This window comes from Artemia sp. Qi Xiang Cuo, chromosome 1 (genome assembly GCF_049724085.1).
Source record: "Artemia sp. Qi Xiang Cuo chromosome 1, ASM4972408v1, whole genome shotgun sequence".
In the NCBI taxonomy this organism is placed as follows: domain Eukaryota; kingdom Metazoa; phylum Arthropoda; class Branchiopoda; order Anostraca; family Artemiidae; genus Artemia; species Artemia sp. Qi Xiang Cuo.
The window spans coordinates 54,179,263-54,251,351 of NC_142794.1; the positions used below are offsets into that span (position 1 = coordinate 54,179,263).

At 36.3% G+C, this 72,089-nt stretch overlaps 1 protein-coding gene across 1 annotated transcript; it reads right to left on the reverse strand.

The window, feature by feature from the left end:
- Window positions 1–2,446: 2,446 nt before the first annotated feature.
- LOC148956484 (U3 small nucleolar RNA-associated protein 14 homolog A) lies at window positions 2,447–53,286 on the reverse strand. Its single transcript, XM_089108319.1, has 9 exons — window positions 53,085–53,286; window positions 38,392–38,584; window positions 31,157–31,387; window positions 26,625–26,770; window positions 15,486–15,687; window positions 13,956–14,505; window positions 5,570–5,741; window positions 3,068–3,284; window positions 2,447–2,685 (listed from the first exon to the last, which is right to left on the reverse strand). Exons 1-9 carry the CDS (start codon window positions 53,219–53,221, stop codon window positions 2,461–2,463), a joined length of 2,073 nt encoding a protein of 690 aa, XP_088964445.1. The 5' UTR covers window positions 53,222–53,286; the 3' UTR covers window positions 2,447–2,460.
- Window positions 53,287–72,089: the final 18,803 nt, after the last annotated feature.

Here is a 72,089-nt window from a genome sequence, read left to right on the forward strand (position 1 = left end):
TTATTAACAGGGGGACCTGCCTAGTATAACTACCTAGTTGGGCAACCGACACCCTTCGAAACCTTGCCCAAGCCCATTTCTACCATTTCAATGCATAAAAGAACCTCTGAAGTAAAACAAGAGGGAATTGCCAGGGGCTACTAGAAACACTTAATTATGCTTGACAAAACACCCGGGTATTGTAATTTAGATAATTTCAAATGTTGAATTAGTTCGGAAAGTTTGTCTTTTTAATTTGCTCTTTAGCTTGTTTTGCCGCCCACTGGGGCGCTTGCCCCCTCTTGATCCGACCCTACATGCATATGGTGTGTTTTGACCTAGTTTTACATCCCCATAAGCTTTCACAAACAGTTTCAACTTTACCCCCTATTCCAGTACTTAAAATCCCATCTATGCCGTTTCGACAACCTGGGTGCGCTTAAAACATCTTGATTTAGTTCAATAGTAGCAGTTGCAATAGCAGAACTAGTAGTAATAGTAATATTAGTAGCCCTAAAAGTTTTAGCTTATACCCTAATGCGTTGCTGCGATATTGCTGATACACCCTTTTGACAACCAGCATATACATAGCTTGTTTTGGTTCAACGTCGTCCTCGAAGTTCCCTGAAAGTTTTAACTTAATGCTCTAAGCCGCTCCTGAGGTAAAGCTGAGACACCATTTCTACAACCTGCATGCACATAGTATGTTTTGATTTAGCTTAACACCGCCCATACCATTCCCTGAAACTTTTAGCTTAATACCCATAGCCTTATCAATAATAGTAGTTATAGTAGCAGGAGCAGTGGGAGTAGTAATAGCGACAGTAGTAGTAGTAGCTGTATCTATTTTTACATTCCATTAGCTTGCCCTAACACTAATTTATGCCGTTTCGACAACCTATTTACCCTTAAACTATTTTGATTTAGTTCAATAGTAGCAGCACTAGTAGCAGTTGCAATAATAGAAATAGTAGTAGTAGGAGGCAGTGACAGCAGCAGCAGTATTATTCAAATAGTGACTTTTGGTTATTTCAACACCCCCTTAACATGCCCTGATAGTTCTAACTTCATGCTCTAAGCGTTCCTGAAAGATATCTGATGCGCTCTTTTGATAACCTGTCTAAATATAGTGCATTTTGATCTAGTCAACATCTCCCTGAGCAATCATTAATAGTTCCATCTTATACCCTTAACCTTCATGATCCTCCTCAATATTCCCTGAAAAGTAATAGTAGTAGTAGCAGTAGTAATAAGCACATAGTGCATTTTTATTAGTTTAACATTCCCTTCAACATGCTTTGAAAGTTTCAACTTAATACTCTAAGCTATTTCAACTTATAGCTCTAAGCTGTTATTGACGATACTACCTTTTGACAACCTGCACGGACATAATGTATTTTCATTCAGTTCAAGAACCCCCTCAACAATCCCTTTTCTGTTCCAAGTGAAAAGCGAGGGCAAGTTTCACTTCCCCTTAGCCTTATATTGTGGAATACCCTTAGCCTTAGCAATAGTACTATTAGTAGTAGTAGTCGTAGTATGCACAGTGACTTCTCATTAGTTCAAAATCCCCTCAGTGTTTTGGAACCTAAGGTTTAGCCGTAGCGTCTACATCTGTGATAAATAGTTATATAATAACCGACATAGCAGTAGAACACAAAAACCAACCTGTGTAAAAAATTACCCTGGGATTTTTAACAAAATATCGGTTTATACTCGCTTGCCACACTCGTAATAAAGGAGCCTTATGTCAAACTGCTCCTCCTCTTTCGGGTTTTAGTAAATACAGAGGCGAGGCAGAAAGTCAGTATGCAATTCTAGTGTGGCTTTGTTGGGAGTACGAACCAAGAATAGTCCGAGGCAAGGGATGTACGATCGCTGTAATATCTTATTTTAAGAAATTTGTCTCTTTTCAGCATCAATCCTTAGACTTTCTAGCCTTGACGAATACTAATTTAATAGCAATGCCTTCTAATGGCACTATAGCTGAGTCCTATCGCACCAAATGATGTTATTTCAAGTTTCAAAGTCATATGACTGTGGCCACCAAAGTATAATCACCTACGGAACAAGTACTGACAAAGTTCTCCAAAAGTAACCCCGCGCACTTCAGCGCCTCTAGACGCAAAATTTTGTACTACTTAATCACTCCGAGCCAAAGTACTGTGCTCCCAGCCAATAAACTATGCTAAAATGTGATTCAGGCAACGAGTGACCGGGAAAGCTGTATTGAATTGTGTAACTACGCTATTTAGTTGCCAGGTTCGCATATGTATACAAAGGGTCACTTTTTTTGTGTGGAGAGGATAGGTTTTTGTCAGTACTTGTTCCGTAGGTGATTATACTTTGGTGGCCACATAGTGAGCGTTAAAACAATAGGTTAAAACTATTTAACCACTGCGTCACAAATGATATTGCTGACTTCACTGTCAAGAAACTTTTGAAAAAGTAAATGTCTAAAGAGCAATTAACAATATAGCTTTATTCTAATTCATTACTAAAGTCAATACCCTTCTTTTTCACTTTTGTGTTCTTTGGTAAAGACCGTTCGTCCATTGGCTTGATGACACTTCCCAGTTTTGTTACAACCTTGGGCTCAATCAGTTTCTTATGAGCTGTCTCAGGAACAAAAGTTCTGGTGATCGGTGCTCGAATACTGGATTCAAAATCTTCAACGTTAGTATACGGGAAGGGTAGCTCGCTTACCTATAAAGCATACACATTTCCATAATTTCAAGTAATTCAAAGAGGATGGGAAGAAAAGAGGAAGCGATAGAGAAACAAAGAGATAACAAAATAAAGGGCGGAGAGAGAGAGAGAGAGAGAGAGAGAGAGAGAGAGAGAGAGAGAGAGAGAGAGAGAGAGAGAGAGAGAGAGAGAGAGAGAGAGAGAGAGAGAGAGAGAGAGAGATATTCTTAAAAATCCAAGATCCAATCTTGGCTCCTATTGAAGCTTATAAGGACTTTTCTCATGAGGTAAGCACGTATTTGGAATTGGAATGGATAAACATTAATTTGATATAGCTCGAAAGAGAGAGACGACACGTAAACAGATACAAGCACAAAAAAGAAGAAGAGAGCTTATTTACCTGGTGTGAACGAACACTATCATTCTTCTCTTCGTTAATTATTAGGTTTCCTGTATTGTGATCCTTCCTTGGAGGAGCAGGAGGGGCTTTGATCATGTAACGTTTCCGCTTCCGTTGGTTGATCTTTATACCCTTGCCTCCCCAATTCCCCCAGCCAGGAAGAAATAAATCAATATTCTTTGATTTTGAAGAGCTTAGAGCATCCTTTTTTTCCTCGCTAGAAACGAAAATATCTTAATTACTATCATATATGTAAACTTCAATCTATTAAAGCAGGAGGCTGATCATTTTTTCAAAAACCAATTTACTTTAGAAGGTAATAAATTAATCATCAGCTATCAAAAGCATCTTCGGAAAAAGTGAAAAAAATTGTCAAGGCCAGTGTCAATCCCAGCATTTCCCAATAAAAGAAATTTATTTACTTTATAAGTAAAACAAAAAGACAAAGCTTAAGGAGGAAGATACTTTTTCTGCACCTTGACCTCGAACAAAAATTAGAAAATGCCGGGTTCTCGCGCAATTAAATTATAACCAAGTCAACTTATTGCTATCGATCCACAACACTTAAATGCAGACGATTAGTTGAAGCTCTTTGAAATTGCTAAAAATTTGCACAACCAACTGTTACTAGATACAATGTAGAGTTCCAAATTTCAATGAAATTAAAGCATTCTTTCAACAAATAACTGATTCAAAAATAAATTAAAGAAAGTCCATTATTCTTTTAATTACCTAACCTTTTTGAGTTTTATTTGGATAGCAGGCAAGTTTAATACCTTTCGTAGGCAGCGGAACAGCTCTAGCCTATAGTACAACAGTGAAATCCAGGAAACAACGTATTATTAGTTTTTTTCCAAGGTACTTCGCATAAAAGGAGTTGTCATAGAAACTTTGAAAGTGATGCTCATTCGATTGGAAATTGAAAGTTTTAATGCCTTTTTCAAGAGTCAAAGGTGATTGAAGGGCAGCCAGTCCGCTTCCACGCTAACATCAATTCCTCGCACATCCATATCTAAAGTAAGTTTTTGATAGCCATTTTGTTCAGCATAGTAGAAAGCTCCGGTAACTAAGTTTTTTGGGATGTCAGCCCCCCCCCTCCCAGTATCCGTTGGGGCAAGGACTTAGGTTTTGCAATTCGCCTATTGTTTACATATAATATTTGTTATTGAGAAAGGTGGGCACGTTTGACCTTTAGTGTCCAAAAAACAATTGGCGTTCAGGTGAACCTAAAAGAGAATATTTAGAAGAGCGTTGAACTAAATCAAAACATGTATGTGCATACGGTTGTCAAAAAGGCGTAACTCAGGAATGACTGCGTGTATTAATTTGGAACTTAAAGAAATTGACAAGGAGGATAATCAACCATAGGCAGCGCCATCCCATTCGCTCTACAATGCCGATCAATTCCCCAAACATATCCAATCAAAATATACTTTTTAATTTGCTAACAGAAAATGAGCTTTGAAAATTGATTTTAGTAATGAAATAAGTGGACAGTTCAAATTTTTGCGGATAAAGATTCGGATTGTTCAAGTAGATAATTTACGGCTATCTGTGTCGACCTTGTAAAATCAGCAGAAGTGAACAAGCACACTTACTTATCATGTCCTAGACTTGTCTGTTTAAGAGGCCTCTACACTAGCCATAGTACTTGAAATGATACGGTCATCGATATGTCATGGCTCAAGCCATCCCTTATATATTGCCATTAAAAGAGAGGCTTTTACATTTAATACTTTTTCGTTTGACAATCTGGATTTCAGTTTAGATCGTCTGAATTTTTTAATGGACGAAAGTTGGAGCGACAAAACACGAGTATTTACACACATTTAAGTTATAATATGGATTAATTTAAGTATTTAAAAGCTAAAAAAAACTTTAAACTTAGTAGGGCTTTATTTATTTATTTTTTTTTATTCTGCAAAAGAAGAAAATCAGAGACGTACAAAATGGCATTACAAAATAAAGAGACAAGGGGCCACGGATTTTTGAAAATACAAACTGACAAAAAAACAAAACACACACACAAAATATCCCACAACAATAAAGCTAGGCTATATTTGGCAATCCCCAAAATCTGAGAAATTGACAGTTTGGCTCAGAAGAAGTACAGTCAGACCAGGAACCTCAACGTAGATCCACATCTCGGACAACCTGCCGAAAGAGAGGAAAAAGTGCACTTTAAAGCCAATGTTGTTTATATGTTATAAAGATACTCAGACGAATTTCAGTGAGGGGAGGGGTCTCCTCCCCCTTGAATGCAGGTGTGGATACGGACAGGAATTTCTTATATTATTTATCCTTTGTTGTGAGAAAAGTAATAGAAGTAATTACCTGCAGTATGGCGGGTGTTGTGTGTTTTATTTCTCAGAATCCGTCCACCCCTCCCCTCTAACTACGCCAATAGATAAAACTACAGGAATGTATATAACCTCAAAAGCGTATTATTTGACATGTGTTAATCCCAGGAAAAGTCAGTTTAGAAAAGATTATATACACTACCTAAACTCGGCAATGACATCATCGTCTGCAAATGCTTCAGCAATAGTCATTCGTTGATCACCCATATCAACTTCCTCCTCGTCTTCTCCATCTTCCAGACTTAAATTCACTGAGGATTTAATCTTTTTAGACTCAATGACTATGAACTTGCTTGGGTCTATTTCAACTGGTCCTAGAAAAAGAAAGAAAATAATTTTTCTAATATTATTAGAAAAATACTACATTCTTACTTATAGGGATTGAGAGGGTCAAAACCAGTACTCTTCCCATCTGCAGATCCAAGCATAAAGCAAATCAATTTAGGAAATTACTTCAATAGCAATAAAAACGTAAAAAGGCAATGCCACGTTGGTGAAATATAATTATATGAGGTATTTTACTATAGAGGTTACTATTTTTAATTTTTACGCAAGCCTCCGTTGTCCTCCTAAAGAGGCATTCGCCCCACCCCTAAAAAATCGATAGCTTCTGTCTGCTTGTAGTTTTATTGAGAAAAATTTTCGTTGTCGAGAAAGGTACTTCCAGTAGCTCTTAAAGAGGGGGATTTGAATTAGTTTTCAGACGCAGTTACACAGCACATTATCAGACTTATCAATCACCAAAGCAAATCTTCAAACCTTATTACAGACACACATTAACAAGAGACTTTTTTTCACCCAATACTTGGGCTATTAAATGTCAAATTGTTTTACTTTACAGAATACACCATACAATTCAGGTAGTAAAAATTTAATAATAAAAAAAACAAAGAAAAAACACCACAGTCCATACTATTCATTTAGGTTTAATACCCCGAAAATCACCTGTTCTCTATTCAGTCAGATTCCACCAGGTTTAATTAATGAATAATAAGGAAATAAAAAAAACAACATAAAATACACTGCCCTGGGACAAAACATAGGTAAGTGCATCCACAAGTTTCTTGATAACGCGAAAACCACAAGAGTTTCAGTTCCACAGCCTGGATGTGCTGTAAAAAGGAGAGATTTTGGTCCAGTAATTTACCCAGATGCCTCACAAAACCTATTCTGGCCGCCTGATATGGATGAAGAGCTCTAGCCGTTGAAAAGAATAGAAAACACGATTTGTCGATGTTTATAGCAAACAGATTTGTATCCATTCTATTCAACGTTGCCGCTGACCCATCGCCTATTCCGGATCTGATAAGAGCCGTGTCACCTGCACTTAAGATTCCATTTGTCAGTCATGACGAAGAGCCATATTTCCAAGACAAAATCAATAAATTCGTCCGAGACCTGGTTTCAGCAATATCACCACCAAGCCCTTTAAATGTGAGGGTCCTACCTTGCTGCTATGGCTCCAAATTCGGTTCTTCACTGAGACACGGAGATTATTGCACAGGATTGGGAGGGGGGTGGAATAATCCTGCCACAATAAAAATGAAAAGGTTTCAAGAGCCAATGCTCTACTACAGCGGCATAACGTTGCTCCCCTTGCCTATTAAACTGTTTGCCTTGACTCTCCTCAACAGGTGCTCCAACATGCTACGAGCAAAACCGAAGAAATAAAAAAGCGAGATTCATGCCCGGCCGTTCCACAAGCAAGTAGGTATTAACTCAGCGGCAAGTAATGGAACTTACGCGGGAGATTCGACAAAAGGCGTTCATAGCCTTGGTCAACTTCAAATCCGCTTTTGACTCTGTGGACAGGAAGTCACTGCGGTTCATACTCAGGACAACTGATCTGCCCCAGATGTACTGCTCTCTCTTCAGCAAACTATATGAACAAACGATAAGCTATGACAACGTCAACGGAAAGTCTAGCCACCTATTCGATGTTTGTGCAGGAGTTCGGTAATCATTTGCCGTTGCTCCCAAATTATTTAACATATATTTCTAGGCTCAGTCCTAGCAAATGCCTAAGAAACTAGGCCAACAGGACTTTAAAATGTAGAAGGACTCCACTGGCACGGCGGTATCAGCAACCCCAGTTTTTTAATCGTACGATGCACTTTCAATTTTCCTTGCAAGCAGAATAGCGTACGCTTATATGGTACGACCATCTCCACCGGAGAAACCCCTGTCGCATCGTTTAGGATTTAAAACCCGTGGCTAACGTGTGGAAACAACAGTATGGTTCGTCCAAGAATTAGATGGCCTGATAGCCTATATCAGTTCCTAAGCAAGGCAGAAATAAGTCCTGAAGATGTACCGGGGGCCGCCCAGGCCGGGTGTCCTGGAGGATGGTGTCTACTGTCTCGACGCTGGCACCAAAACGGTAGAGGAAAATAAACTCACAAACACTCAGACGTAAATTTCTTTAAAGACAATCCCAGTATTTTCTGGGTGTCGTCATGGCTGAGTTACAGGAAGCTATTGTAGTGTCATCTGTAAATACCAGCAGCTCACCAGGGTCGTTGTAATAATTTGAGTGCCTTCACCGCAGCAGCAGGCAGTACCGCGAAATCCTGAATTTGGATATAGAACACAACTTAGGGTCTCTCTAATGAACTAAAAATAACAGAGGACCTTGGATCAATCCCTGTGGCACACCAAAATTTACCACGACATCGTTAACAGATGTTCTCCCATGTATATGCATCAATTGCAAAAATAGGACCAGAACTATTTGAGTCCCTCTCCATTAACTCAAAGGTATCCAAATTTTACCTGGTAAAATTCCACAACATACACTGTCAATACTTTTTTAATATAAAGCAAAATAGCACCTGGCTTAAGTCACCGGTCAAGCGCTGTGTTGGTATATGAGCTATTTACCAACATAGTCATTCCGAACTGTCTCTGATGTCCGAACTGTCATTGGTTGAGCAATCCCTTCCCTTCAAGAAAAGAGTAAAATCGATTCTTCATAGAATATACCGGAAGAAATGAGATGGGTCATCTCAAAGACCTCCTTTATTGAGAGGTACTCTATTATATTTTCCTTTCTCAAAATCGATGTTTGTTTCCTTTTGTTCTTAAAGTGATTATCCTTCATTTGGCGATCGTTTTGTACATAGTATGGTTTACACTTTGATTCCCAAACCGTTCTCAGTTTCAGCTCAGATACCATTAATTCTTTAGTCTATTATGCCGAGAACCTCTCTGTCGCTAGTTTAGTTACATTACTCAATCTTCACAATTATTTATCTGGAAGGAGCAGGGATATTTGACCTTTAAATTTTCTTAGATTCTTTCGACTTTCTTATACTTTTTTTTTACATTTCTATCTTTTTTATCAGATCTGTTTTTTTTTTGTATATTTTCATACTGTTTACAGCTGTTTCGTTTTATTTTTGCCCCTCTCTGATTATGCTTCTAAGGCAGTGGAACTGTACAAATATACTGCAAATTGACAAAAAATACTATAGCGTAAATGGTGCTAGGCTTATTCCCGCAGCGAAAAATCTCCTTTGCACGTAAAATCGAGCAGCCATAGAAAGCATAACAAATAAAAATAATAGAAAAATTAGGAATTTCGGAATATTCTGCCTATATTCCCAAACTTAGGCATAATATGTGGTAAAGAACTGGCGTTGGCAACCTATAGCCTGCGGGTCACCGCGGGGTGACACGTAGAATATTCTATTTAGTTTTTATAATAACAACTAAAGTTTTATAACCTATGGTAATTATTTTCTTAAAACAATTTTTCTTTATCCACTAAAATACTGTTTTAAAATGAAAATGTCACTGTCTCTTTTTCATCCTTTTATACCCACACGTCCCTTTAATATTCACATTGTGGTTGATTTTGATCCAGAGACAAAAAATGCTGCTAACCCCGTGGTTAAATGTCTGTAGCCTATAAATATTATAACCGACACCAGTAGGTTATGGAATATATTTTCACGCCTTTCTTTTCTTTTAATTATTTTCTCCGTGTTTCTTGAGGTTCAGCAGGGTGAAATAAAAGTTAAAACTAGCACTGTAAGGGTGACATCAACCCCAAAGGCAAATTTATTAGACATTTCGGAGGTTTTTAACCACATAGATATCACGAAATTTTTATTCAATATCATAAGGGTTAGAGGAGAGCAGGATAGCAGAAAAGAAGCCGAGTGACGGCTAATGGCCCTCCAGTAGCTATCAGCCTTTAAAAAAGGCACTAGAACTTTCAGTTTCCAATGTAATTAGCCCCCTCCCAAGTTTTTATGATGGCCGCTTCTAGTTGAAGTGAGCAGAATTTTTTTTTGCACTTTTTTGCGCTGCCTTTTTGAGGGGAAGCAATGTTTTTGTTTATTTTCCTTCTGCATTGGGGTCCCCTCAGCCCAAGGTTTCATACAAGTTAAAGGTCAATCAGAAAAATTCGGCCCTCTGAGTCCCTTTTGTTCTCAAAGGGATCAATCCTTTGAATCATTTTTTGTACATTAGTCCCCTTGGCCCAGGGATTTAATGCTGTAAATTTTAAATTGATAGAAAAATTCTGCAGAAACAGGAAAAAATAAATAAAATAAAAATTTATAATTGAATACAATATGTATTCTACACCACATATGCTGCCTATATTTGGAATGGAAGTAGATTATTCCAAAATTACTTTTCTTTTCTTCATTATTTTTATTTGTCATACTTTCTCTGTCATATTTTCATGCGGAGGGGATTCTCCGGGGGAAATAACCAGGACCCCATCGTAAATTGAACTGAATTTATTTATCACCTGTTGCAAACACAATACCAAATGGAGTATAAGAAAAGAAAAAAAAACGAGAAAAGAGAAAGACGGAAATTATTAGGGCTGAAGCAAAAACAGACATTTAGCCCCAGGTTAGTCCTCGTTTCGAAAATTTTTTCCATAGGCAGCGCAATAGCGCTGCCTAAGTAAAGAACGATGTTGGCACAACGTATTATTTTTTTCTCCTTTAGACCAGGGCACTTCGTATCAAATGAGCTGTCGTAGAAACTTCGAAAAGGGCTCATTCGATTGGAAATTGGAGTGGCTAGTGCCCTTTTTAATAGCCGGAAGTGATTGGAAGGCAACTAACACCCCTTCCAAGCGCACCATTTCCCCTAACACATCCAGTCAAAAAAAATTTATATAGTAATTTTGTTCAACGTAGTTAAAAGATCTGAAAATTATGTTTTTGAGGAGGACACTCCCTCCAAAGCCCTCATGGCAAGGGTTGTAAGTTACACCTGGGGGGCATATAAGGTTTTCATAGAAAGCGTTGTCGTAGAAACTTCAAAAAGGGCTCATTTAATTGGAAATTCAAAGGGCTATTGGCCTTTTTAATAGTCGAAAGTGGTAAGAGGGCAACTAACCCCCCTCTCACGCCCACCTTTCCCCAAACATATCTAATCAAAATTTTGAGATAGACATTTTGTTCAACGTAGTTCCAAGGTCCGGAAATTATGTCTGAGGATGACATTTCCCCCATAGCCCTCAGGGCAAGGGTTGTAAGTTATGCCCTGGGAGCGTATAAGGTTTTTATAGAAAGATTTGTCGTAAAAACTTCGAAAAGGGCTCACTCGATTGGAAACTGAAAGGGCAAGCGCCCTCTTTAATAGTTGAAAGTAATTGGAGGGCAGCTAACCCCCTTCTCATGCCAACACTTCCCCCAAAAACATCCAATCAAAATTTTTAGATAGTAATTTTGTTTAACCTAGTTGAAGGTCCTGGCAATTAGGTCTTTGAAAAGGATAACCCCCTCAGAGCCCTCAGGGCAAGGGTTGTAAGTTATGCCCCGTGGGCACACAAGGGTTTCTATTGAAAACGTTGTCGTGGAAACTTCATAAAAAGCTCATTTGATAGGAAATTGGAAAAACTGGTGCCCTTTTTAATAGTTGAAAGTGATTGGAGAGCAACTAACACCCCTCTCACGGCCACCATTTCCCCAAACACATCGAATCAAAATTTTTAGATATGCATTTCGTTCAACGTAGTTGAAACTTTTGGAAATAATGTCTTTGAAGATGACAAATCCCCCAAACCCCCCTGGGCAAGGTTGTAAGTTATACCCTGGTGGCATATAAGGTTTTTATAGAAAGTGTTTTCGTAGAAACTTCAAAAAGGGCTCATTCGATTGGAAATTCAAAGGCCTAGTGACCCTTTTAATAATCGAAAGTGATTGGAGAGCAACTAAACTCCCTCTCACACCCATCATTTCCACAAGCACATCCAATCAAAATTTTGACACAGAAATTTTGTTCAACGTAGTTGAAAGGTGTGGAAATTATGTCTTTGAGGATGACAATCCCCCTACAGCCCTCACGGCAAGGGTTGCGAGTTATGCCCTATGTATTTTGGGGGGTCACTTCCGTTTCAACCTTCAATTCCCCAACCTTGTACATAGTCTATAGCTAAATTTTGTCTCAATAGAAAATTAGGTCTTTACCTGCGTTGTCGTAGAAACTTCAAAAAGGACTCATTCAATTGGGAATTGAGAGGGCCAGTGCCCTTATTAATAGTCAAAAGCGATCGGAGGGCGAATGCCCCCCCCTCCTCCCGCCCATCATTTCTCCAAACACTTCCGATCAACATTTCAATATAGCAATTTTGTTGAACGTAGTTGAAGGGTCCCGAAATTTTTTTTTTAGTATGACAGCCCCCTCACAGCCCTCAGGGCTAATGTTGTAAGTTATGTCCTGGGGGCATTTTATATTTTTTTATAAAAAGTGTTGTCGTAAAAACTTCAAAAAGGGATCATTCCATTGGAAACTGAGAGGACTAGTTCCTTTTTTATTTGTCGAAAGTGATCAGAGGGCAACCCCCCCCCCCCACGCCTATCATTTACCCAAGCACTTCCAATCAAATTTTGATATTGCCATTTCGTTCAACCTTCCAGAAAGGTCTGGACATTATGTCTTTGAGGATAAAAAATCCCCCCAGCCCTCAGAGCAAGGGCTGTAAGTTATACCCTTGGGGATATAGGGTTTTGATAGAGTGTGGTCATATAAACTTTGGAGGGGCTCATTGGATAGGTAATCAGACGCTCTAGTGCTTTTTTTAAGAGTCAAAGTGATCGGAGGGCAGCAACCTCCTCCCCCCACACACGTCGTAATGTCCCGAAATGCGTCTAATAGAAATTTTGAGATAGCAATTTTGTTGAACGTTGTTGAAGGGTCCCGAATTTTTTTTTTAGTATGACAGCCCCCTGACAGCCCTCAGGGCTAATGTTTTAAGTTATGTCCTGGGGGCATTTTATATTTTTTATAAAAAGTGTTGTCGTAAAAACTTCAAAAAGGGATCATTCCATTGGAAACTGAGAGGACTAGTTCCTTTTTTATTTGTCGAAAGTGATCAGAGGGCACCCCCCCCCACGCCTATCATTTACCCAAGCACTTCCAATCAAATTTTGATATTGCCATTTCGTTCAGCCTTCCAGAAAGGTCTGGAAATTATGTCTTTGAGGATAAAAAAATCCCCCCAGCCCTCAGAGCAAGGGCTGTAAGTTATACCCTTGGGCATATAGGGTTTTGATAGAGTGTGGTCATATAAACTTTGGAGGTGGCTCATTGGATAGGTAATCAGACGCTCTAGTGCTCTTTTTAAGAGTCAAAGTGATCGGAGGGCAGCTACCTCCTCCCCCCACACACGTCGTATTGTCCCGAAATGCGTCTAATAGAAATTTTGAGATAGCCATTCTATTCAAAATAGTCTAAATATCATATAACAAGGTTTTGGGGGTTGAAACAAACCCCAGAGATTAGGGACAAGGGTTGTAAGTTATGCCCTGGGGGTATTAAAGGTTTCTATGAAAGGGATGGCTGTTAACTTCAGAAGAGGCTCAGTCTTTCTCGCTTAAAAAGAGCATGTCAACATAAAACGAACAAAAATTAATTAAATACAATTTTTGCATGGACTAAGTTTTTCAAAAAAAGTGAAAAACTACATTAAACAAGAAACGAAGACAGGAAAAATCGTTTAATTTATATAGCACACAACAGCAACAATATTAGTGTTAATAAATATATGAAACACATTACCAACATAAATTAAAATAAGTGAAACTCAACAGGAGCAGAAAATTATCCGAGTAGGGTTCTAAACCCTATGCTTTCTAAAAGCCAGAATATAATTTGTACTTTACAAAAAAATTCTTTCAAATGTTTTCACTTTTACAACTTTAAGAAATCAAAAATTAGTTCAGATTTTAAGGAATAAAAACCAGCTAATGTATATTAAACTAACAATGCACATTTTTTTTCAGTAAATTCATTCGAATTTTTTTCAGTAAAGCAGTGAAAAATTTCAGATTAATTTCTACTCGTTCTGAGTTTGACTTATTTTAATTTCTGATTGTTTTGGGTTTCGCTTATTTATTGATACTGATTTGTGGTAGTAGTATGCTTGGTAGATTATTTGATTCTATTTTTGTTCATTTTTGATTTAATGGAGTTCTTTGCTTTTCTTTTGAAAAACTTATTTTGTGCAAAAAGTTTTTTTGGATTAATCTACATTAAAAACAGCAAAAAGATGGGCTTACCAGATTTTTGGTCGGGTAGTTGTTCCAAACTCTTAGACAAGGTCTTCAGGTTTCTTGATTCTGTAACAGGACTTTCCTTTTGGCCAGCTTGTTCGTCAAGTTCTTCATTACTCCGTATCCTTACATATTTTCCATCACCACGAAGAGGTCGAATAACATCTGCATCTCCAAACTTAGGATCAGCTTGTGCCTCTTCTATTTCTTCTTCCTTTTCACTTGAGCTTTCTTCGTCTATTTCATCCTTAATTGAGGCCTCATCGTCACCTAGGCTTACTTTTTCAGTGTCTTCAGTTGCTTTAGCCTTTTCTCTTTCAGCATTGACATTAGCCCAAAACTTTCTATAATTCGGGGTGTCTTCTCCCTTTTCTTTTTCCGAAGCAACGGTGGGTTTTCCTTGAACTAGCCATGGATTCTTTGATTCTCTGAATTTACAATCGGCTGCAAATACAATTGGAGCTTCTTCTTCGTCCTCTGATGAAGAATCATTTTCTTTTACCTTTTCTTTCAATCGACGCCCAATTTCAAGCTGTTCAGACAGAGCCTGTTTTGCCTAAAAAAAGAAATACTCGTGCTTTCTAGATTTTACTGGAAACGCAAACAACTACTGACACCCATAAAATTATCCTAAGTTTGGAGGGGGGGGGAGAATGGGAACCTTTCATCTATCTCTAGAGCGGAAAATTTTTCTAAAAACATTTGCCGCCAAAAAAGAGCATCTTTTTCCAAGAGCTACAAGAAATTACAGTTTCCGTGAGTTTTAAATCCCCCAAGAAGGGAAAAGGGACACGTTTCAACTCTGCCGGCACCGTTGAAAATAGCTGACGATACAATAAAGAATATATATTATACTTCCTAACAAAATATTACCAAAAGAGTATAACGCATATTACAAAGTCTCGAAGGAAATAATATAAAGGTTTCTTATGTCCACCGATGAGTCGCTAACAAAAATTTAGCTTTAACGACTAGGATATATTTACTAATGGTATATTCAGAACCTTGCGGATTTTGTCTTTATGTATTAATTTAATTGAAAATTAAATTAAACATACTGTCACGCTGACAAGAAAAACAAAGACACCAACAGACACACACGTACACACATCAGTATTCAAGCGACCACCAAGATTACATACAAAGTCAAAAATAGGGTCCACAACAATATCTCCCAGTTTCTGCTTTCACTCCTTGCCTAACTGTAATTCTTAAGCGATTCATCGAAGATGAATCGACCTTATAAAAACTTCTAATTTCTAAGAGTCCAGCACAAGTTGTACAAGTCCGGATTATCAAAGCCTTTGGTCCTGAAAACTCGAGGATCTCAACAAAGCTCTATTTTTTTTTAGGCTAACAAGTAGGGAGGGGTTGTGTAGGAACTTAAAACCCCTTACCAGGAACTAGTTTGACTAGTACCTGCAGATATATTCCTGAGGTTTCACTGACCTGAAACAACTGGAACATGATGTCGATAGGCCCTATGCCTTCAATAACTGAGAAAGAGAAAGAAGAGAAAAAAGAAAAACGCCCTACCTCAGTATTATATTTTGAACGAATCGCCTGGGTTTTCGCCCATTTCCCGCTGTTTTTGTGCCGAAGATTAGCTCTTTCTTCGATTCTTTGAAGTTCCATTTCCTGTAATTTTTCCAGAGCAGCACCTGGGTTTGTTTTCTGGAGCTCTTCAAATTCCTTTAGCTGCTTTTTCAATTTCTCCCTTTTTAAGAGTCGATGATACCTTGGAAGAAACATTATTTACAGTCAAGTAAAGTAATCGGCTGGTTTGCATTTATTATTTTTTTACGAATATTATTACTAGAACCCTACCCTGCGCCGTGCCGATAAGGGAAGCCCGGATGCGGCGCGGACAATGTTAAAAACTTTGTAAGTCACTAGCTAATCGCTGGTTTTTTTCGTTATTAATCAAGAGAAGTAGAAATCTGGAAAAAATAAAGTGGCAATTACGATTCGGGCCCGCCGCATAATAATTGAAACGATAGATAATAGATTCGCCGTGATATTCACTAAGATCCAAGGAGTCAAATTAAAAGGGAGCACACACAAAAGCCAAATTAGGCCAGTAGTCTATGAGAAATCCAAAAATACCCAAGACAATGAAAAAGTCTTAATGGGGGCCCTGGGTCTATCAAAGTATTTCAATGGTTTCCCAGGGAATTTGATATCATTTTCTTCCATCTCCGCTTTAAATAAAAAGATAATTAGCTTTTTGGCATCCCTGCTTTCAATAAAAAATTGACATATTATCACTTAAAAATGATAGCCCGCTATCCCCCCACCCTATAGGCAATAACATACAATTTTTTTCATAGATCATATTTTTGGGGTCACTTCCGTTTCAACCTTCAATTCCCCAACCTTGTACATAGCTTAGTCTATAGCTAAATTTTGTCTCGATAGAATGTTTTTGTTGTTTTTTAAGGGGTGGGGGAAGTTTTCAGAAAGAATATTGTGTATCCTTTATTCTGTCAGGCTTTCAACAATTGTGTATGTAGCAAAAAAAAAAACAAACAAATCTGGGTTTTTATTATATTCATTTATGTAATCAAAGTTTATTTTTATTTTTTGATTTTATATTATTTGAATTTTTAAAAAGTTATGCAAAATACCCTTTATTTACTGTTTGCGTTACTGAACTTCGGCAAATCCATGAGATAGGAAAAAACTGATCCGAAATATCGATATCGATATATCGAATACAGAAGTAAAAATATCGATATATCGATTAATCAAAATATCGCCCAATACTAACACTAACGGTTACCAGTGATAGGCAGTGATATCAAACAGTTCGTGGGAACGAACTGTTCGTAAGGAGCGACTTGTGCTAATGGTACCCAAAAATCTAAGAAGAACAAAATTTGGTAACATTATAAACATAAAAAGAAATTTGCTTTTTATGGTGATTCTAAATACATAAGATTTATCAAATTTAAGGTTACCCACCAAAGTTACAAGCCCGATTTTTTTTCTGGTTTTGCAAAAAGGGGGAAAATATGCCAAAAAGCGCGAGTGATCTAGATAAGAGTTACACAATCAGATTCAGCATTAGAGACAATCTTTTTGAAGAGGTTTGAAGCCTCTATCTACAGATATGCGAAACTTTCCATTTTTTCCGGCAAGAATGATCAGAGAGCGGCGGATTGGTTTCCTGTCCCCCCCCCCCAACGGGTGATCGTATCGAACCAATGGTCCTAGAAAATTGGGAGAAAGCCATATACTAACAGAATAGAGGAACTAGCGGAACTTAAATTTCTAGCTCGCTTTTTAAGCAGCAAAAAAATTATTGAGCCATAGCAAAGTGAGATTCTGTGGCACAAAACAATGATTTTGCTTCAAAGACAGAGAAAAAGCCATCGAATGAAAACCCCTAGACAGTAAACCGATTCAAAATTATCAAATTAATATATGAAGCATCCCAGTTTCAGAAATAGTAATGGTTTGCGGTGGCGCAACTATTTAAGCTACTCTTTCATTATAAAGGTAAGTGTAAATAACGGGAGATTAGAGTGCTATTACATGATTTATGTGAGGTTTTACACATGTGAGAGTTTTAACATTTTCTAAAACTCTCTAAAGACAGGGTAGACGTGGCAACAGAAGTTCCTGACCCTTCTAACTCAAATAATACAACAGAAAAACCTAATATTTCGTTGTCATAAGTAAAAAAATAAGCCTAAGCTGTAAATAAATGCAAATGGATGTTATAAATAAAACATTCGAACTAAACTATTTATTTAGAAAATTGGAAATAACTTAGTTTTATATTAAGGGGATTCTATACGTTAAAAATCATTTTGTGAGACTCTACGTCGGCTGACCGTCTCAAGGGCAAAGGGTCCATTTGTGAATTTTTTTAACTTCCACTGGGAATTCCCAAAGTAATTTTGGTAAAAATTCATAAGGGATTTTTAATGTGCCAAAACTTTGAAAAGCCAACTAGAGGCTACTTTAAAATAAGGAAAACCTATAATCTCTTACTGTTTGTTAAGCAAAGCGCTGTCTTTTCAATATACAGCTGGTAATTAAAAAGCCGGTAATTACTTTAACTTCGGTTAAATTAAAATGAATAAAAGAAAGTGACGAAAATGAAAGTAATATAGAGAAACAAATGACGAATGATAGAGTAAATAGAGAAAAGGGACGAAAACGGTAGTAAATGCCAAGTGTCTTAGTAGTAAACCTAAAATCTCGACACATTTAACTCTAATAACAAATAAAGCAGGATGAGTAGTTGAGCAAAGAGAAATAAAGCATGATGATTAGTTGAGCAAAGAGAGAAATAAGATTTTGGATAAATTGAAAAAAAAGACAGTATTGAAAAAAGATCAGAGAGTAGAAAACTATGATAAAACAACTCATTTTGATTTGTTTTATCAGATTGAAGAAAATCACTAAATTTTCCAAAAAATCACTAAATATACCAATAAATCACTAATCTAGTGATTATTTTTTCATCAGGCGGCAACCCTGTGTATGGGTATGAATCAGGCTTAAATTTTTTGGAATTGTACAAGTTCGCCATATCGTGGACCAGTAACCATTAGATATATTTCTACCAATTTAATAAATTAGGTTTTATACGAACCTTTCTATAAGTAGTCCATTTTTGGAAGTAGAATATTGTTTGTCTGCTATGAGTTCTATAATTTACTGTAAATTTTTAATTCCCAATTCAAGTAACAAAAATGCGTGTTAACAAATTTGTGTTGTGTTTTGTAAAGTTTCTTTTTCAAACGACACTAGACACTAGAACTTTCATATAGGTTACGTGCGCCTGTAAGTTCATAATTTCAACATTGTCTGGTTGCGTTATGTTTTTAACGTAGATTCTCTACATATAAAATTCTTTGATATATTCAAAATTTTAATTTTGAACTAAAATGCTGAAACTTGTCACTAGCTTTCTTGAAAAGTATAGTCGTGCAAAAGTTCGCCATAATTTTGGTGTATTAATGAACCCGTTCTTTTTCAAACCCAGATTATACTGTAAAACTTCTGAATTTTTTTTTTCACTAAAGTTGTTAGTATTTTCCAGCATTTAACAATCAAGGCTGATTTTGACACATATCATCGAACTCTCAATTTCTTTGGGGTTGCTCTCATTCCAGGGCGTTAAAGTTCACTGATTGTGAGTTATTATTATTTGGGCTAAGTTATTGTGCATTGCTTTCCGCAGATCAGACACAGAAGAGAAGGAAAAAAAGTAAGACAAGATGAGATTTGTTTCTGAAAAATTTCTATCACAAGACAAGATGTGTCGAATTTGCATTTTCGAGTCACTAAACACATACACCAGGGGTTCCCAACCTTTTTTTACTCTAGGGCACATTCTAAAATACCCGTAGGGTGGCGGGCACCACCTATTTTAAATCAACAAACTCCTTCCATAACTTGTCATTTTCCCATGATTTATTTTCTTATAGTCATAATGTATTAATAAATAATAAACAAAAATGTTTCAAAATAAAAAAAATTATTTGGCATTTTTTCAAGCTAGTGTTGAAGTAAATCAATAAAACAGGCTACATATTAGTTTTACATTAGTTTTTACATTAGTTTTACAGGCTAATGTTGAAGTAAATCAATAAATTCGGCTAGACGTTAGTTTTACAAGCTAATGTTGAGTTATATAAAGTAAGAAAACCAGAAAAGTCTTCTGTATAACTTTGTTCATACTTCCCTATAATAAGTTGATGTTTAAAAAGTCATACAGAATACTATACCATTTTCCATATTTAAAGGAAACATAATATTTTTAATTAATTTCATTTTTATGTTCCTGGCCTCCCCCAGGCCATTCAGCGTGTCCCCAGGTGGCGATAGGGGAACGCTCTACAGATATGTAGGGTACCTCCATAGGAGGACCAAGGGGGGACCTTGTCCTTGGGGGTCCATAATAGAAACTGGGGCGTTCTCGTCCGGGGTCATCCATAAAGGCAGAGGAGGAAGAAGGCCCCTCAAACGTACACTCAAAAGGGCCCACTGGTTTGTCCACAAGTCCCATGAGTTACAAACCTTCTCCCAGTAATGGGTTAAATTGCATGGTGATGCAGAACACCACCGCGGGAGGATCCTCTATGGGAGGACAACTGTGGTAGGGCGTAAGATCCAGATCTATGAGCAACGGCCTCTGCGAAGGGCTGCCTCAACCTTTTCGGGGTATCTGCAAGACTGTGGATCTAGTAGCCAACTCTAGTTTTACTCGAGGAGTGGTACCTTTCGAGGACACTAGAGCCTAGTAAATAACACAGTATGTGTATGAGATTCTGATTAACGGACAATTCTTCTGGGTTTATTATGTTTTGACGAGTGTCTTCGGGCTAAAAAACCTCTTCCTATATGATTCACCTCTTATGGGTTGCCTTCCCGTAGCAGCCTAATATTTGCAGGCATGAATATATAATGAGTCGGAGGTAATAGGCTTGAGACTGCCTGTGCAGGATTTCGACTCTTGTTGATAGATGAGCATCGCCAAGTGCTGAAAACCATGTTGTGACCAAGATGGACCCAGGATTGCACAAAGCTCCATTCATAGGGTCCAGGGACTTCTTGCTGTCCGATTCTAAACCGGCTTAAGCACTTCGGTGTAGACTTGAGAAGATATGTGATCCCCGTCCTGCACTGGTATCCGGGATCATTGCTTTTCCTGAGGCGAAAATAATTTCAATGATTTAAAGAACATGAAAATTGGAACTCGCAATGTTACGACATTAAAAAATGACTATCGTATCGACATTTTGACTGACGTTTTCAGACGATTCGAACTGGATTTATTAGAAATTTCAGAAACTCACATCCCAAGGGGTAGGAAGCATGAAACTAGGTGATATAGAATTTGTTTACTCAGGCAGGAAGAATGGGGTACATAGACAGGGAGTAGGGCTCATGATCAAGAAAGAAGCTGCTAAGTTTTGTTTAGGCTGGAAACGTATTAATAATAGAATACTAGTTGTTCATTTTATGACTAGAAAGTTCAGGGTATCAGTTATAGTAGTATACGCCCCTGTAGAACCGACTGACGGAAATACTAGTGACTCAGATGAATTTTACTTACAGTTACAGGAGCAAATAGACAGGGTACCAGGTAGAAATATGATGTTATTACTGGGAGATTTTAACGCCCAGGTTGGTAGAAATAGGGATAGATAGTATCCTAGCCTAGGTAAATTTGGTGTAGGAAGAGAAAACAGTAATGGATACAGACTTTTGCAATTTTGTAGGTAAAACAATCTAGTTATAACCAATATGGTGTTTGGTCATAAAATGGCTCATAAGTTAACATGGTATTCACGTGATGGTAAGACAGCAAACCTTATTCATGTTAAAAGTAAAGGTCACCATCTAGTAGTGTCAAGGGTTAATTTAAAGCTGAAATATCGGAAGGGTAACTAACTCCCGGGAAGTTATGATGTTGGTAGACTACAGGCTGAGGATTTGAGAGAAACTTTCCAGGAACAGTTGAATACTAAACTTGAGAGTTTAAAATTAGATAATGTGGAAGATGGTTGGAATAATTTTAGAAAAATAATTTGTGAAGTTGCTGAAGGTGTATTAGGGAAGAAAGCTAGAACTGCAGCTAAGAATATTAGTGAAAAAGCTTTATGGTTAATAGAAAGAAGAAAGGACTTGTACAAGAATTATCTGAGTGATAGATCGTATGAAAACAAAATAAATGTAAAGAAAGTTGAGAAAGCATTAAAATATGAACTGAGGAGGTGTGAAGTGGAGGCCATGGATAAAATTGCCGAGGATCTGGAAGAGGCAGCTAGATGGCATAATAGTAAAATATTGTACTGGCACTTTAACAAATTGAGAGGGGGCAGTCAATCCGGACTTGGCCCAGTTAAAGATAGGAATGGGGTCGCAATTAGCGATAAGGAAAAAACTAAAGAGAGATGGGCCGAACATTTTGAGAATTTGCTTAACCGAGAGAGAGCTACAGGAAAAACTATAGAGGAAAATGAAAAAGTTTTGTGATACCTTGGATGTGAAGGAAGATTTGTTTTGTGAGGAGGAATTAGCAACATTACTAAAAGGACTAAAGAATAATAAGGCTCCAGGTGCTGATAGGGTGGCAAATGAGTTTCTTAAATATGGTGGCTCTGAGGTTAGAAATAAGTTACTGAAAATTATGAATATGATTTTTGAAAAAGGGGAAGTACCTAACGATTTTAGGAAAACCTTAATTAAGCCACTTTATAAGAAAGATGATAAGAGTGAGTGTGGTAATTATCGAGAGATTAGTCTGGTTTCTGTAGGTAGTAAATTACTTAGTAATATGATACTTTTTAGACTGAGAGATGCCGTAGACACAGTTTTAAGAGAAGAGCAGTGCGGTTTTAGAAAAGGCAGAGGATGTGTCGACCAAATTTTCACTCTTAGGCTAATAATTGAGAAGTGCCTGAGTTTTCAAACATCTTTGGTCCTCAGTTTGATAGATTATGAGCAAGCGTTCGATTCTGTTGATAGAAGAGCTTTAGTAAAGGTTTTATTTTTGTATGGTATACCAGACAAATACATTAAAGTGATTAGTGCTATGTACGAGAATAACACTGCCGCGGTTAGGGTAGGAAGTGAGGTTAGCAGCTGGTTTTGTATTAAATCAGGAGTTAAGCAGGGTTGTGTTCTATTCCCCTTTGTATGGATTATTTTGATGGACTTTGTTTTAAGGAGCACAGGAAAGGCAATGTGAGGCCACGGAATCAAATGGGAAGGAAAAAGTCTTCTGGACTTGGATTATGCTGATGATTTAAGCATCCTAGATGAAAGTGTGAGCAAAATGAATGAAGTTTTAGAGGTTTTGCGAGTTCAGGGTGCTAGAATTGGTTTTGAAAATTAATGTTCGGAAGACTAAGTCACTAAGGCTAGGAATAAGTGAAGATGAAAAGGTGATGTTGGGTAATGAAAAGATTGATCAGGTGGGCAGCTTCACTTACCTTGGTCGTATTATTAGTAAAGATGGTGGGAGCAGTGAAGATGTTAAATATAGAACAGCCAAGGCTCAGGGTGTTTTTTCACAGTTAAAAAAAAGTCTGGAAGAAAAAGTCTGGAAGATAAGTCTGCAAACCAAGATTAGAATATTAGAAGCTACAGTGATGACAGTGGTCAAATATGGGTCTGAAGCATGAACGCTCCGAAAAGCGGATGGAGATTTGCTAGATGTTTTCCAGAGAAATTGCTTAAGGATTGTTCTGGGTACCCGACTGACTGACCATATTTCAAACAATAGGCTATACGAAAAATTTGGTTCAATACCGCTCTCTAGGGCTATAATGAAAGGAAGGTTGAGGTGGCTAGGCCACGTTGTGCGGATGAAGGATGACAGATTGTCGAAGATTATTCTTTTCGGCCAACCGTCTCAGGCTAAACAGAAAGCAGGTCGTCCACGTCTAGGGTGGGAGTACGTCATAAAGAAAGATTTAAAGCAAATGGGAACTTCCTGAGAGGATGTAAAGAGAGAGGTTTTGAATAGATTGGGATGGAAGAGGAGCGTGCATAGCTGTGTTGGCCTCAGTTGGCTTGGGGCTGCTGTGAGTTGTTAGTAGAAGTAGTAGTAATAGCTCCTTACGATGCGTTTCGTCCAAACAAAATATACGGCTAGTATAGATATTAATTTCGAAGTTAGCTTCATTTAACTATCTTGGTTCATTTGAAGCTCGATAATTTACAAATAGTGACGTATTATTGCGGGGCATTGGGGTATGGTATTCCTAAAGCCTCAAAAAGAGTACTTTTAAGTTTAAATTTCTTAACTCTTCATGGAACATCAGATAAATCCAGGAAGACCTTTTATGGGGAGAGGGGCAAATAATCTATTACCTCTCTTCAATTACGGGAATAAATCTTATTGAAGAAGTTTCTTTCCTTTACAACACAAGAGAACATTCTTATACTTAACCGCAAAATGGTGAAGAGGCAGATGGATGAGCGCCGCCACGATATTTCACTAAATGTCTTCTTGTTGCCCAGGAGATATTGTTCTCCTGTCTCCCATCCCAACATCAATGGGACACGCAGCAAAAAAAAAAAAAAAATCTGGGTTGGATCATGAAAGACAATGTCGATTGGACTTGTAGGAAAAAGGGGGAACTGAATTTGCTTGGACTCATAGGTAAACAAGTAACCTTAGCCTAATGGGCTTGCCTTTCTAGAGTCTCAGGCAGACTACGGTGGTTTAGGATTGACACCAAACCCTGCAGACCTTAACATTCGCTCGAAAGTGGTAAAAAACGAGCATTTAGGTCTATTTCAAATTGATAAGGAGTTCGACGCGTCTACCTTTCCCAGTTTGATTACTAGTATTACCAGCTCCGTTTTGGTCAGTTCTTTGTCGTGCAGCTCACCTTTAGCAGCAAAGAAGATCTTGAACACGTTGTGAGATTCGGCATCATAATTGAATTTTCCTTATTCCGTGTTTCGATGCCCATGATTAGGCCCAAACAGTGTTATAAGTGCCAAGGTTTTGGCCATATTGCTCGTGATTGTATAAAGGATCCGAAGTGTAGTAGATGTGGAGATAATGATCATAGTAACAGCCGCGATAGTCCATGTACGGCATTTAATGTGAAATGTGCAAATCGTTCTGGTAATCACATCAGCAACAGTTTCGACTGCCCCAAGATTAAGAGGCGTTCAGCTCCCAGCGATAATTCGTTTCCCCAGTCATACCCCCCTCAGTTCCAATCACTAGAAAACAATAATTAATGACCCAACTTGTTTTAAGCTTCTGTTCCACAAGGCCAAAACGACTCGAGGCCGACCGTCCGGTGACCTGACAGTTTCTATTCATAAAAATTTCCAGGGCAAACTAGTTGTTGCTAATGAGTTTATTTATCACTGACGAATTAAGGGATGTAACGGTATAATGTGTATACATGCCAACTAATTATCGTAACTCTACTTCAAATAATAAATTCGCGTTAGCATGCGCTAGGTAATCAAAAATAATGCATAAAATTAGGGCATCAGGGAAAAAATTCTGCATTGTGGTGACTTTAACACAGATTTAGAAAATGATACGATTTCAAGAAAAAATGACGGCTATCGAGTGAAAACTATAAGATGGAAAATTCATTCAGAACAATCAGAAAGCTATTTACCTAGCTTTTGCAATTAACCTGAAAGATTATTGCAATTAATCTGCGTAAGTTTCTCAGTCTAGAAAGCCCCTGATTGGCTGAAAGCGATGTCATACAATCACTTTTAATTGATCAGAGGTCTTTTTTATTGCCAAACCTACAAGAATTAACTGCAATAAGCTTTATTGAACGCACTAGGTTCATGCAATAGGCTAGCCTTTAAGTTTCAGATGCCATATTAGCGTCCAGTGGCACACTCCTCCTGAAAAATATAGCCTGTGGAGTCCATACAAAATAAACAATCCATAAACACAACTATTAAGCTCCATTTTAAGCTCTATTTGATGCTTTACAATCCTATAAAAACAAGATTTTCCAGAAGAGCCCACATGACAGACGTTAACATTATGACCCTGTATTTTGACATTTCAGACCTTGCTCTGAAATGTATAGCATTTTTAAACTTTGGACCAGCCCCTGTATAAATCCCCTCCCCCCTATAAGTTGGACTTGTGCACCCCTATGCCGAATAAAATCGTTTATTTTATTAAATAAACGAAGGTGGATCCACTCATAAACTCATTTTTTCCGCTCATTTTTTCATGGATGTTTATGATTCTTGAAGTATTGCTAAACAAAAATCAAAGTTGAATATAAATGATGGGTAGAAGAGGGGCGTTGCCGCAATCCCCCTCACACTAAAAAAAGCCCTGATATTAAAAAAGAACATTAGTTAAATTAAAAGAACATAATTTACGTCAAGTGAAAGTAAATAGCGAACGTTAGAACTTACAATTAACGGAAATTATACTACATACGGGGGAGGGGATACTACTTCCTAACCTCCCTCTGCCTTTACGCCAGAGGCTAAAAGTGTTTCCCTGAAAACATGTTTGAAAACATACGGTACATATTCAGCTGATAATTACAAGTGTTTTATTGGTCAACTGTCTTTCTAAATACTTAAACTAAAAATTTTCATGTTTAAAGCAAATTAGCCTTTTGTTCTCGAAGCACTAAGATAGAGAAGGCAGTCTTTTTAAATTTGCTCTTGCATTCAATTTTAATTTTTTGGAAATCCAGATAAAAGAACAAGGTAGTTAAAAAGATGCCTACCTCCTAATGCACATACACGATACTTTATCGTCACTTTCAGCTTTAATGTGCTCTCATTTGAAAAAATAGTTTTCTTTGAACTTGCTAGCTTGATATCGATATAAAACTTAAACTTAAGATTTAACTCGGAAAGAGTTTAATGTAAAATAAAAACTTTGAACTCGGGGGAGCTAGGTCAACAACGGCTTAACCTTAAGATGAACTGGCAGTACTATTAGGTGATTATGAATACCAACCTTATGACCTTATGATTATGAATCAGCATTTGATTTATGTCATCCAGCTCTTCTTTCGCTTTTTTTTGGGGGGGGGGGAGGGGTCCTCGGTAGTAACTTGTAAAAGAAAAACAAAACCCAACAATATTATAGAGAATTCAATTCTTGGTATTAATCTAGTATGAAAACATATTCACATTCATACAAACACGGTATCTGCTCCAGCTGTAAACAACAATACTTACTTTTTGCTTTTAATTTTATTTTGTCTCCTAGCCTTAGCTTCCTGATGAGCTTGGAGGGCACGAATTTGTCCGAGTTCACGACGTCGTTCTAATGCTTCCTTAAGAGACATGGAAGAAAGAGCTAGTTTCTCAGCTTCTGTCAATTCCTGTAATTCAAAAGCAAACGTTAAAACAATCACAACTGACAGACATGCAACATAATAGCTAAGGGATTTGTAATAATACTGAACAAAATGAAGAGTAAATGATTATTTTAATAATCAAACGATTATTTTACTCATGACCAAACTCGCCTTAAGATGAGGCATATATGCAGAATAAAGTGCCTTTTATTCTTCGTTTCCTGTATTATGAAAAAAAAAAAAAAAAAAAAAAAAAAAAAAAAAAAAAAAAAGAAAAACACCGAACAATTTATTTTTGAAAATTTTATTAAATTGCAATACAAAGTACGACTAATATTCATCTATGTCACGAAAACAAATATTTTTAATAAGTTCAGTCTTTGAATGAAGTATTTCTACATAGGTTGGAAAGATTTTGAGTATATCTCTATTTATTTCCCCCGCTTGTGGCTTTGGGTGAGTTAATCATTCTGTCATACTTCATAAAAAAAACATAAAAAAAAATCAAGTAATTAATTTCACGAATCATGTGAACATATTTTTATTTACTATTTAATGCAATTTTTCAAAGCATTGCAATACAGATTTCTGAAACGATTTTTACGTTTTCATTAACTTTACTTGAACTTTTTGTGTGTTTTATGTTTTACATTCTTAGTCGTAATAGAATTGAAATAATTTCTCAAAAAGCGGCGTAGCTTATTAATAATAAAAATTATTCTGTTCACGGGTATAAAAAGAAACATAGTGTATGAGGGGGAAACTATGTAGGGTTAGGTGGTTTTCATTCTTCATTTTAGGCACTGTGGTAAAACTTGTAGAGTTTCATGAAAATAATTATTAACAAATACGGTCTTGTTGATGAAGTTTTTCTACCAAAGTTGGAAAGAATTGGGGCGCATTGCTTTTCGTATTCCCTGTATATCGATTATAGTTGGTCAATCCTGCTGGGAAATCCAATGTCTTCCTGTTTATGTAGGCTAGTACTACATTATAACAATAAAAAAACCTATCAGGCTATTATTTTAATAAACCATACAAAAATTATTTTTTCAGCGTAATTTTTTAAGCCCTGAAATATAGGCTTTTAACTTCAATTTTTTGTTTTTAGGTAACTTTATTTGTACTTTTGTTTATGTTTTATCTTCATAGTCATACAAAACTTGACACTAGATAGACGCTGGAAGGACAACGTGAAGTGCTGCAATTTTTGGTCGCAAAGACCGATAAAAATGTTACAGGAACAATACTTTGCTTTCGTTTCTTCGCCATGGATTAAACGCCATAGTTCCCAACCCCTTAAAAATTTAAAATGGTAAATCCGTAGAAGTACTTTTTTTTTTTTTAAAGAATGACGATACGTTTATAGCCTATAATAGCCTAACATATAATATATCATAGCCTAAAAATATGCTATGTCCACAAAACCGACTTGATTCTCTATTTTCAGATATCCAGTTGACGTTGTTAGTTCTTAAATGCACCATGTACAAAAGCTAATGCTTTATTACTTTTCCCAAAAACATAAGACAAAACACAATTTATTTTAATATTTCTAAAATTATGGCATTTACAAAATAAGGATACGTTACTGTGCCTCCATATGTAACAGCTGTTAATTGTTTCCTATGTGATTTGTGATAAAACGACTCGATTCTATTCCTATCACCAAGCGATTGCCACATAAATTCTTTACTAATAATTATAAAACTACGTAGTTACGTCAGTATCCAATCAAATAAAGACAAATTTTTTCAACCCTAAAATGTATTAGAAACGAAGAAGAGGTAAAACCAATTAGCAGAAGTATGTAATTGCTTGTCCTGTAAAACGAACAACTTTTAAGATTCTTTTCTGAAAGTCACAGTATGAAACGGAGCTGAAATCCCCAAGGAACTAAGCTTTGAAGCTTGCTAATGCCCGTATTAAAGTTTGTAATGTCCCATTTCTTGATTAACGTCTTCTTGGCTGTAGATACCCTCCGACCAAATTTCCAAAGCATCTGGAAACATTTCGGAAAAAGATAGATGGAGCTCATTAAATGTCAGCATCTCTGAATATCCGTCCGCTCTGTTTATCTATCTTAAAATTACTTGCCCCATAAATTTAGAGTTGACTGGAGGTCAGAAAAGCGGAATACGCCACTGGAAATTATCCCTCTCATCTCCCATTGCTCCAGGGTATTTACCAATGAAATTTCAACTCGATTGATGAATAAAAAAACAAACTTTCAGTGTTTCCGCTGAGAAATAAATAATGGGAGGTGGTCTTCCACTTGGTGCCTCCAATCATATAAACAGAAAATTCTTGCATGATCCCACTTCAAAACAGGGTGCAACATGCCTGATTTTCTACTAAAAGCCAATGGTGAGAGTTTTCGAAAGGCCGTGGGACCATTCGGAGCCTAAATTCGTAAATTTAAAAATCAAAGCACAATTTCGATCCAATCAAAAGTTGTAGATGGGAGGACCAGAGTGGGGGGGGATGTCTCACTTTGCTTCTCCAATCATACAAATTAAAAGCCCCAGCGTGATTTCAGTTCAAACAAGGTGCATCATGCATACAGTTCTGCTAAAAATTTAAACAATGTGCAACACGTCTACTTTACAGCTAAAAGGCTGATTACAAGTTTTTGCGTGATTTTGTATTAAATAGGGCTCAACGTTTGGACTAAAAATTTGGTGGGAGCATTTGAGAAAATTTCGGTGCCTCGAAATCGTATTTCTTCCAGCTAAAAGTTTGAATTTCTTGCGGCGGGCCAACTTTTAAAGATCACTACTAGCAAAGGAGCAAATAGAAGCTTCTAATTTCTTTAGCAATGAAAGAACTATAGAAATTTAAGCGATACATATGATACCATCCTCTGCCTCAGTCCCAAACACAAAAAATGAAATGTCAAACTTGACCTAAATAACAAAAAAAGATAGCTTGTAAAAGTAAATGGTAACACTTTTGGAACCACAGGGAAATGCCCCTTTCTGTAAATCTGAAACTTGTTCTAGTCATTGTTCTAAGAATATATTTTATTGGGTCAGAGAATTGTTGCGTATCTTATGCCCTTTTAACTATTAGTTTAACTTAAATTTGAAACTGCTGAAGTTATTTGACAACTTAAATGGAATTTTACACTCAGAACCAGACACATAGCTTGAAGAAACAGAAGCTTGGTAGAACAATTTGATATAGCATTTTCTTATATAGAATATATAAGTCCACTTCACCACTCATATTGTGAGCAACGGCAAGTGAAAACCATCTTTTTTTTAGCCAAAAGTATGAGTCATATGCAGCTTTTCAAAATGTGCAGTCATATTCATCACACCAGCTTGAGCTCCACACTTTTCACAAAAAAAACAACAACACGGAAGTTATATCCTTATAACTTTCAAACACGGCAAAACAAAAGTATTAGTCCCGCAAACCCGCTGTTATCTTCAAAGAGATCTGAATTGCTTTATGATTTATAGTTTCTCTTTCTACACAAGTCCTTCTATCGCAAAGATTATTTTTTTTACAAGTTGAAGAACTAAATATTTTTTACTATAGCAAAAGGATAAATTAATTTCGCCTTCCACTTTTTAATAAAACTCAAATTTTCAATTTGTTAGCAAATAGGACGGTTAGGTAACAGAAATTATGGTACCAATGCCCCAAAATCCAAATTGTGACGTTCTTGGGCCCCTAAAAACTTCTCCTGTTCCATCCCAGAGAATTCAGCATGGAATTATTTGCCTGTTGATTTACTACTATTAACTTCTGTTGATATTTGGCTAATTTTACAAAATCTTGTGTAGAAATGTATTCCATTTTCTTCCAGTCTATTTGAAAGAGTGTGCATATAACAACATACGTCAAATGGTTACATAAAAAGAATTGTTACTCTTAAACAAAAATTTCGATATGGCGTCAATATCTTCTACAAACACATCCCTCACCTCACATCATGGGAGCTGTCTATCCTACAACCGTCTAACAAGCCCGAAAGACAATCACACAGCTCCTACAGAAGTAATTGCCTGCTACCTGCAGAAGTACTTGACTAGGACTACGTACTTATGGAAATGCTTTAATTGACCTGTAGGAGCTTCCTTGGTGGTAATGTAATATACATTTAAAAGCTATTTTTCAATTTCTTGTTTAAGGACTCATAACAGTAAAAGTAGCACATAGGTAAACATAAATTCACTTCTATCCTCTTCCAATTTCTCACATCATTTTATTAATTTACTGCATAAATTATGCATAAAACTGGAAGCTGATCCCCAGATACTCAAAGGACACCTCTCGTCTTTCTCCCCCTTCCAGCAGAGGACTGGAATTTACAGCGCTGTTGTTTAAATGCTCAAATAATTAAAAAACACAAGAAATTTAAGATTATATTAAGAAACTGGAAACTATAAAACAACTCACCTCTCCGTTTTTCATAACGTTCTTGCTTCCATGCAGAAGTGCAGCAATTTGCTCTTCTAAAGGAGTCTTACGCTTAAATTTCTTGGCAAACGCATTGCCATCTATGAGTCTATTGTCTGGCTGATAAAGGGGAAATTCCTGGACAGCAGTCCCGAGTCTGTTCTGGTATACAACAGGATCCCATCTACCTACTTCGTTCTTTGCTTTGTCATAGGCAGCAACACGAATTATCTTAAATAAAGAAACAAACGGCACATTTGAAATGAAACCCTATAAAATCACTTCACATGCCAAACTAATCAACTTCCCTTTTTAAATATTTTCTAACTTTAGCGTCAAAGCAACTAAATGACACTTAACTCTACAATATTTGTATGGGAATTCTCCAAATAGAAGGATTAATACCTACAGTAACGAAGAATATTCACGCCGTACAATAATACCTAAGTTTTACAGAGCCAGTATAACCAGCTCAATCCAAAAATCCGCTTTAAAGCATGAGCTTCAACCATCCCAATAGAAACTCCTGCAAACATACCTCATCCTCGGCTGCATAATAATTATGCTACCTTGGCTATACCTTAATTTCATACAATTTTTCAGAAGTCAAATGCTAATGACTCCACAAATTATGGAAAAGGTTTAAATGTTCTAGCATCATATAATGAGATTCCCAGACTCCACCAAGTCCTGAGAGCTCAAATCAGAATAAATTCCATTTTTAGCTCTTGAAATGGATTATCATTCTATTCCATAGCAAGTGAAAAATCAAGGAGATCAAAATAACTGACAGAATCTAGAGCTATACTCCAACCAATAGCTACAAATAGATTTCGATTTTTTTTTTTTTTTTTTGGAACCACATCTAAGATCTGGGGGTCAATGGTGTGACTCTGTAAGCTCAGCCAAAGTCAACCCAGACCTAAGTGGGTATGTGGAGAAATCAGGGGGGAAAACATGGAAAGCAACAGATGATTTGTCCCCAACCACGCATTGCACTCCTGGCCAAAGGCAAAAAATCAAGAGATTGGTACCTGCACTATGCCAACCATTGGTCAGCATGTGAAGAAAGTTTAAGCTTTAGTATTGGTTATTGGAAGTATACAGACGTTTTCAGGGATGGTTTTTTCTGTTAGTGGGGGGAGGGTGTGGGTCGGGGGTTATGTGGGAGGATCTTTCCAGGGAGGAAGTTTTCATGGGGAAACGGACATTGCTATGAAGGGGGTGCCGGATTTCCCAGCGTTATAAAAAAAAAAAACAATCAGAAATTAAATTTTAAAAAAATCAGGTTTTAAACTGAAAGTAAGGAGCAACATCAAAACTTAAAACGAACAGAAATTATTATGTAGATGATTGGGTTCGCCCCCTAGTCACTAACTCACTCTTTACGCTGAAGATTTTTTTGTACTTTCATAAAAGCTATTTATTCTAAATAACGGCCTTTGTGATTAAGAAGTCATTCTTAAAGAATCGGAACAAAATTTGAACTTTATTTTAAAGAGCAAGGTATTGACTAGGGGGCAAACTCCCTAATATACGTAATATAAATATACGAATATAGAAGTTCGTTACGTAAGTTAAATCAGAACAAAATTTCGAGAAAGCCATTTAGCCAAAAAAAAGTAAAATTAATATGCAAATTTCGATTTAATTGTTCATGTACGGTGAGCTAAAATAAAAGCTGCATTAATTAAAAAACAATAAGAAGTTAAATAAAAACACAAGTTTTTTTTAACTGAAAGTAAGAGCGACATTAAAACTTTAAACGAACAGAAATTACTCCGTATATGAAAGGGGCTGTCCCCTCCTCAACGCCTCGCTCTTTACGCTAAAGTTTGACTCTGTCTCACAACTTTATTTTTTTAAACAATAAAAAACTGTAGCGTAAAGAGCGAGCCGTTGAGGAGAGGACATCCCCTTTCATATACGAAAAAAATTCAGTTCGTTTTAAGTTTTAATGTTGCTCCTTGCTTTCAGTTAAAAACACTTGTTTTTTTATTATTTAATAATCTACAAAGACCAAGGTTCAGGGTGTTTTTCCACAGTTGAAAAAAGTTGGAACAATATGAAGGTAAGACTCCAAACCAAGATTAGAATATCTGAAGCTATGTTAATGACAGTAGTCAAGTATGGTTCACAAGTATGGGCGCTTTAACAGACAGAGGAGATTTATTAAATTTTATACAAGATTTATTAAATGTTTTTCAGTCCAATCAAAACTTATAGATAGCCACTTTGTTCATCGTAGTTGAAAGGTCCAGTAATAATGTATTTCAGGCATACATCCCCCCCCCTGTAGCCTTCAGGGCAAGGGTTGTAAGGCCCAGGGGCACATATAGTTTTTATGGAAAGGGTGGTCATATGGTCATATAAACTTCAGAGAGGGCTCATAGGATTGGAAATAAGAAATCCCAGTGTCCTTTTCAAGAGTCAAAGCAATTGGAGGGCAACCCGCCTCTCTCCCTCATATCCTATTTTCCTCAAATGTATCTGATGGAAATTTTGAGATAGCCATTTGTTCAAAAACAGTCCAAAGATCATACAGCAAGGCCTTTGGGGCGGACACAACCCCCCAGAGTCTGGGGGCAAGGGTTGTATGAACTTTCGAGGAGGCTCATTTTATTGGAAATTTAAAGTTCCAGTGCCCTTTTAAGAGACAAGGTGACAGAGAGCAACTATCCATCCCCCTCCCTCCCTGAAAGCCTCTTTTCTCCAAACATATTTGATCAAAATTGTGAGACAGTTAGTTTGTTCACAATACTCCAAAGAGCATATAACAATGCATTCAGGGTGGACACAACCCCCTGAGCACGGGGGCAAGGGTTGTAAGTCATATCATGGGGCATATAAGGTTTTTATGGAACAGGTGGTCATATAAACTTCGGATCGGACGGGGCTCAAGTGATTGGAATTCGGAAGTTCTAGTGCCCTTTTTAAGAGTCAAAAGCGGTTGGAGAGCAACCAGTCTCCCCTCCATGGCTATTATTCCCCAAAAAACATCTGACCAAAATTTTAAGAGAGCTTTTTTGTTCGGCATTGTTGAAAGGTCCAATAATTATGTCTTTGGGGGTTGTCAATCTCCCCAAGGACCACAGTCCTCAAGGCAAAGGATATAAGTAAGAAATTTAAAGTTCTAGTGCCCTTTTAAGAGACACAGGTGACAGAGAGCAGCTACCCCCCCCCCCTCCCTGAAAGCCCCTTCTCCCAACATATTTGATCAAAATTGTGAGATAGTTATTTTGTTCACAATACTCCAAAGAGCATATAACACTGCCTTCAGAGTGGACACAACCGCTTTGAGCCCGGGGGCACCCCCCCCCCCCCCGGGGGAGGGGGGTTTATGGAACAGGTGGTCATACAAACTTCGGATCCGAAAGGGCTCATGTGATTGGAAGTCGGAAGCTCTAGTGCCCGTTTTAATAGTCAAAAGCAGACGAAGAGCAACCAGCCCTTTCCCAACAAGCCTATCATTTCCCTAAAAACATCTGATCTAAATTTTATGTCAGCTATTTTGTTCAGTATTGTTGAAAGGTCCAGTAATTATGTCTTTGGGGATATCAATCTCCCCAAAGGACCACAGTCCTCAGGGTAAAGGTTGTAAGTAAGGCAATTTTTTCATTGTCTTTATATTATAATGTTGTTTAGAAAGGTATGCATTTTTGAACTTTACTTTCCAAAAAGACAAAGGGCATTCAGGTGGGTCTTTCAGAGAATGTTGAAGGGAGTGTTGAACTAAACCAAAACACAATATTTGTATAGATTATCAAAAGGGAGTTACTTAGGAATGCATGGGTATATTAATTTTGAACTTTCAGGAAATGATAAGGGAGATGATCAAAAAGAGAATGTTTGCATGCTACCACTACTAATACAACTACTACCACCACTACTGCTACTACTATTACCACACTACTCCATTTACAATAATGAGGGGAAATTTGAACTAAGTCAAAAGATGTGATGCGCATGTACATTGTTAAGAGTGCATCTCAAGAATTGATTTGGGTATTAAGTTGAAGCTTTTAGAGAATGCTAAAAGGGAAGATCTTCTGACCAAAGGGCAATATATGCATGCTACTACTAATACTACTATCACTGCATCATTTACTACTACTACTTCTATTATGACTACTTGTAAAGACAATACCTTAATACTACTGTTGCTACTAGTACTACTGCTGTTACTATTAATACTACTACTAGCAATACCAATACTACTACAGTGACTAATATTAAAATTATGCCTAAGGGTATGAATGTGAAATTTTTAAGGATTTTTTTTTGGTGGTGGGGGAGATCGGCTAAACTTAATCACAACAGCCACCTGTATGCAGGTTGTCAAAAGGGCATAACAGCAATATCTTAGGAACAGTGGTGTCTGAAATTGAAACTAACAGGCCTTGTTCTGGGGGATGTTGAACTAACCAAAAGAAAATAGTTGCATCCTAATGCTACAGCTTCTACTCATACTGCTACTATTATTACTACTTCTACTACTACTGCCACTAAAGATAAGGCTACTGCTATTAATTCTATTGCTACTACTACAACTGCTCTTACTAAAACTAAGGGCATTAAGGCAAACAATCTGGGAAATATTAGATCTGTATGGAACTAAATCGAAACACACTATGCCCACACAGGTTGTCAAGAGGACTTACCAGAAAAGTCTCAGATATGGTTGATGGTATGAAGTTTAAACTTTCAGTGTATGTTGAAGAGGATGTTGGTGAAACTAAAGGTGTTATGTGCATACTGCTACTAATGCTACAACAACTGTTGCTACAATCCAAGCTAAGAGTATTAAGGTGAAGTTTTCCAGGAATATTTAGGTGGATGTCAAACTAATTCAAAAAGTTCTGCTGCCCTTTTTAAGAGTCAAAAAGACACTGGAGGGAAAGTAGCCCTCTTTCCAAGCATATTCACTTTTCAAACACATCCTGTTAAAATTTTGAGACAGCTATTTTGTTCAGCATAGAAGAACAGCCCAGTAACTATGTCTCTACCAATATTGGATATGTCAAACCCCACACAATTATGTAATTGGCCCATAATATTTTAAAACTAATTCAAAAGTTGCCAATACAACACCTCAGCAATATATAAAAAATGACTGGGAATATTAATTTGAATTTTCAGGGCTACTACTGTTACTGCTTCTGCTCTTTCAATTTAGATAAATCAAAAGTAAGTGTATCCAGCTTGTCAAAGAGCATAGATAAAATTTTTTGGGAATGATATAATATTGTTGTTTTTTTCATGTCAACTTCAGGAGGTGTAAAATTAAATTATACAATACTATTTGTGTCAGGATTAAACATTGGTGAAAAAGCTTCTAAAAAAAAAAAAAAAAAAAAAAAAAAAAAAAAAAAAAAAAAAAAAAAAAAAAGGCAAACTACAGATTCTTATAGAAAAAAAAAAACAATAAGATATTTTTTTTTCCATGAAAAGTATATGTCAATAAAAAAAGGAAGAGAAATTAATTAAAAAAAACATTTTCACAAAGCAAGTTTTTCAAAGAGAAGTAAAGAGCCCCATTAAACCCATTCTTTTTTTTAGACCAGAACACTTCATACAGAAGGAGTTGTCATAAAAACTTTAAAAGGGGCTCATTTGATTGAAAATTGAAACTTCCAGAGCCCTTTTTAATAGTCAGAATTGGTTAGGTACCCCTCCCCCCTCATGCCCATCATTTCCCCAAACAAATCCAATCAAAATTTTTAGATAGCCATTTTTTGCAGCACAGTTGAAAGGTCCAGTAATTATGTTTTAGAGGTTGACCCCCCCCCCACAGCCCTCAGGGCAAAAGTTGTAAGTTGTGCCCTGGGGAAATATAAGATTTTTGTGGAAAGGGTGGTTGTACAAACTCCAGGGAGGGCTCATTGGATTGAAAATGCAAAGTTCTAGTACCCCTCCCCATGCCCTATTTCCCTCAAATACATCCAACAGAAATTTTGAGATAGCCATTAATTCAAAAACAGTTCAAAGATCACACAACAAGACCTTTGGGGCTGACACAACCCCCAGTGTCAGGGGGCAAGGGTTGTAAGCTATGCCCCAGGGGCATATAAGGTTTTTACGGAAGGGGTGGTTGTGTGAACTTTAGAGGAGGCTCATTTGATTTGAAGTTCTAGTTCCCTTTCAAGAGTCAAAAGTGATGGGAGGGCAACTAGCCCCCTACCTGGCAGCCTCTTTTCTCTAAATACATCAAATCAAAATTTTGAGATAGCCATTTTGTTCACAATAACCCAAAGACCATATAACAATACCTTCAGGGTGAACACAACCCCCAGAGCCCAAGGGTTGTAGGTTATGCCTTGGGGCATATAAGGTTTTTATGGGACAGGTGGTCCCATACAACCTTATAAATTTTATAAAAAGTTTATATAAACTTTGGATCAGATGGGGCTCATGTGATTGGAAGTCAGAAGTTTTAGTGTCCTTTTTAGGTCAAAAGTGAATGGAGGGCAACCAACCTCTCTCCCACAAGCATATCATTCCCCAAAACATGTCCAATCAAAATTTTAAGAGAACTGTTTTGTCCAGCATTGTAAAAAGGTCCAGTAATTATGTTTTTGGAGATGTCACCATCCGGACAGTCCTCAGGGCTGTAAGTTTGGCAAGTTGTCTGTTGTTTTCATATTGTATATGTTATTAAGAAAGGTATGCATTTTTGACATAATTTGCACTTTACTGAAAAAAAAAAAAAACAAATGGCCGTGGATTGTCTGTTTAATATACATATACTGATATTTGTTCCTTAAGGTTTTAATTATTTTTTATTTATTAAACAAAAAAGTGAAAACATTTAAAATGTATTTTGTTGTCAGTTAAGTACAAATTATGCTCTGATCTTGAGAAGGCACGGGGGCTGTCAGCTCTACTCATGTTAATCTTTGCTCGTTTTGACTTTGACTTGGTTATTTATTGTAATTTCTGTTTGTTTTGGGTATCACTTATTTATTGATGGTGATTTGTGGTAGTTCTATGCTAGAAAGATTATATGAGTTTATTTTTGGTTTTATAGAGCTCTTTAATTTTCTTTGAAAAACTTGTTTTGTGGAGAAAGTTTTTTAAGTTAATTGTAATAATAAAACTTAATATTCAAACCCATTCCAAATACTATCCACGTAATTTTGGGCTATCTTGTACACAGGTATTATCAAAAATAATAGCAGGACAAAAGGAGCATGATACACCATAAAGACTGTGGTAGGAAAAGAACTTTGACTTACCTTTTCACTTTGGGGTCTTTCCAAGGGTACAGGCAAAGTTTTAAAATGTTTTGTATCCTTTGAAACAGCCTTTTTTATATTAGCATGCAAAGCTTTGTCTGTCAGAGTTTTCAGAAGGTTGCCAACAGTAACAGCCTTTGCATTACTAGAAACCACATGTTCAGTTGCAGTTTTAACTGGTATGATGTTTTTTCTAGAAAAGCAAAAACAAAATCAGAATAGCTGGCAAGATATTCCTGGTGGATATTCTGCCTCCAGCCAGGAGTACAAATCATCCAATACTTCCTGTGTCACCCCCCTCTGTATTTCTCAAGGTACCCATTTAGAGCTAGGTCAACTCTGACTGAGCTTACAGAGTCACATCATTGACCCCTGGATCTTGGATTTGGTTTCAAAACAAAAAGCACAGTCCAAATTTTATTTGTAGCTATTGGTAGGAGTAGCTCTATATTCTGCCAGTGGTTTTGATATCCTTGTTTTTCATTTTCTTTGGATTTGAACAATAATCCATTCAGTCATTGTTGATCAACAAACCCATGTGATCCTGTGAAATTTAACTTGTGAACTATTGGCTCAAACTGAGTGTCTAAGACTTTTTTCCAATCCTAGTGTATTATTTTCATAATCATTAGACCTTAAAGTGTTAAATTATAGTTACTCACCTTGGAGTTTTATTCGATTTATGTGTTTTCTAACTAATAATACATAATTCTTCTTCTTCTATTTAACAGCAGGCGGGCTTTTCAGTATAACTATTTAGCCCTTTTCCTTTTGCTTCACTCTGTGGGCTACAGAGCTACTGGCTTGATTGCCTCATATTTATTAGATATATTCAGATATCTTTCAGCAGATCTTTTGACTCTAGGAGTTCAAATATAAGATGATAGATGTCGATTTATATGCTCTGTGTGCAGGTGCAGTTGGCTAGGCTCTTGGCTGATAGTGGGATTTTGTGGTGTTTGAAGTATTTTAACAGTTTACAAAGCAAGGTATGTTGTGCAGACGTCAGCATATTACATTCAAATAGGCAATGGTCAATTGTTTCATTATTCATATTACAATGCCTGCAAAGAGGGGACAGGGGAATTGAACCACTTGAATTAGAAATCTTATATGAGAATGCCAGAAAATTTAATCCATTTGTTCCAGAACGAATTCTATGATAAATTTTAGAAAGATACTTATTGGGAAAGGGCGAAAGGGTAGGATTAATCTTATTAAAATTAATATCTGATAGCCGCCATTGGTAAATATCTCTAATTGGGATTGACCTCCCACTTGGCTAGTCAATATTTATAGTATTTTTTGCTATTTCATCAACCTGATGATTACCACTTATGCCAGAGTGGCTAGGAATGTACTGAAAGTAAGTTTTTATGCCACTTGAAGCAAGATTATCAATAATACTGAGACAATGATAAGTGTCAATGTCCAACTTATATTGAGGAGCTGAGGCCAGCAACTCAAGGCTTGATAAAGAGTCGGAATAGATGATAATATTTTTCGAATTTTCAATCAAAGGTTGGTTTTGCTTAAGGTGTTCTAATGCCATGATTATGGCATTTAACTCAGCAGACATTATAGATAAATTATTAAATAATCTCTCTCCCATTGCAATTTTCAGGTGAGGAAGTAAAACACCACTTGCAACTTTCTCATCCATTTTTGACCCATCAACAAATATTTGGAAGTGATTTTTATAGGTAATTGTATTAAGTTCTGCAAATTTTTTCTGGACAAAATCAATGGGGGTTAAATCTTTATTCCATTTTGAAAATTCAGTATTTATTATGGGAAATGACCAATTCCATGGAGGGGATTGGGGGAAAGTAGGTGCAATAGATTTTGCTGGTCCAGGGAACTTCTTTTGAATATTGGCATACTCATCTGCAATACCTCTATGCATGGCTGGATTTCTTAACCAATTATGTAATGTGTGTGAGCTATTTGATTCAATTTTTGTAAGATGTTTTATCAAGAGAAAGCTACGTCTCTCCCTTATTGTTGTTAATCCACTCTCCATAAGCAGAAACTTGGTGCTTGTGGGTTTCCTAAGACCAAATATAAGACGTATTATATCATTTTGTGTTGTTTCAATTTTTTGCATCTGGGTCTTTGCACATGCACCATAGACAATGAGCCCATAGTCAATATGGGGTCTTATATGTGATTTATAAAACTGGAGTAAGGTTTTCTCCTTACAACCCCAGGGTGTGGAAAGAAGTCTTTTTAGTATATTTGCTTTTCTATAACATTTTTTTATTGTGTTTGAAATGTGGAGGTGGAAATTAAGTTTTTGGTCAAGCATGAAACCTAGGTAATTAATATTATTTTCTTCTGGAATAGTTGTTTTATTTAGAGTTAGTTTTGCATTAACATGGTTTCGCTTCCGGTGAAATTGGATTATTTTTGACTTGGTGGGTGCAATGGGTAAATCTGAATGTTGAGAGAATTTTTCAAACTGGAAAAGTGACTTTTGCAGATTTGACTGTGCTATCTGAAAGGTGTTGCCAGATGACCATAGCACCAGATCATCAGCATATTGTAGATTTGTGTGGGGTAGGTTCATGTCCCAGAGATATAGGACAAAAAGGAGGCAACTGAGGACTGCTCCCTGAGGTAGGCCTTTGGAAATTGTCTTTTGGGGTGAAGAGGCTGAACCAACACAAACAATGAAATTTCGCACTTCTATGAAGGATTTAATAAAGGATACTAGCTTAGGGGGTACTCCAAGGTTTGCAAGTTTATTTAAAAGGATTTGGTGGTTCACATTGTCATAAGCTCCTTCAAAATCTAGGAAAGCTGCCACTAGGATATTATTTTTTGAGAAAGATTCATTTATTGCATTTGTTAGCAAAATGAAAGCATCTGTTGAGGAGTGTTATTTCCTGAATCCAGTTTGAGTGTGTGGGATCATGTTATTTTTCTCAACAAACCAGAGGAGTCTGTGATAAATCATTTTCTCCATTATTTTCCCCATCACAGGTGTAATCATTATGGGCCTATAAGACTCAGGGTTATCTTTTGGTTTATTTTTCTTTAGGATTGGTAGGAGGGACGAACATTTCCATATATTGGGGAACCTAGAAGATGCCCAAGCGTGATTATAACAATATAGCAGTTCTTGTTTGTATGAAGGTGTGAGATTCTTTATCCATGTAGGGTGTATATTGTCATAGCTACTGTTAGTTTTGGACCTAATATGATGTATTGCATTATTCAATTCCTGGATTGAAAATGGATTAGTTATGTACTCGGATCCTGGGCGTGGTTGGTAACTAGGGTTCATAGGAATTGTGGACACTTTGCTTTGATTATTTGATGTTAGCTTATTAACAAAAAGAGTTGCAAATAGGTTAGCCTTTTCATTATCATTGTCATAATGGGTATTATCATGTATAAGCTCATACTGGAGTGGGTTGGGGGAAGTCTTTTTCCCACATATGTGGCTTATGACTTTATGTATAATTGGCTCATTTGTTTCTCTGGAGAGATTATTTGCAAAATTATTCCAGTATTTATATTTAGCATCTATTATAGTCCTTTTTAGATTAGATTCTGCTTGTAATTTTATAAAATATGTGGTAGGTGTTGGTTTTTTTATGAATTCTGTCCTAGCTGCCTTTTTTTATCCTCCATTTATTTAGGCACTCATTTGTCCACCATACTTTAGGAATTTGTTTAGGGAATGTTTTCTTAGGTGTTGTCCTGGGGATAGCATGATTAGCTGTATTTATTAGTAAAGATGTCAACGCTTCAGCATGTGTGTCAACTGTTGTGTTAGAAATGCATGAACTTTGGGTGAAACTTGTAATTTCATCATTTAGCTTATTTTGGAAAATAGACCAATTTGCTTTAGTGTTGATATATTTGGATGTATGAGATAAAGTTTCAGCAGGTTCATTTAGGGAGCAAACTATAGCAAAGTGGTCTGTACATAGACTATCAATTTTATTTATGTAAATTTTGTTCAAAAAATTTAAAGACACAATTTGTAGGTCAATTGTGGAGAAATTGCCACTTTTGGGGTTGAAATAAGTATTCAGGTTTGGAGGGGTAGCAACAACTAATTCATTATTATTTGAAGTCATATGCTCAATAAATTTACCAGCTTTATTTGCTGGTTTATTCCCCCACAAAAGGCTGTGGGCATTGAAATCACCACAAATAATGATATTTTTTAACATATTAGAATTATTTATATAATTAAAGAAATCCTTGGCATCTGTAGTTTGGCCATTAGGGTTATAAAAGCTTATTATGTAAGTTTTTAAATTATTCAGCCAAACACTTATACCAATTACATCAACATCATTTTCAAAATCTGGAAAATTGATGCCACAAAATTTTATATTATTATTAACTAATAAAGCTACACCACCTCCTTTTCTCTCTGAAGATCTATCCTTTCTCAGGATAGTATATCCCAGAGACTTAATTTGTTTGATTTTGGGTTAAATGAGTTTCCTGGAGGCAAGCAATATTAATTGAGTTATTATTCATAAATGATATTAGTTCATTTAGCTTATTTTCTGTGAGTGATCTTACATTCCATTGGAGTATTGATAAATGTTGTGTTATTGATTTATTCTTCATATGACTGTGTATCAATGTTCGGCTTTGTTAACAGTAAAGCAAGATCTTTTTTTGCTTGAATGAGCATATCATCTGGGATGTAGATTTTTGCCAATTCTGCAATAATTTTTGTTTTCTGTAGTGGATGTATGTTCATTGCCTGAACTGCATTACAGTTTAGAATGAATAAGCAAATATTTGGGGATTGCATTTTTGGTAGTGCATCCTGTTTGTTGGTTAAGGGATTGATTCCTGGTAGTGTTTCTGGTTTGTTTCTTCTTGGGAGGGAGGGCCAGGCTGGCCTCATCTCACCGGAAAAGGAAGTTTGTTGGCTTGGTGATTCCTTCTGATAGGGATTTGAGCTAGGGGGCTTAGAAGATGGTGTTTTATATGGGGTGCTTGATGCATTGGGGGCATTTGACTTAGGGGTTTTGGTTGGTTTCATTGCAGGCTTTATTTGGTATTGTTGGGCAGTATTTGCTTTCATTGCTGCAAAGGGGTATGGGATGGCCTTCTCTGTTGATATTTGGAGTGTTAGAGCTCTTTTCTTGTATGCAGGGCATAATGATTTATTTGTAGATTCATGTGGGCCTTTGCAATTGATGCATGTAGGCTGGGTGTTGTTGCAAGTTGTCAGCTCTTTAGGATGGAAAGATTTACAATTACTACACTCTTGGAGAATTTCCTTGCATTTGTTTGTTGTGTGTCCCAGTTTGAAACACTTCTGACACTGAATAGGCTTAGGTTTGTATTCCTTGTGTGGTTTGATTTGTCCAAATAGGAATAATTTTTCTGGGATATCAATTTTATCCTTCAGTGTGAATAAGAAGGATCTACTAGTTTTTAGGCCATTAGAGTTGGGTTTTCCAAGTTGGGTAACATCCTCAACTGGGATTGTGTTTCCAGCCCTATCTGAAAGGCCTTCTTCTAACTCCTGAGTAGATATCTCTGGGGGAACATTATAAACTACTATTTTTGTTGGTGATTGTTTTGGGTTCCAATTAGATGCAATAATTGGGTTATTCAGAAGGGATTTAAGGTTAATTATTGTATCTGCTGAGTTCTGATCTTCTACAGCTATTAGCAGAGATCCATCACGGTTAATGTTAAGAGAGAACATTGATTTTAGCAGTTTAAAAATTGCAACTCTTATTGCAGTGATCATTTTTATTTCAAAGGGGGTAGTGGGAGTAATTTTAAGGTAAATTCCTAAGTTTTTGGAGGGAGGATCTTGGGCAGGGAGAGGGGAAATGCTTTTAATTGGGGAGATTTTTTTCTTTTTTTTAGAACTTCTAGAGAGGACCTCTTGAAACCCATTATCATCTATGGTTACATTAGCCCCTACACTTATCATTGTCCTATTGTCCGAATTGGAGCTATCATTAGAACTTTGAGATAGGGTGCTTGACCAGCCAGGATGGTTATCTTTCACTATTACACTTTCACTGGAATTTGATTTGGGATCTGGGGCGACTTTTTTTTTTGGAGGACTTCTAATAATTGCCTATTGGAAAAAGCTTTAAACAAAGAAATAAAACTAAAACAAGAAGCGAAAATAGATGATATCAAACAGTCTGTACTATACTATGGGGGAGGATAAACACCACAGTATAGCCCTGAGGATGTCTTGAACAGAATTGGTTTGGTACAACTGCTGATTAGAATTGATAATAATCACAAGAAAATATATTTCGATTTTCTTAAAAGGTTGCTGCTTTAGAAGTTGTAGATATTTGAAGTGTTTTTCTTTTTTGAAAAGAAAATATGAATTAAACTACAGAAGTTTAATTCCCTGGAGATTTCAACGTCTATATATCTTGATTTTTTTCTGTCGGTGTTGCCAATACAATTTCCTGTTGGTGGAAAATTTGTTCGTGCCCGAAATGCCACCAAAATCGAAACGTCCCAGAGAGAGCCCTCAGAAAAATGTGGACAGATGCCTGTTATGTACTTCAGACCTAGAAGAGGACTCTAAAGCATTACTTTGTGATGCGTGTGGGAAATGGATGTGTTGTAAGTGCCTGAAAATATCCGATGCAGAGTATGAACTTGTCGTGAAAATGCAGGAGAAAAATGGTTTCAATTGGGACTGTGCTTGGTTCAAATCAAATGTGACCACCCCTAGATCCATTATCCCGCCCCAACCTACAGCTACTATCCAAGATATTACTACTGTGATCACGCAAGCAATAGGAAACCTTCAGAGTAGTCTCTCCAATACCATTGCACAAACTGAGAGTGCACTTAGAGCTGAGCTAGGTTCTATAAAAGACAAAGTGAATAGTGAGGAATTAGCCCTATCCTCAAAATGTAGCATAGATGAAACAAAGCAAATTGTGCAAGCAGAAGTCCGAGCACTTAGTGCCAACTTTCAGCAGTTGTTACAATCCAAAGTACGACAGATCATCCGTGCTGAAAAAGACCAAGAGTCACGGAAAAACAACATTGTTGCATACAGTATCGACGCTTTGATTGATGACACTAACGCTCTCAAGCAGTTTTTATCAACCGAGTACGGAATCCATTGCGGTCCCTTAACTAATGTCCGTCGCCTAAAGCAGAATATACAGGCTAGCGATCCAACCCAGTATACGGCACCGCCCCTTTTGTTTACTGTGTCATCCTTTCAAATTAAAAAACAGATCTTGAAAGAGTCTTTCTCAAGGAAAGGAGCAGGACAGTTCCGCCATGATCGATTGAAACAAGATCAAGAGAGATATAAAGCACTTGTTGCAGAGCTTAAGGACAGAATAGCTGGTGGTGAACAAAACCTCGCAATCCGTGACCTCTGTATTGTGTCAAAAAACCCGAAAAGCGGAGAAGTCCCTCCTCCAAACCCAATGCAGATGTAGAATTCCAAGTTGTGAACTGTGTAAATAATGTAAATATGGGTGTTACCGAACATGTTAGTGCTTTTTCTATGGAAAGACTCTCATCCATGACTAGTGACTGCTCATTGGAGAGTAAAACAAGCTCTGGAAGCTACTAAACTGCTAACTCGAAGGCGCCAGTAACCACTTGAGGCAAAACAGATGAGGACTCAGGTCAGCCAGGCAACAGAACCAACGACCAGAGTAAGCAACACCAAAAACGAGTAAGTACAGACTTTTATGCTCTAATTACTAACGTTGACCAACTTCCTAACAAATTGAACGAGCTGAAATCCGTGATTTATTCCAAAAATTATGATTTGGTCCTATTGACCGAGGTTTGTCCCAAGTCCAGTAGAAACAGGCTCAAAGATTCCCATGTTAAGATTCCAGGGTATGGTGTCATGTCAAACCTACAGTCTTCGGAATGCAGGCATGGTACGTTGGCACTATTCAAGACATGTTATAGTATACGATCATTATGTCTCCTAGGTAACTCACAATTTGTCAAATCTGTATGGTTCAACCTATTTGATGACGGCGGTGGAGTAATAACCAGAGTAGGCTGTATTTACAGAAGCCCATTTGCCTCAGATTGCCAAGAAACTGAGCGGACAATAGCAACAATGCTGCATAAAGCAACTATGATTTACATGGGGAACCTTTTTATAGCTGGTGATTTCAACTTCCCTGACCTCATATGGAAGGAGGGATATCCGTATATACCTGTACTTACAAACCGAAGCAGAAGCACAAATCTATTCACAGACTGCCTTCACAACCTTAATCTCTACCAGATTGTCAAACAAGCTACTAGAGGCCAACTCTACTGGACCTAGTGTTCTTACGGGATAAAGACCAGCTTCAGAACATAAATTACTTACCTCCTCTAGGAAAGAGCAATCATCTAATCCTAGAAGTGAATGTGTCATTTTGTAAGATAAAAAATGAATACATAAAGAAAACTATGTAGACTATAGGGCAATCAGAAAAGAGCTGGAAGGCGTAGTTTGGTCACCTTTACTTCAAGGGGACGTTGACCAACAATGGGCTAACCTAATGGACAAGCTACTTACAATTAAAAAAAAACACACGTCAGTAAAACTCACACCAAAGCCCAAAACACTGCCTTTCACGACCCCCGATATAAGCAAGGAAAGAAAAAGAAAGGGACGGTACTGAAGAAAGTACAATAAAGGAGAGAAGGAAAAACAGTACCAAAAGTTTGCCAAAGGTCGAAACAAACTAAGAAGCCTAACTAAACAACTTTACACATAGTATGAGTCCAAGTTAGTTGATGATAGTAAGAATAACCCGAAGAAGTTTTGGAAGTACATATCAAGTAGGGACCACATCAGGCGGTCAGTAAAAGCACTCAGTACAGATCATTGCAAGGAAGTGACCAACTTGAAGGACATTACCGAACTCCTCAACAGGCAGTTTGCATCAGTTTTCACCAATGAACCAGATGGTCCTCTTCCTCATAGCCCATCATACGACATCCCTAACCTGATGCCAACTATTCTACTATCCCCCCCTGTTGTCCAAAAGCGACTTGAAGCGCTAGATGTCAATAAGTCCGCCAGTCCTGATAACTTGCACCCAAGACTATTGAAGGAGCTTGCCAACGCAATCGCACTACCACTGTGTAATATCTTCAAACTGTAGCTTGACTCAAGAAAGGCACCCAAAGACTGGAAGCTGACCCATGTCATCACAATATTCAAGAAAGGTGACCTCACCAAAGCCATAAACTACAGACCCATCAGTCTGACCTCAGCGGTGGCAAAAACCCTTGAGCGGATTGTGAATGCTGAAATTTTGACACATCTCCATAATAATAATATACTTTCCCCCAACCAGCACGGATTTCTGCCAGGAAAATTGGTTGAGACCAATCTCCTTGAGACATACAGCACCATAACAGATCACCTGGAGAAAGGAATCCCTGTGGACCTGATTTTACTGGACCTAGCCAAGGCTTTCAACAAGGTACCACACAACTGTCTCAGATTGAAACTTTTAGCAGCAGGTACCCACTTGGACATGGTCAATTGGGTCATGGACTTTCTGACTGGTCGTAGAGTCAGCAGGTTCGACTCTTCACAACTAATGGCGACAAGGTCTTCTCTGAACCATGTGATGTTGTAAGCAGAGTCCCCCAAGGTACTGTCTTGGGCCCTACCCTATTCCTTATATACATCAACGATATGATGAACGGAACAGAAAACAACATCACTCTCTATGCTGACAACTCCAAGCTGTTTGGGCCTCCAAACCAACAAAGTCTGCAGCGTGACCTTCATAAAATCCAAACGTGGGCACAAGACTGGCTACTTGAATTCAACACATCAAAGTGCAGTGTCCTTCACTTTGGAAGTAACAACCCCCGTCACCAGTACAACATGTCCAATCCCAATTCACTGGCTAGCTTAGTACTAAAGACAAGTCCCAAAGAAAGAGATCTAGGAGTGCTGATAGGTGAACAACTGAAGTTCCACAGCCACTGGCAACAAGCAGTTTCAAAAGCAAATTTAAGCCTTGGACTCCTCAAATGCAATATAACCAGCCGCTCCCGTACAGTCTTTCTAAGGCTCTATAAGGCTATAGTTAGACCTGTTTTGGATTTTGGTATGTGTCTCACCTCCCCTTCTTATAAGAATGATACCAGTCTAATCAAAGGAGTTCAGAGACATGCCACGAAGTGCATAGCTGGCCTACGAGATCTCCCATACAACAAGAGACTGGAACGCATGCAGCTGCCAACACTCGTCTTCAGACGCTGCCGTGGTGATATGATGCTGACCTACAAGTATAATACACAACCAAATAACCCCCTCTTTACCAGACATTCAAGTCAGCACTATACAAGAGGACACTCACATAAGCTGTCAAAACGTTTTTGTCAAAACAGGAGTGCGGCACTTCTTCTCCAAGTGTGCTGTCAACGATTGGAATAGCCTTCAAGCTGAAATGGCGACTGCACCTGCGGCTGCGTCCTTCAAGTCCAGACTTGACATGGAATGGAATAACAAGCCATGGAAATATGAGTGTGGCTGTCCGTCCCACTCAACTACTGACTGATGCTAACTTTATCATAATGAGTGTCTTGCTAGGAGGCTGATGCCGCTTGTCATATCCAACCATCTCGCATACTCGATCCGAAGTTGCTGTTGTGCGGCGGTGTCAGCTCTATACCACTGAGAATGGTCTTTACAGGCCATACCTACCTTGTGGCCACCGCTACCGAGTGGACTTAAATTGCATCTCTCCAGCAGACCTCTCCTATGGCGTGTCACTGGGCCCCAACACAGTGACGAATTTTTGCCATTATTGACCTGGAGCACAACAGATCCAATATGGACCTTAATTTGCTCTGAAGTGCGAATTAAGGTAATTAAGGTAAAAACTGGCTTATAAGTGTAACTCCAGAGGATACTTGGTTATTGGTATAAAAATATAAAATTGGCAATTTTCTAATTTTTTGAACAAATGAACTAACCTTATAATGTCAGTTGGGTCAGAGATTTGTTACAACAATCAAATGAGTGAAAAAAAAGTTATTGTAAGCCTAGGCAAAAATGTGGACTCATAAATCTTTTTTGAAATTTTGGACCAGTGTTACTCCACGCAACCAAAGTAACACTATTCTACGGTATTGCAAATTTATTGATAAAAAATCTTTTTTCATATCTGATAGCTCTGTTCTGTATAAAGCCAATTGAAATTGAATTATCAAAAAATGATTCACAAACATGGATGAAAACCAAACAAAGAACATTTATGTAACCTAATTACCTGAGACTTGCTTCATATAATAAAGTAAGACTCTTAATCTTGTATGTAACTTAGGCTATGTCTGGGACCAAGAGGGAGAGGGGAGAATGAATTGTCACAAATACAATTGTAAAAGTTAGAAATAGCTTAATATTGGAAATTATTTAGTACTATTGTTTATGTTCTATATTGTTTCCTTCAAAAGAGCCCTCTACTCTGGTGTTACCAAGGCTAATGACTAATATATCTTTTCAAGCCTGCAAAAACTGGCTTGGAACCAGAAAGCAAAAAGTCCCTGGGACCTTTAGCTAAATTGAGGCATTGTGCCTCTATCTTAGTCACTACATGGTAGCCTATTTTATACTTGGCAATGATCTTTTATCAGCAAGGGTTTATGTCCTATACAAGCAATCTCAAGCTTATTACCTCTGAATCATTATTAGATTAATGTCTACAAACATTATGCAGCAAATTTTTAGCAGTTCATATTATTGATTTACAAATAAAGTAAACATACCACTTGATGCCTTTAGGCTATCTTGGAAAGAGGTTAGGTTAGGAAAATGAAACTTTCAAGGATGGGTCTACAGGCTAAAGTATTTCTCAGGAAGGCATTTTGAAATATTTATCTCCACTCCTTCTCCCTCTAGAGGGTCCTGACCTTTGATGACCTTTATAAATCCATGTGTTATAAAAATGAAACCTTGCAAAACAGATCTTCTACTTAAATGAAGTACAAAAAAATTGTTTTCAGCTTCACAATATTGGTCAATCTCAATTTATAAGGTTTTAAAGATATGCAAATATATTTCCTAAATTTTGAAAAAAAATTTGATATGGCTTAAAATTCTACTCAAGTATGGTACCAGGAATTACATATTCAGAACTAAAGCCAGGGAAAAAGAACCTGGCAGCTGAAAATTAAAGTAAAATGTTATTTTGTCAAAATTTCAATAGGTATAGATCTGTCATGTAGGCAAATTTCAGGACACTCTAGAGAGAGAAGGGGTGGAGGTAAATACTTCAAAATACCTTCCTGAGACATACTTTCTGTAGACCAATCCCTGAAAGTTTCATTTTTTGTAACCTAAGCCCTTTCCAAGATATTCAAAAGTAGCTAGAGTATAATTTTATGAATGGGGTATCAAAGCACCAGCCATCATTACACAAGAGGACACTCCAAGAAGCTGCCAAAGTTAAGCTCCTGATTGAGAACCCATCAAATGTACTTCTCAAGAAGAGTCATAAACCATTGAAATCAATTGAAGGACTCAACTGTCAGCCCTCTCTCCATCCAGTCTTTCAAATGCCACCTTGACAAGGAGTGCAAGAAGAGGCAGTGGAGGTTCAATTGGGAGTTGTCAACTCAAGAGCACTACAGGTCTGGAGGACCTTAAAGCTCTCAAGTGGATTAAGGTGATGTCCTGGGAAGGTATTTTGAAAGTACCTGCCTTCACTCCTACCTCTAGAGGGTCCTGAAATTTAGGCTAACTATATAGGCTAACAAATTTTGACAAAACAACAATTTACCTTAATTTTCAGTTATGTTTCTTTTTCTCTGGCCTTAGTTCTGAAAATCCAATTCAGTTATTTGAGTAGAATCTTAAGCCATGTCAATGTTTTTTTTCTTCAAAATTTAGGAAATATATTTGCATATGTTTAAAACCTTATAAATTGGGATTGAGCAAAGTTGTGGTGCTGAAACAAATTTTGTTGTACTTCATTTAATCAAAAGACCTATTTTTCAAGGTTTCACTAGGCCTATTATTACACACAGACCTTTAAAGGTCATCAAAGGTCAGGACCCTCTTCACTTCTTTCCTCGTTTTTCCAGTTTTTTTTAAAGAAATTCATAAATTTCTTAGAACCTATATATTCACAGAATATATAGGCCCTACCCCCCCCCCCCTAATGTGCAAATATATACCTAGAATTGCATCCTCAGTCTAAATATAACATCCATTTGCATCACAAATGAACTTCACTCCCATATTAGCCATATGGTGGATGTCCCTTCAAAATACCTTCCCAGGACATACTTTAGCCTGTAGAACCATCCCTGAAAGTTTCATTTTCATAACCTTACCCCTTTCCAAGATAGCCAAAAGTAGCTACAGTAGAATTTTACCTTGAATCTGACTGATCAATTTGTTTTTAATGAATAACAAGTTTGACTGACAAGCCTCAGTCTATGTAGGGTAAAAGACCTCTTTTTGGGAAAGACCACTTTTCTTTGGCATTCCAGAAAATTAGCAATGGGTTTTTGGACCACCCCTTTTTACTACAACATGAAGCAATGTGAGGGCAGTAACAAGAACCCCGCCTTCTTGGTCAAATTTTCACCAATGATTTGTCAGGATAAATTGAAAATGTGGTCTGTTTTCAAAAGCAATTGAAAAGAAAATTATATCTGAATATTTGTGATTTATAGAATAAATATCAAGCAATAAAAGTTACATTGCCAGAATCAGAAGAAAATCTGCTTTCTGTTAGCCTAATACATAAATAAAACTGAAACACTAAAAGGATATAGGCTATACATCAAAATAGGATAATTGGTATTTCCAAAAAGAGATCCCTGCAGGTAAGTCAATAAACTATTAGTTTCGGTAAAATTCTGCTTTAGCTACTTTTGGCTATCTTGGAAAGGAGTTAGGTTAGGAAAATGAAAATTTCAGTGGTGGGTCTACAGGCTAAAGTATGCCCTAGGGAGGTATTTTGAAATACCTACATCCACTTATTCTCCCTTTAGAGGATCCCGACCTTTGATGACCTTTAAAATATGTGTGTTATAAAAGTGAAACCTTATAAAATAGATCCTCTGCTTAAAATGCAGTCCAACAAAATTGTTTTCAGCCTCACAACTTCGCTCAATCCTGATTTATAGAGTTTTAAAGATATGCAAATACATTTCCTAAATTTTGAAAATTAACATTGATATGGCTTAAAATACTAGGCTACTCAAATAACAGAAATTGCATTTTCAGAACTAAAGCCAGAGAAAAAGAATCTTATAACTGAAAATTAAGGTAAAATGTTGTTTTGTCAAAATTTCAATAGGTAGGCCTATAGACCTGTCATGTAGGCAAATTTCAGGATCTTCTAGAGGGAGAAGGAGAGGAGATAAGTACTTCAAAATACCTTTCCAGGACATATTTTAGCCTGTAGACCCATCCTTGAGAGTTTCATTTTCCTAACCTCACCCCTTTCCAAGATAGGTAAAAGTAACTAAAGTAGAATTTTACCTAGAATTTTACCATAGTTTCAACTGGTTGATCTTAAATAATTTGAATAATAACCATATTGATGCATAGCTTAGACTTTTAGCTATTCATTAATATACCCAATCCTTCTCAATTCCTCTGTGGTAAAAAGATGTGAGGGTTTGAGCATTACATAATTTTGCTTAATTGGATACTGGTTTTTTACCCTAGGCTTCATAGCAGCTTGATTATAGACTCTATAACTTACTTTGATTTGCTTTTCTCTTTACCAATGCTTGTAATAGCTGACAGTAGTTTAGAATGTCTGTCATCATCATCTTCATTTCCACTTTCTTCTTCAAAATTGTCTTCAACAAACTCTTCACTTTCCATTCTCATGTCCATTGCATGAAGATTTCTGCCAAATAATTTCTTCCTCTAGGGAGCATTTGCAATGCAAGGCTGCTGAGTAGTAATTAATTAAAAAAAGACAGCAGAGTTTGTCCGAGGGAAGTAAAGAGCGAAGTTGGAGCTTAAAACGAACAAAAATTATTACTTCGCGGCCTATCTAATATATATCACTAAAACTAGCACACATAAACGAACTAATTGTTTCCCTGTGCTTCTAGGACTATATAACTAGCGCTTTGCTCAAAATACAAAATACTATAGGAGTTGCGGTAGAATAACAGCAAATCGATTAAGGCTTCTTACAGTATAAAAATAAAGCATTTTAGGATTGTTGCTTTATTTTTTGTCGTTTAATTTGATATCACTTATGCACAATGGCTCAAGTCCGGTGACCGGCTCTCGTTTTGTTCTGAAAAGGACATCTCACGACTAGTTTGTAGACAAGTTCGAAGAAAAGCCATCTAGATAGTATTAGGACAATAGACTAGCTTGAGAATTTGTATCTTAATCTGTAATTCTCTGTTGTATAGAGAGAAATAACTGGATTTGCAGAGTTCATATTATGGCTTATTTGATCTTCATTTCGAGTAATACTAAAGCGTATTTCTTACAATTTAAAATTGTATATTAATCACTATTGACGTTATGACTGATTAAACCAAGATTTTACCTAAAAGATCAATCCATTATTTCTCTGTGCTGTGCAATGACTTTGCAGCTATTAAAATAATAAATATGTTTATGCTGGTGTATTTAAGATAATTTTAACTGTATACTGAAGGTTACCAATGTCGCAGCTGGTGTAAGACTATGAAAAGCTTTATAGACCAGATTATTGTTGACAGGCTACGTCACTTTTGACTCCTAAATCAATGTTCTTGTTTTTGTGCTTTACTTTTGTGTTTTTCAGTACAGCGCTATTTTTTTTTAGTTCTAAAAACATAAGTAAATATAATTAATTCATTTATTTGTACTCGTTTTATTGATTTATATTAGATAGGCTGTGATGTCATAATTGTTGTTCGTTTTAAGTTTCAACTTCGCTCTTTACTTCCCCCGGAAAAAAGTTGTTTTTTTAAAATTAATCTTTGCCCGTTTTTAATTTGAATTTAATGTAGAAACAACACTGCCATGATCTTTTTTGTTTATACGGAATAGTTTCTGCTCATTTTAAGTTTCAATATCGCACCTTACTCTCAGTTGAAATCTTATTTTTTATATAATTTCTAATCATCTCCGATCTAGGGGAGATAAGACCATTCTAGAGAATATGGGCAGACAACCTCGATAGTTACGAGAAAAATTTCAGTTTACAACAAAAAATTTATTATCCATACTTTACAAAGTAATACTTGTTTAGGCACTGAAAACAGAAATGCGTCTACAATTAAAATTACACAGCGGTCTTAGCCAGGATGAAATTACCTTCTCATTATGTCTTCATTCATCACCAATTAATTAGCTTTAGTTTTTAGACTATGTTCTTCTACAAGTAAATGCAACCATTACACGTGGTTATTGTTGTTTTAGGAAAATAAAAGATCTGACAATTCCATTATGTTACACTTCCCCACTGCGATGAGGCGCCGCTGTTTCTATTTTGTCAGAGCATCTTTAGCTACAGTGGTAGATCCAGGATTCCTTTATAAGAAGAAAAGTAAAAAAAAAAAAAAATGAAGAATTCTTCTAATATAAAATTGGCAATTCAACAATAATTAAAAGACTACCATAGACTTGAACATCAAATTGAGAAAATCAAATGGTTTGTTAAGTAACAAAAAAACAAGCTCATGAGTTTTGGAAGTAGAGCCCGCAAATGCTGAACATATTTGTAAAAGTAGATACAAATCCCTAATAAGATGTTTAAGCTTCTTAGGCAGCTTTACAACATAAATTCTCCATTTAATTTCGTCCGAATTTTAGTCTCCGCAAATGCATAAAAAAAATCTCTCTTCACCTTATCCACTTCTGCTAGTTACTGAATTATTTTGTTAGATCGCGTCCTTATTATTATGATATGTAAGCTAGGGATAAACTGTATCCAAGATTCCAAATCAGAGTGTTTTTTCCCTTTGTCTAGCGCTTTTGAGACTTTTTTTTTAATATTCTCGTTTCTGTGATTGAAACTGTTTGATAATAATAAAAATGAGGGTACTATTTTCCTCCACTAGTTATAGTTTCGGAGAGCTGTTAAGGAAGTTTGGTCATTGAGATATAATCATTGATTATTGAGAAATATTTAGCGAGGAAATGTATATTTTAGAGAATACGAATCAGAGGTCTGAGGCAGCATGTTGAGCTTTTTTCAAACAAACCGAGAAGGACATGCACTGGAATAAGCAAACACCCATCCATACAAACAAGCAAAGAGAGTGAGAGACACATACAAATACATATATTCAAATATACAAACCGAGAAAGACAGACACTTCAGACATATAAACCAAAAAATACAAACACTGGGACTTGCAAGTACCAACCCAGACAAACAGACAAAGAGAGTGTGAAATACATACAAATACATAGATTCAGACTTACAAACCGAGAAAGAAAGGCAATGAGATATGCAAACACCTGCCCAGATACACATAGGCAAAGAGAGTGAGAAACAAATACAAATAAATAGATTAAGACATACAAACCGAGAAAGACAGACAGTGGGATATGCAAACACCCGCCCAGACACAAAATCAAAAAGAGTGAAAGACAAATACAAAACAAATAGATTCAAACATACAAACCGAGAAAGACAGGCACTTCTGATATACAAACCATCAAAGATAAACACTGGGAATTGCAAACACCTGCCCAGACGCACATGCAAAAAGAGTGAGAGGCTCATACAAATACATAGATTCAGACATACAAACCGAGAAACACAGGCACTTCAGATATATAAACCATCAAAGACAGGCATTGACATAAGCAAACACCCGCCCAGACACATAAGCAAAGGAAGTGAGAGAGACAAAAACACATATAAATACATAGATTCTGACATACAAACCGACATAGACAGGCCCTGAGATAAGCAAACACCCACTCAGACACACAAGCAAAAAGAGTGCGAGAAACATACAAATACATGGATTCAGACATACAAACCGAGAAAGACAGGCACTGGGACAAGCAAACATCCGCCCAGACACATAGGCAAAGAGAGTGAGAGATATAAAAACAAATAAATAGATTCAGACATACAAACAGAGAAAGACAGGCACTTTAGACATACAAACCAACAGACAGTGGCATATGCAAACACCCACCCAGACACACAATCAAAAAGAGTGAGAGACACATAAAAAAACATAGATTCAAACATACAAACCGAGAAAGACAGGCACTTCAGATATACAAACCAAAAAAGACAAACACTGGGACTTGAAAACACCAACCCTGACAAACAGACAAAAAGATTGGGAGACACATACAAATACATAGATTCAGACATAAAAACCGAGAAAGACAGGCAGTGGGACAAGCAAACACACGCCCAAACTCAAAAGCAAAAATAGTGAGAGACACATACAAATACATAGATTCAGACATATAGACCGAGAAAGACATGCACTGGAATAAGCAAACACCCGCCCAGACACACAAGCAAAAAGAGTGAAAGACACACACAAATATATAGATTCACAAATAGAAACCGACAAAGACAGACACTTCAGACATACAAACCAACAAAGACAAACACTGGGACTTGCGAACAACAAACCAGGAAAACAGACAAGGAGAGTGTGAAACACTCTCCAGACACACAAACAACACATACAAATACATAGATTCAGACATACAAACTGAGAAAGACATGCACTGGAATAAGCAAACACCCGCCCAGAAACACAAACAAAAAGAGTTAGAGAAACATACAAATACATAGATTCACACATACAAACCGAGAAAGACAGACACTTCAGACATACAAAACAACAAAGACAAAAACTGGGACTTGCAAACACCAACCCAGACAAACAGACAAAGAGAGTGTGAAACACATACAAATACATAGATTCAGAGATACAAACCGAGAAAGACAGGCAGTGGGACAAGCAAACGCCTGCCCAAACACACAAGCAAAAAGAGTGAGAGACACATACAAATACATATTTTCAGACATAAAAACCGAGAAAGACAGGCACTGGGATATGCAAACACCTGCACAGACACACAAAGAAGGAGAGAGTGAGAAACACATACAAATACATAGATTCAGACATACAAACCGAGAAAGATATGCACTAGAATAAGCTAACCCCCCCCAAACACACAAGCAAAAAGAGTGAGAGACACATACAGATTCATAGAGTCAGAAATACAAACCGAGAAAGACAGGCACTGGGATAAGCAAACACATGCCCGCACACACTGGCAAAGAGAGTAAGAAAAACATACAAATACGTAGATTCAGACACACAAAACCGAGAAAGACATGCACCGGAATAAGCAAACACCCGCCCAGACACACAAGCAAAAACAGTAACCGAGACACACAAGCACACACAAGCAAACCGAGAAAGAGAGACACTTTAGACATACAAAACAACAAGGACAAACACTGGGAATGGCAAACACCTGCCCAGACACAAACAGACAAAGAGAGTATGAAACACACACAAATACATAAATTCAGACACACAAACCGAGAGAGACATGTACTGGAATAAGCAAACACCCGCCCAGACACGCAAGCAGAAAGAGTGAGAGACACGTACAAATACATAGATTCACACATACAAACCGAGAAAGACAGGCAATGGGATAAGCAAACACATGCCCGCACACACTGCCAAAGAGAGTGAGAAACACATACAAATACGTAGATTCAAACATACAAACCGACAAAGACAGGCATTGGGAGAAGCAAACATCCGCCCTGACACATAGGCAAAGAGAGTGAGAGCGATAAAAACACATGCAAATATATAGATTCAGACATAGAGACCAACAAAGACAGGCATTGAGATAAGCAAACACCCACCCAGACACATAAGCAAAGGAAGGGAGCGAGTCAAAAACACATAAGAATATACATATTTTGAAACACTAACTAAAAAACACAGGTCCTGAGATAGGCAAACACCCGATAAGACACACTGTTCCAGAGTATCAAAGAGATGAAAACAAATATAACTATATAAGTTACATCATACAAACCAACAAAAACATGCATTAGGACAATCAAACACTCGTCCAGAAAGACAGTCAAAAAGAGTGAGAGTATAGATTCAGACGTACAAACCGATAAAGACAGGGACTAGGAGAAGCAAACACCCACGCAGATATATATAGATTCAGACATACAAACAGACAAAAACAGGCACTGGGACACGCAAACATCCACCCAGACTCATAAGCTAAGAGAGAGAGATAGATAAAAACACATGCAAATATATAGATTCTGACATGCAAACCGACAAAGAAAGACACTGGGAGAAGCAAACGCATACCCAGATTCACAAGCAAAGAGAGTGAGAGAGTCGAAAACGCATTAAAATACATAGATTTAGACATATAAACCGACAAAGACAGGCACTGGGAGAAGCAAACATCTGCCCAGACACATAGGCAAAGAGAGTGAGAGAGATAAAAACACATGCAAATATATGGATTTTGACATACAAACCAACAAAGACAGGCACTGAGATAAGCAAACACCTGCCAAGACACACAAGCAAAGGAAGTGAGAGAGACGAAAACACATACAAATACATAGATTCAGAAATATAAACCGACAAAGACAGGCACTGAGATAAGCAAACACCCACCCAGAAACATACGCAAAGAGAGCGAGAGACACAAAAGCAAATACAACTATATTGATTCAGACATACAAACCGACAAAGACAGGCACTGGGAGAAGCAAACAATTGCCCAGACACATATGCAAAGAGAGTGAGAGAGACAAAAACACACATATAAACTCCCAGATTAAGACATACAAACCGAAAAAGACAGGCACGGGAACACAAAAATATCAGACGACACACACAGGTAAAGAAAGCGGGAGTATAAATTCAAACTTATAAATCGGGAAGAACAAACAATGAAAAAGCAAACACCCAACCAGATTCACAAGCAAGTTTAATGAGAGAGTCAAAAACGCCTACAAATACATAGATTCAGACATAAAAACCGAAAAAGACAGGCACTGGGAGAAGCAAAAATCCACCCAGACACATAGGCAAAGAGAATGAGACATATAAAAACAAATGTAAATGCATTATTTTAGAATCACAAACAGTCAATCACAAATATTGAGATAACCAAAAATCTGCCCAGACAAACACTCAAAGGATTGGAGAGAGTCAAAAACACATATGAATATACATATTCTAACACACAAACTAAAAAACACAGGTCCTGAGATAGGCAAACACCTATTAAGACACCTAGGTACAGAGTATCAGAGAGACAAAAACAAATAAAACTATATAAATTACATCATACAATTCAACAAAAAAAAACACTGAGACAAGCAAACACCAATCCAGAGACACAGGAGAAGAGAGTTGGAGTATATATTTAGACGTACAAACCGACAAAGACAGGGGCAAGATGAAGCTAACACCCACCCAAATATAAATAGATTCAGACATACAAACCGACAAAGACAGGCATCTGTCTGAATCTTTACTCTCACTCTCTTTGCCTCTGTGTCTGGGCGGGTCTGGGCGAGTGTTTGCTTATGTCACTGCCACTTTTTGTCGTTCTTTATCTCTTAATCTGTATGTATCTGGGTGGCTGTTTGTTTCTCCTAGTCCCTGTTTTTGTCGGTTTGTATATCTGAATCTATACTCTCACTCTCTTTGCCTGTGTGTTTGGGCGGGTGTTTGTATGGCTTAATCTATATATTTGTATGCGTTTCTCTCACTTTCTTTGCTTATGTGTCTAGGCGGGTGTTTGCTTATCCCAATACTTGTGATTTTTGGTGCGTAGGTCTGAGTCTATGCGTTTTTATGTGTGTTTATCTGGCTCATTCTCAGTGCCTATACGTCTGGATGTATATTTGTTTGTTCCCAGGTCTCTGTTTTTAGGTTTTTATTTCTGATTCCTTATGTTTGTATGTGTTTTTGACTCTCTCACTCTGTTTCTTGTATCTGGGTGGGTGTTTGCTTCCCTCAGTGTCTGTCTGTCAGTTTTTACGTTTGAATCCATACTCTCACTCTCTTTGCTTGTGAATCTGGGTGGGTGTTTGCTTCTCTCAGTGTCTGTCTCGTCGGTTTACACATCTGAATTTATACTCTCACTTTCTTTGCCTCTGTTTGTAGGTGGGTATCTGCATGTCCCTGTGCCTCTCTTTGTTGATTTGTATGTCTAAATGTATATGCATGTATGTGTTTTTGTCTCTCTCACTCTTTTTGCCATTGTATTTGGGTGGTATTTCTCTTCTCCCAATGTTTGTCTTCGTCGGTTTGTACGTCTGAATCTTTACTACGCTAGCTTAAATGCAGTCAAATAAGTTCACTCATTGACTTCTGAATGAGAACTGAAAAGAAACTTGATAGTCCTTTCTAAACCCTTGGAGCAAGGGCTGTAAATCATCCAAGCTGCTCGTTGTTAACATATAAGAATTTTATGGAAGGGATGGCTATATAAACTTCGGATGATGCTCATTCAAATGAAAATCGAAAATTCTACTCCCCTTTTTATGAGACGAAGTGATCAGAGGACAATAAGCCCTCCCCCCTCACTCGCACTCTTTTTCACCGAATGCATTCGATGAAATATTAAGATAACCATTTTGTTTAAAATAGTCCGAAGATCCGATAGCTATGCTTTTCAAGTTTGATCCCCCCAGTCCTTAGGGCAAGGGCTGTAAGTTATGTAAGTTGCTTACTGTTAACATCTAAGGTTATTATGGAATGAGTGGTCGTATTAGCTTTAGAAAGGGCTCAATCAAGTGGAAATCTGAAGTTCTAGTTCCCCTTTTAAGATAAAATCTATATTAAAGTAAATTACCGTCAGTATAAAAATTAAGACAAAACTAAAACATCTATTTTCATAGACATTTTTGACTGATATGTTAAATTAAATGTCTACTAGCTAGATAAGTTTGCGAACGTACATAAAACGTTGAATAGTTTATTGTTCCTAAGTGGTGCGCATGAGACACAGAAATTAAAAATAGAAAAAGTTTTTCAGCTAAAATAGGGAAGAAGTTTAATACTTTAAATAAATATAATTATTCTCTATTTTTTTAAACTTCTGGCTGTTTTCCGAATCATACCCGGCCCTATACGAGATATAATTTGAGGTATCGGCCCCTTGAAATCCTGATGAATTGCATTTAAGAAATGTAAACAATTTGGAGGTATGTCTTGAGAATAATTATTTTAAGTTTCTGAAACTTTGGTAGCGTTGATGGAGCATTCTCCTTCCTACCCTTTTACCAAGGACATTAAATCTCGTCCAGGCTTTTACGAAGGACATTAAATCTCGTCCAGGCTTTTATCAAGGACATTAAAAACTAGTCCAGGCTTTTACCAAGGAAATTAAATCTCGTCCAGGCTTTTACCAGGGACATTAAATCTCGTCCAGGCTTTTACCAAGGACATTAAATATCGCCCAGGCTTTTACCAAGGACATTAAATCTCGTCCATGCTTTAACCAAGGACGTTAAATATCGTCCAGACTTTCACCAATGACATTAAATCTTTTCCAGGCTTTTACCAAGGACATTAAATCTCGTCCAGGCTTTTACCAAAGAAATTAAATCTCGTCCAGGGTTTTACCAAGAACATTAAATCTCGTCCAGACTTTTACCAAGGACATTAAATCTCGTCCAGGCTTTTACCAAGGACATTAAATTTCGTTCAGACTTTTAACAAGGACATTAAATCTCGTCCAGGCTTTTACCAAAGACACTAAATCTCGTCCAGGCTTTTACCAAGGGCATTAAATCTCGTCCAAACTTTTACCAAGGACATTAAATCTCGTCCAGACTTTTACCAAGGACATTAAATTTCGTCCAGGCTTTTACCATGGACATTAAATATCATCCTCCCTTATAAACTACAATAGCAACATTTTACCCTATATCATTAGTATTTTCAAGGGTTTGTTGGTAGCCTTGATGGAGCATTTTCCTTCTAAACTAGCTACAACAGCAATATTTTACCCTACAATATTGGTATTTTCAAGGGTTTGGTAGCCTTGATGGAGCATTCTCCTTCTAAACTAGCTACAATAGCAACATTTTACCCTATATTATTAGTATTTTCAAGGGTCTTGGTAGCCTTGATGGAGCATTTTCCTTTTAAACTAGCTACAATAACAACATTTCACCCTATATTATTAGTATATTCAAGGGTTTTGATAATCTTGTTTCATTCCCAACATTACTTTACGACTTTTTGCATACCCCAACGCCAAGAAATACTTTCAAAAGACTTTATTATATTATTTCAGAACAAGTTCTTTACGTAATATTCCTCCTAAACCTGTTTTACAAGTTGAAGTACTCATCTTTTTTCACTCCCAACATTACTTTGCGACTTTTTGCATACCCTAACACCAAGCAATACTTTTCAAAAGCTTTATTATATTATTTCTTTTCTTAATATACCTCCTAAACCTGTTTTAACAGTTAAAGTACTCATCTTTTTTCACTCCCAACATTAATTTACGGCTTTTTTTTTTAGTAAAGTTGGGTTTTAGTTTTCAGAAATGAGAACCTCCACGTTTAAAATACATCTGGTCTTATGAATAATATTTGATTTTCTAATAAAGTTGGGTTTTAGTTTTCAGAAATGAGAACAACCATGTTTAAACTACATCAGTTTTTATTAATTATATTTGATTCTTTTTAATAAAGTTAGATTTTAATTTCTAGAAATACGAACATCCCCGTATAAAATACTTCTGATTTTATTAATAATATTTGATATTTTTTAATAAAGTTGGGTTTTAGTTTTCAGAAATATGAGCAACCATGTTTAAAATACGTGTGGTTTTATTAATCTCTTCTGAATTTTCTCAAAGAAAAGAAGTAAGTTACAGATCAATTCATAATTTTCTCAAAGACATAAAACATTTAAAGTTCTGTTCTAAATTTTTCCATAGAAGATAGAAAAAAGTTGTACTTTGATTGTGAATATTCGCCATGAATATAAAAATTAATATAAGAGTTTTCTCAACGAAGTGAAGAAAAGTTCAAGTTCTCTTCTGAATTTTCTCAATGAAAAGAAATAAGTTACAGATCAATTCTATTTTTTTCAAGAGAAAATAAAAAGATCTCAATTCAGTTCTGATTTTTCTCAAAGGGATGTGAAAAAGATTTAAAGTTCTGTTCTATTAAGAATATCATATAGTTTCTCAAACAAGTGAAGAAAAGTTCAAGTTCTCTTCCGAAGATAAAAACTTCCACTTAAATTCTGAGTTTTCTAAATAAAATGAAGAAAAGTTCAAGTTCTCTCCTGAATTTTCTCGAAGAAAAAAAAGAAAAAAGTTATACTATGATTGTGAATATTTGCAATGAAGATAACGAGTTCCACTTTAATTCCGATTTTTCTCAAAGAAGTGAAAAAAAGTTAAATTTCTCTTCTGAAGATAAAAAGTTCCACTTTAATTCTGAGTTTTCTCATTAAAGTGAAGAAAAGTTAAAGTTCTCTTCTGAATTTTCACAAAGAAAAAATAACTTACAGATCAATTCTAATTTTTCTAGAGAAAATAAAAAAATTCCACTTCAGTTCTGATTTTTCTCAAAGAGGTGAAAAATTTAAATTTCTGTTTTAAATTTCTCGTAAAAGATAGAGAAAAGTTATATTATGATTGTAAAAATTCGCCATGAAGATAAAGAATTCCACTTTAATTCCGAGTTTTCTCAAAGAAGTGCAAAAATGTTCAAGTTCTCTTCTGAATTCTCTTAAAGAAGAGAAAAAAGTTAGCTCAATTCCGAATTTTACCAAAGAGAAAAAAGTACCACTTCAGATCTGAATTTTCTCAGATACGAAAAATATTTAAAATTTCTGTTCTAAATTTCTCCGTAGAAGATAGAAAAGAAGTTAGAGTTGAATTCTGTATATTCTCCATGAAGATAGAAAAAGCTCTACTTTAATTCTGAGTTTTCTCAGAGAGGTGAAGAAAAGTACAAGTTCTCTCTTCTGAAGATAAATAGTTCCACTTTTAATTCTGAGTTTTCTCTAAGAAATGAAGAAAAGTTCAAGTTCTCTTCTGAATTTTCTCAATTAAAAATAAGTTACAATTCAATTCTAAATTTTTCCATAGAAGTTAGAAAAAAGTTATAGTCCAATCCTATTTTTTCCAAAGAAAATACAAAATCTCTGACTTTTTAATAAACATTCTAAACGTTTGGCCTGCTAGCGTACCCTAAAATAATAGAAATATAAAAAAAATAATGCATAAAATATTTTTATTGAAATAATAACATGCAGAATATTAACATAAAATATGTTACATACATTATTATACATTATTAATATCATTGAGAGACTTTGGACATTTTTAATCTGTTCGATAAAATAAATCATCATGTTCTCTGTTGATACCAGAGTTAGTCGCTTCTCTTAGTTCATAACCACTACAATAATAATTATTCCATTTTGAGTCATATACAATTTTTACTCGGATGTCACATATAGGTTCACTACACGTTTCATCCTTGGTATTATTTTATTAACTGACTATTTGATCATTGGTAAAAGTAATATTCACTTGTGCTTTATTTTCCATTAATTTATCATCATATGCATTAGTTATATTGTCTGCAAATTCCCTTTTTATTTTGCCCGCGATTTCATTGTCTATTAATACATTATTTTTACAGAGGTAACAGTTCTGGCACGTAGACAAGACTTGATTTATGATGTTGGTGCATCAGTGTGCATGTTTTCTATCTTCCTTTGCTTTTATTTGAATGCTTAAACCGGATAACTGATGATAAGATCTATAAGCGGGTAACATGTTACCAGAATCATTAGCTAGAAGTTGCCCCTCTTCATCAACGTTTATTTTTATGTTGTAATTCTCTTTGAGTAAACATCTCCTGTTCATCAAATACATACGAAAAGGAAGTGAAAAAAAAAACAAAAAAAAACACTGTATACAAATCAGATACGATGGCTTAACAACACCAACAATTTTAAATCAGCGGTTACATCACTTCAGTTACAATTGATGTAACAAAAGTGAGTTTGTTCACTCTGCCTGGAGCCATTGATCCTTTTACAGTCACTATCAGTCCTGTCATGCTAAAAAGCCGCTTAGTTGGGGCACTTGTGGCTCGTACAGCCGGAACTTGACGAGCGTAAACTGCCGCTCGCGGGATCTGATACTAGCATTGGACCTTGGGGTCCCACAGAATGCCAAAAATGGGCTTCTTTTTTGTATCTGCTGAAATAAGTTGTTTTTATAAGGAAGAACAAACCTGCACCTTTAGCATAGGGCTCCTGCACCCTACGCTACAGGAGGAACTAAACTGCACCTTTACCCTCTTTTCTTATCAACACGGAATAACCCTCCAAAATTCTTTTCTGAAAGAAGTGGTCAAGTTATGACGTTTCAAGTCAAAGTTTAAGGCTACGTCAACTTCAGTGTGCTCTGCTAACTGTGCAAAAAAATGTAATTAATTTCTATAGATATATTTCCATACTAGCTCTAGATAATCTACCAAGCGTGAAACTACCGCAAATCACCATCGATAAATTAACGAAACCCAAAACGAACAGAAATTACAATAAATAACCGAGTCAAACTCAAAACGAGCAGAAACTAACATAAGTTGGGCTCAAAACCCCTATGCCTTCCCAAAGCCATAACATAATTTGCACTTTACTCAAAAAATATAAATGTTTTTTACTTTTACAACTTTAATAAATCAAATAACATTAACATTTTGATTACTAAATATAAGTATATGTTTATTAAACTGACAATGCATATTCAGTTGTATTTTTTCAGTAAACTGCAAATTTTGTTCTGGCCTTGGGAAGGCATAGGAGTTTTGCGCCCAACTTATGTTAATTTCTGCTCGTTTTGAGTGTCATTTATTTATCGATGCTGATTTGTGGTATTTTCACGCTTGGTAGATTATTTGATTTTAATTTTTGCTCATTTTTTGTTTAATGGAGTTCCTTACTTTTCTTTGAAAAACTTATTTTGTGGAAACAGTTTTTTTTTTATTAATTTCTTTTCGTTTTATATAGACATAGTCTTTTCAGGGAAAAAGAAAATAATACTTTAAATTTTTTCTCTTTTAAGAAATTATAGTTTGGCCTGCTATTTGTATGCTGGAAAAAAATTTCAGCAATTTTTAACAACATAGAGCCTTTTAAAAATCTGGACACAAATAATAGTGTTGTATTTAGTTTCATACCTCCTCTAGTTGATCTGAATTGGAAAACTTAATAACATTCGCAAACAAATTTGTTTACTTTCTTTGATAGCTTGGATACACTTACGCTATTTTGATTTGGTCAAATTTTAAGAGCAGAAGAAGCCCCGAAAGCTTGAACATAATACCCTCAGTCGTTCTTAGGATACTACTGAGATGTCTTATTGGGAGTTAGCATTAACACAGTGCATTTTATTTAATCTTAAGCCAACATTTACTTTTTAAACATAAAGGCAAATGGGAGGGTGGGCGTGGGAGGGGGATTAGTTACCCTTTAATCACTTTCTACTATTAAAAAGGACATCAGCCCTTTCTATTTTGAATCGAATGAGCCATTTTCGAAGTTCCTACGACAACTCCTTCGATACGAAGTACTCTGGTCTAAACAACAACAACAACAAAAAAAATGATACATTATACCCACATCGATCTCTACTATAAAAATGTCAAGCCTTCCAAGCACTTTCGATTATTAAAAAGGGCACTAGGCCTTTCGATTTCGAATCGAATGATCCCTTTTTGAGTCTCTACGACAACACTTTCTATAAACACCGTATATGCCCCCAGGGCATAAATTACAACCCTTACCCTAAGGGATGTGAGGGTGGTTGTCATCCTCTAAGACCTAATTTCCAGAACTTTCAACTACGTTAAACAAAATGGCTATCTGAAAATTTTGATATGAACTTCTTTGAAAATTTTGATATGAATTTTGATATGGATTATTTCCAGAACTTCTTCGATACGAAGTGCCCTGCTCTAAAGGAAAAAAAATGAATAATACATTGTGCCAACATCGTTCTTATATACTCCCAGGGCATAACTTAAAACCCTTGTCCTAAGGGTTGTGCGGGAGTAACCTCCTCAAAAAATATATTTTCTCTCTGGAAATCAGTTACTCTGAACAAAATGGCTGTCTTAAAATTTTTATTGGGTGTGTTTGGGGAAATGGTGGGCGTGCAAAGGGTTTTAGCTGCCTTCCAATCACTTTCGACTATTAAAAGGGGCACTAGATATTCCAATTTCTAATCAAATGAGCCCTTTTTGAAGTTTCCACGAAAACTCCTTCGATACGACTTGCTCTGGTATGAAGAAAAAAAATACTAAATTGTGCCAACATTGTTCTTTACTTAGGAAGCTCGATTGCGCTGCCTATGATAACATCATGAATTGGCCTAATGCTCTTTTAACTACCTCTTTTCATCCGAAAAATCAGAAAAAAAATGAACAGAATTTTAAAGTGGAAGGTAGAATTTTTGTTTCAAGAAAATTTTTTTTCACCTTCCTACGAACCGATATACATGGCGAGCCCAAGATGACAGTATTTATCTATAAGAAACAGATTAGCTGGGATGACGGTTGAAGCCTGGAGGTCGATATTGATAACCAAAAAAGAGAGAAAGGGCGGTGTATTAGTGACGCCACCACCGATAGAATCAGCGGTGGCGTCAGCGCGCTGGTGCAAGCTCGGCGGCCCGCCACCGTTTTATTTTTTCGGCGGTGCGCCGCCAACTTTCCGACGTGACTTCGGGGTCTAACAGCCGCAAGCATATATAGTGAGAGAGACACGTAAAGTCAACATAGCTTTATTTCATTTTTAAGGTTAATTTAGACTAGGTTACGTGCGCGCACATAACCTAGTCTAAATTAATCTTAAAATGAATTAAAGCTATGTCGATTTCTTTGGTAAAATTTTTTATCTTCTTTAGTAAAATTTCGGAACTGAGCTAAATTTTTTCTCTTCTTTAAAAAAATCCAGAAGAGAACTTGAGCATTTTTGCACTTCTTTAAGAAAACTCAGAATTAAAGTGGAACTATTTATCTTTATGGTGAATATTCACAATCATAGTATAACTTTTTTCTATCTTTTACGAGAAATTTAGAACAGAACTTTAAATTTTTTTTCACCTCTTTGAGAAAAATCAGAACTGAAGTGGAACCTTTTTATTTTCTCTAGAAAAAATTAGATTTGATGTGTAACTTCTATTTTCTTTGAGAAAATTCAGAAGAGAACTTGAACTTTTCTTCACTTTATTAAGAAAAATCAGAATTAAAGTGGATCTTTTTATCTTCAGAAGAGAAATTTAACTTTTCTTCACTTCTTTCAGAAAACTCAGAATTGAAGTGGAACTCTTTGTCTTCATGGTGAATATTCAAAATCATAGTATAACTTTTTCTACCTTTAATAAGAAATTTAGAACAGAATTGAAATTTTTTCACCTCTTTGAGAAAATTCAAAACTGAAGGGGAATCTTTTTATTTTCTTTGGGGAAATTAGAATTGATCTGTAACTTATTTCTTTTCACTGAGAAAATTCAGAAGAGAACTTGAAATTTTCTTAACTTCGTTGAGAAAACGTAGAATTAAAGTGAAACTTTTTATTTCTCTGGAAAAAATAGAATTGATCTGTATTTTATTTCTTTTCATTGAGAAAATTCAGAAAAGATTAATAAAATTACATGTATTTTAAATTTGGTTTTTCTTATTTCTGAAAACTAAAACCCAACTTTATTAAAAAAAAATCAAAGATTATTAATAAAATCACATTTATTTTAAACGGGAATGTTTGTATTTCTGGAAATTTAAATAACATATATATATAAAAAAAAAAAAAAAAAATATATATATATATATATATATATATATATATATATATATATATATATATATATATATATATATATATATATATATATATATATATATATAGATAAATATATATATATATATATATATATAATAAATATATATATATATATATATATATATATATATATATATATATATATATATATATATATATATATATATATATATATATTATATATATATATTAAAATAATCAAATATTATTAATAAAATCTGATGTATTTTAAACATGGTTGTTCTTATTTCTGAAAACTAAAACCCAACTTTATTTTAAAAAAAAGTTGTAAAGTAATAATGGGTGTGAAAAAAGATGAGTACTTTAACTTGTAAAACAGGTTTAGGAGGGATATTAAGAAAAGAACTTGATCTTAAATAATATAATAAAGCATTTTGAAAAGTATTGCTTGATGTTGGGGTATGCAAAAAGTCGTAAAGTAATGTTGGGAGAGACAAAAGATGAGTACTAGAACTTGTAAAACAGGTTTAGGAGGAATATTACGAAAAGGAATATTAAGAAAAGAACTTGTTCTGAAATAAAACAATAAAGTCTTTTGAAAGGTATTTCTTGCTGTTGGGGTATGCAAAAAGTCGTAAAGTAATGTTGGGAGTGAAAAAAATTACCAAAACCCTTGAAAATACTAATAATATAGGGTAAAATTTTGTTATTGTAGCTAGTTTAGAAGGAAAACGCTCCATCAAGGCTACCAAGACCCTTGAAAATATTAATAATATAAGGTAAAATGTTGCTATTGTATTTAGTTTAGAAGGAGAATGCTCCATCAAGGATACCAAAACCCTTGAAAATACTAATAGTATAGGGTAAAATGTTGCTATTGTAGCTAGTTTAAAAGGAAAGTGCTCCATCAAGGCTACTAAAAAACCCTTGAAAACACTAATAATATAGGGTAAAATGTTGCTTTTGTAGTTATTTCAGAAGGAAGGACGAGATTTAATGACTTTGGTAAAAGCCTGGACGAGATTTAATATCCTTGGTAAAAGTCTGGACGATATTTAATGTCCTTGTTAAAGGTCTGGTCGAGATTTTGTGTCCTTGGAAAAAGCCTGGACGATATTTAATGTCCTTGTTAAAAGTCCGAACGATATTGAATGCCCTTGGCACAAGCCTGGACGAGAATGAATGTCCTTGGTAAAAGCCTGGGAAGGAGATTTTATGTCCTTGGTAAAAGCCTGTATGATATTTAATGTCCTTGCTAAAAGTCTGGTCGAGATTTAGTGTCCTTGGTAAAGGCCTAGACGATATGCAATGTCCAGGGTAAAACCCTGAACGAGATTTAGTGTCCCTTGTAAAAGCGTGGTCGAGATTGAATGTCCTTGTTAAAAGTCTGGACGAAATTTAATGTCCTTGGTAAAAGCATGGACTGTTGCTGTGTCTCAAGCGTGCTACTTAGGAACAATAAACTATTCAACGTTTTATGAACGTTCGCAAAACTGTATCTAGCTAGTAGACATTTAATTTAACAGATCAGTCAAAAATTTCTATGAAAATAGATGTTTTCGCCGTGTCTTAGTTTTTATAGTGACGGTAATTTCTTTTAATATGGATTTTATTGATGGATGTTTGCATGAATAGCTGATGCACTAAGGTTATTAAAGAGACAAATCATAATGAGGAAACATTTTAGGTCACGGGGAGACTTTTTAAAAAAAAGAAGAAAATATTCTAAATGATTTTAATTCTTTTAAGAGTTAAAAACCTTTTAAGAGTTTTTAAAGAGTTAAAAACTCTTTTAAGAGTTTTAAGAGTTATATAAGCAAACTCTTAATGGAGCCTCTATATTTAAAATTGGGGATAACAAAAAAAAGTTGGAAGGTAGGTGGGCTCCTTAAAGGTTGGAGAGAGGGGACCTTGGAGGTTGTTGTCCTTGGTGGTTGCAGTCCTTGATGGTTCATACTCATAATCATCTCACTAGTTGATTTCTAAGGATTTCTAAGGATTGTTAAAAATTTCTTTATTAAAATTTTTTCTTTGCATCTACATCTTTATTAGTATCAACTTTTTAAATTGACAACGCTTCTTAAATGTTACTTGTGCAGTATACAGAACACAGACGAGAACCACCCAAAAAAAAATAATATGCATCTTTTAATAGAGTTAGCATTTTCTGAGATGCTTTACCTTTTTCGTTTCTAATTTTAAATCCCCTAAAATGTCAATTAATCTCTGACGTTTCCTATGTTCTGGCAACTGTGCACATATACATTTGAAATTCCCATGAAACCTTCCAAATTTATAAACATGTCTCATGGAGAAATTGTGTCAAACCGATATCTTGTCCCGTCAGTATTTGTAACTCCCTGATAAGAATGTTCACGATGTGAAATTTCCTTATCTGAGGATGTCACATATCCCGGTCGTCGATCTTGTTCGTACACGGATTCTAGTCCTCTCTTTAAGTAGGTCACTTGTACGCCTAGAAATGGTTACTCTCTGTCTACTGTCGTAGAAGCTTCAAAAAGGGCTCATTCGATTGGAAATTCAGAGGACTAGAGTCTTTTTTATTAGTCGAAAGTAATCAGAGGGCAAATACCCCCTCCCACGCCCATCATTTCCCGAAACACTTCCAACCAAAATTTTGTCATAGTCATTTTGTTCAACGTACTTGAAAGGTCTGACAATTATGTCTTTGAGCATAAAAAATCCCCCCAGCCCTCACGGCAAGGGTTGTAAGTTATGCCCTAGGGGCATATAAAGTTTTTATACAAAGCATGGTTATATAAACTTTGGAGGGGGCTCATTGGATTGGTAAATGAATGCTCTAGTGCTCTTTTTAAGAGTCAAAGGGATCAAAGGGAAGCTACCCCCCTCCCCACACACACACACACGCACACACATCA

Excerpts from the sequence above, each read along its gene's own strand:
- LOC148956484 (XM_089108319.1), bottom strand. The coding sequence starts at position 53,221 with ATGGACATGAGAATGGAAAGTGAAGAGTTTGTTGAAGACAATTTTGAA. Across the intron at positions 38,585-53,084 it reads AAAGAGAAAAGCAAATCAAA|AAAAAACATCATACCAGTTA; the intron begins GTAAGTTATAGA and ends TTGCTTTTCTAG. Across the intron at positions 14,506-15,485 it reads GTTCAAAATATAATACTGAG|GCAAAACAGGCTCTGTCTGA; the intron begins GTAGGGCGTTTT and ends TTCTTTTTTTAG.